Source organism: Diadema setosum, chromosome 19 (genome assembly GCF_964275005.1).
Source record: "Diadema setosum chromosome 19, eeDiaSeto1, whole genome shotgun sequence".
Taxonomy (NCBI): domain Eukaryota; kingdom Metazoa; phylum Echinodermata; class Echinoidea; order Diadematoida; family Diadematidae; genus Diadema; species Diadema setosum.
Genome location: NC_092703.1, coordinates 35,122,674 through 35,176,909, shown reverse-complemented (window position 1 = coordinate 35,176,909; position 54,236 = coordinate 35,122,674). Strand labels below are relative to the sequence as shown.

The following is a 54,236-nucleotide window of genomic DNA, read 5'->3' as shown; positions in this document are numbered from 1 at the left end:
AATAAAAATAACATTTAACTGCCAGTTTAAAACGTTTCTTGTTCATTGTTATTTGTTATTGTCAGTGACATCTTCATAACATTACCGTTGAGCACACTAGCGTGCATGGCACAACGCAAATTCTAGTTGAGTATAGGCGAAAATGAATGCCTTTTTTTCTTCATCATTCGCAACTCACTTCATTTGTACTATGTTGACAAGAATGTTTTATCAATCAATGATTGCACATGAAGGCGAGAAGGCGACATCTTCAAACTTGCCAAAGCGCCCTATAGATTTTAGAGACAAAAATTGCCTTGGTGAGTCTCAATATGTCATTCGCACATTAATTTTCCATCGGTATCCATCAACTCTGGTAGTCGATGTTCACCTTTACGAAGTCGACATAATGAGATTTCGAGCAGTGATTCATAATTTTTGTAGGCAAAAAGAAAAATAATAATGATAATTAAAAAAAAAAAAACAGGTGAAATACGCAAATTTTCCATGACAGAGGTGTGTTGTCATCTCCCTGTGAAGGTGAAATGAATTCAGTTATCCAATCTCGGCATGCTGATTCTGGGGGTAGGGAGGTCCACAGCGTACTCATACACATGCACAAAAAGGAAAAGAATAAACTCCTTTAGTCGTGTATTTGATGGGAGATGATCTTTTCATTTCAGTCTTTTTTGATCAATTTCAATGCTTTCATCGTTTTTGAAGCCTGACCACATGAAGGTAATGTATGGGCTTTGCTGACCATTGGTAACGCCATGTCAGGCAATTTTTTCTGCGTGGCTGTTTCCCCTTCTAAGGAGTGATTCGTGTCATAACCCTCGTCGCTCACCGAAAATCGTCGCGGCATCTGTGGCTGATCTCCGTTACCATCTTGCTTAGAATTTGGACGGTTTGATCGGTTTTGTTCAGCCCTGGAGCAAGACTTAGTTATCGACACCACAGCTTTCTCCTGGATCTTCCTCTCTTCCTCTATACTAGACGTGCTAGGACGGCCTGCTAAAGTGACTTTTACATTTGTCTTTAAAAGCGGCCCGTTCCCACGTGTAGGAACATTAGATTTTGGCGTTACGGTAACGGGGCACCTTTTCGTTTCTTTTCGTTTCGAGTGAAGGGAGGATCGTCGCTTCCTTAGAGCGATAAACTCTCTTGGCACCGTGCTTGTTCTTCTGGTCATGCGGAAAACTTTCACGGCTTCTTCATGTCTCTGTTTCCTATGTTCCCCCCGCTCCCTTCTGTCGCTTCCCAGTGTGTCACAGGCTTTAGCCGCCATCTCCGGCTGCCCCGATATAGCCGCATTTGTCCTAAAACGGTTCTGTGGTTTTGGATTCTTGAAAGTGACTCCTTTTTGCCCACCGCGTACATTTCCTTCATTTGCATGACTCAGAACAGTGCCTTCATTCTTGCGTGGAATTGGATATTTCAAGTTGGATTGTTTGAGTGGTCTGTCAGCAAACGTTTGTCGAAAATGAGACGCAAATGTAGTTCGGGAAAAATTCTGTGACTGTGGAAATGTGAGATGAACTGGACGTTTGCTGCTGAGGGGAAGCCGCCCAGGAGTTCGTCCGTCCGTTGTGTTACGTCGTGTTAACCCAACTGCTCTCTGCCTTGGTCTGCCTTCGTCTGACACAGAAACAGGAACCAATGTTTCCTTCGGTCTCTTTCCTTTACCGATTTCACAGTCATCAGTCTTTACATGATTACCTTTGAAACAAGCCGTTGTCACACCAGCGAGATTCGAGTTGTTTTTCAAGACTCTGCTTCCTTTCCCGAAAGAATCCGTAGTCTCACGCCCCAAGAGGATGATCCAGGGGTTCCCGCTATTAGACTTCAGCTGATTCCCGCGGGAATGGAACTTGTTGCCGATTCCTTGATTCTTGGTGACAACTTGACCGTCGAGTCTGGCCTCCGTTGGTGTATTTGCCATGGGAGCTGTTGTCAGATCATCGTCCAAGACTTCTCGGTAGATTTGACGTCTGGTTGGTGGAGGAGAAGGTCTGTCAGCTGTCATTTTGTTCATCTTTTCTGCTTCTTCTTCAATCACCATCGCCATTTTGAAGTGAAAGCTACCCTGTCGCTTTCCAGCAATCTGCCAGGCAGTCTGTTGGAAGATCGAGGAGTAAATATGGTAGGTAAACACAAATTGTACGACTAATACCCTGCAGATTGTAAACAGATGAATACTTGCTATTAACACATGGAATTATCGTGTTGTATATAAGTTATTTCACATATTGCTTTATTGCTGTTGTTGTTGTTTTAAAGAATGAAGAGAATGAGAGAAAAACTGGGGCCTTGTACATCAAATAATGTGCCCCAGACGATAGTAATGTAAAACAAATAAATCTTAGAGATATTAAACAAGAATATTAAACAGTGGCGGATCCAGGGAGGACCGCAGCCGGCGCACGCCATCCCCCCCCCCCTCTTTATTTTTTGTTGAAACAAAAGAAATAAAAAGAAAAATGGGGGAGGGGTGCGTGCGCCTCCCCCCCCCCTTTAATTTTGTAAACGCGCCCCTCTTTATGGAATTCCTGGATCCGCCCCTGTTAAATATAACATGATGGCTCCGAGGGAGCTCATAATGGGCGTCTCCGCAAAGGAGCTCATACAGTCTCCATGAGGGAGCTCATACAAAAAATAAAATACAACTATTAAATATTAAATATTAAATATTACTTATATATGTTTTATTGCAAAGAAGTGAAAGGGATCTAGATAACCTCCTCTGCCACAATGTTCTCTCCCTCGCTGCTGAAGTCGTCGATGTTAGTCATCCGATGATAGTCGTCGCCACTCTCAGTCTTTGTGGTTTGTTCGCCGGGCTTTGTATCAGAATGAGGGACTGTAGAATCTTTAACATCTCTCTCTGCTTCTACTTCTTCATCCACCCTTCTATCATTTCGGGAGCACGCTCGAAATGTTTCCCAGTTCTCTCGAAGTCTGCCTCGAATTTTTCGCACGTCTTCGTGGGCTCGTCGATTCAGGAGTAAATAATAAATGGCGGAAAACTCGTCAGCTCGGCCTGTCAATACTGAGTCACTTACAAGCGAGGACTTGATGCCAAAGTTTTCTTTGATTTCCTTGATGACATCGTGGTCCAGCAGCATACGGCTTACTCTTCGAGGGGATACTGATGAGCACGGTGTGCTGGGTGGTGTTGGGGTCGCTGGGTCTGAGATGAGCGAATGTAGTGGTTTAAAGCTCCCAGCAAGCCAAGGGTGGCACAAGACCTCGTCAATAGTTGGTCGTTTCTTAGGGTCAGGTTGTAGCAGCGTCCGTACAAAGTTCTTGCAGTCTGCAGATGACAGTAAGTATTTATTGTGGTTGAATAGTCATGAAATCTTCGGAAATAATAGACAAAAACACGCACTGAGAATGTCATTGTGGACAAAGCGGGTGGAAGGCAAAACTTTTTTTTTAGCCTTGTGCCAATCTTAGCTCGAACAAGAAACATTAATGATTTCAATGATGAATACCGAGTCAATAATGGTATCGTTTTGAAACAAAGATCAAAGTAAACCAACTTCCTGATGTTGGAAATTTTATTTTAAGCTAAACGTATCAATTGTTGCACCTTTCTGTAAACACGTAAACACTTCATCGAATTCATTAATTACGTTCTTATTTATTCTTCCTCTTGATATCTCGATAATCGAGCAGGGAAAATTTACAATTGGATGTTATGCGGTGTGACATTCAAAGACAGACGTCCATTTTTCACAGTTTGATTGACATACATTTATGAAAATCACAATCTTGTGTAGGTCAATCTCCACACCAGTTTTTGAGTTATTCGGAGTTCGGCGTCAATCGAGTTTGGCGAAAGATTTAACACACACGATAAAATCTGATGTCATAATGCCTCGCTTGAGTGTCTGCTGCTACTAACACCTGACTAATGAACAATGCCAGATGAAATCGATATATCCTGAATGGTCCGTTCTGAGAATATGCACTTGACTGTGTGATAGCAGGAGGGCTGACGATCGAGTCTAACACGTTTGAGTATCAGTGAAGATTCCGTTCATGATGAGAAACTTACACCTGACGCCAAGGCTGGAAATCACAACTGGTTTCATTAGCCATGTCTCACCTTACCTACTCAGTGACACAGCCGACACAGCTTGACATAGGATACGAGAAACAACGTACGCCATCTGTGATACCATACTTTTCAACGAACACAAACTCGTTTATTTTAAGAGGCAGCATTTCGTAAATGTTTGTTCCACAAAAGTCGCATAGCGTTTGGGTTCAAGGGACTGTACGGGTTTGCTTGTCATGTACATTGTATCAATGTATCCAAGGTGGTATGCATATCGAGTTGTTAGTCGTAGGTCTTGTTAATGCAGCCATTCATCTCATTCTTGTCTCAGTCGGAGAGCCTGAATTATCTCCCTTCTTTGTGCCCTCTTTCTTTGAATTTCATTGTATTTCAATTTCCTTGTTTTTCCTCCCGTCAATTCCTTTTCCTTTTCGTTGTCATCTATACTCCTACTTATCACATATATGTTTCTTCTGCTTACCATCATTATTCTTATTAGATTATGATACCAGTCATTCACGTCTCCCTTTCTTGATAATGTGAAAAAGTACATTTTTTCTCTCTTCTAGAGTGTGTACTTGCTAGTTCGTGCACAATGCATATTATGTTGTGTGTGTGTGTGTGTGTGTGCATTGCGTGTTTGTGTGAGTATGCAGTGTATGTATAGACAATAAAAGTAAAATGGGCATTGAAAAAAATAATACCAGTACTGAAAAAATGACACCATATCTTACCGGAAGAGAGTCGTGGTGGGAGTCTTCCCAAGTCACCTTTCAGTATTTTCTTCAAGAGCTGATGGAGGCTGAACGGCTCCACGACAAAAGGCAAGGTTCCAGTCAGGATCGCAAACGTGTTTACTCCTCTGTGAGAAGTCAAGAAGAAAAAGAGACACGCAAAGAAATAAATCATTGATGATTAACAATCCATCTATAAAATCTCTGAAATAAATCTATTCTGGTACAGGTCTTACAAGTTGTCATGTTACCATAATTATGATCCTGACATGGACCTATTAATCGTGGTCATAACTTATTTCTTCTATGGGTTTGTGGGTAATGTGAGCACACTTCTAGATGAATCGCAGCTCAATTACTTAAGATTTAAAAATATGGTGACTACTAATATAATATTTGTTTGCTATTGTGCGAGGGTGTGACACTGAGATGGTCTTTACTGCCGGGGCGCCAATTAGCAAAATGTCATTACGATTATTTATGACAAAAGAAACGTAATCATAAAATATAACACCAATTCCTGTGGCTATTGTTAAACGTATACGAAGCGCTGAGCGTAATGGTTAATCCGGTAGGTCCCCCATTAACTCCCTTTTCTAATGTCTTTTAGCATCACCATGGGTCAAGTCATAGGCTATCAGTAATCTGACAAATGATGCTAAAATATTTGTCTTGAGTAATTAGAGTGTCCGCCAAAGGATGCCAGGTCTCTCTATGTTGACATTTCCGTCCCGAAAATGACCAGATTTTGCTCTTCGTTCTCATTATGCGAGACAGAGGTATATAATATCCGCACAGTAAGCAGATGACCATCGTTTGTATTTAGTTTTTTAGTGACTTTTGACTTCGTTAATACACAGGTTGAGCAGAGGAGAGGCTGTAAAAATGAACCTTATAGACACGGTTTCGCAACGAAAAAAAAATCAACATGATAACTTGGAAAAAGAAATATCATCTCAAAATCAACATGGAAATACAAATAAAAACCGTTGTATTGGTCTTGTGTTTCTGCGTAGATGTCAACGTTGTTTCTCAAAATGTATGTTTGATGATTATGCTTATCTTAGCGTCATCCTAACTACCATCTGCATAGAGGGATATTGACAATGACTGTGAAGGTGCACTAAGGTGAACTGTACTGGTTCACGCTTGATTCAAAGAGTAATATCAAATAGACAGACTAGTTCAAGCGGAAATGAAAATACGACTACAGTTATGCAATTTTTCAGTTTCCTTTTTTTTTTTTTTTTTTGGAGTTTCACAATCACAGTGACATGAATTAGATGGGGTATAGCAATGTCATTGCCGCACAATATCCCAGTGGTTTGTGCATCAAATGGGTTAGAAAAATATTGCATTGCATACTTTGTAACTTACAATCCCTCCACAGGAATATATTGCTGTGGAGGGAGTGTAAGTTACAAAGTAAACGGTAAACAAATCATTCGCATTAAATTGTTTTTGAATTGCAACTCCACAACGACAATATATTGTCATTGTGGAGTTGCAATTCAACAACAATCTAATGCGAATGACAATTTGTTTACCGTAATTCATTAAAGGATTTTGGTGAAGATTCGAACTCAGGTTAGTGAGAAACTCGTGACTAAAAATACAACATCTTATCATCGTATTTAATACAGTAATTTTCAATACTATGACCAGTTACCAATGTTTCTTCAATGCGAGAATAACTCCAAATCTACAGCTCTATGTCCGATTAAACAAAATCTGTACCGTTTCGTTTATATACTATCCACAAGTGATGTTAACTCAAATAAGGTCGGAGTGGTATTACATGTGAAGTAATTCAGGTTTCCAACTGTTTTGATATAATGAGAAACCTCCGTACTCTCTAAAAAATTCGAGTGAAAATATTCACTCTTAAAAGAGTGAATACAAAAAAGAGTGAATTTAGAGTGAAATTGGAGTGAATTTCGAGTGAAAATGTTCATTTTCACTCGTTTTAGAGTGACGTCAGGGATCACTCCAAAATCTTCGAGTGATCCCTGAGGTCACTCCAAAATGAGTGAAAATAATCATTTTCACTCAAAATTCACTCCAATTTCACTCTAAATTCACTCTTTTTTTGTATTCACTCTTTTAAGAGTGAATATTTTCACTCGATTTTTTTTTAAAGAGTAGAATATATTAAAGAGCAGTCGATTGTAACAGGAATTCAAATTTTATTTGATGAAATTGGTTTTAGAATTGCTGAGATATCCAAAACCAAAGAAGCACTAATAAAAGGCGGGACCCACCTTTAATCATGACCACTTTGTTTACTTTGTTTTTCAATATCTCAGCCATTTCAAAACAGATATTCATCAAATAATCTTTGAAATCCTCTTATAGGATTGTATGCTCTTTAACATTTTATGACTTAGTAGTGGTTTGCAAGTATTTTGCACAAAATTAAAACCTGAATCCCACATCTCAACAAAAACCATAGGCCTAGTATACCATCCCTTTTCATGCGACCTATAATTATCGTCTTACATGCTCCATACGTCCACCTTAGGTCCATATCGCTTCCTGGCAATAATCTCTGGTGCAGCATAGGCAGGACTTCCACACAGTGTTCCTGCGAAGTCTTCTATCCCGAAGAGATCTTTGGTAAATCTATTCTTTCCACGGCCATTTTGTCTCACATCAACTGACTCTGCCTCTGTTACTTTTCTTCCTTTTACACATTTATCTTCCTTTCTATGACGTAGACTTGCTCCCCCATGTAGCCTGGGTCTGGCTCGCTGCTTGTTTCCATGTTCCTTTGCTGGTTCCAAGTCATCTTTACTCACTGTGCCTTTCTTCTCTCGCCACTTTCCCGCTCTACCGTCATGAGGGAAAGATGTTGCTTTGGTTGTCTGTGCGTCCTGGCCTTCCCTTGTACGACTCACAGACGGTGGACTCACCATACACCCTTGTCGCTTAGTAGGCATAGCATCATTTCGAGAGTCAGTTCTCCTATCAAGACATTGTCTTTGACTAGATCCCGTCTGTGTTTGCTTCACTCCGCCCTTATCCCTCTCTTCGCTGGATGCTTCTTTCACCGTGTGCTGCCCCTCCATGTTGCTGAAGCGGTTACTAAGACCAAAATCTGCCGAAACCAGTATATAGGATAAGCAATGTAATTATACTACACACAAATTCGATCAACAAAACAGCACTGACAATGTTTCGTTCACTTACACATGGACACATTGTACGGAAATTTACTCCAAAACATACTGCGTGGATTTATTGTATGCAGAACTATTGCACCAACACATCGGTTAAATTAGTAGAAAATGGGACTATACCGTTGATGTGCAAACTAAGTTATGAAGCTTTCAAGTCTTTTGTTTGATCAATATGCTGCCATCGTTGCCATGGAAACTGCCGCCATTCGTGATGTTGCAGGATATTCAATTAAATGATGTAAAGAAAATATAAAAGAGACTTTAAACAGTCCCTTTCTATAGGAATTAAGTCAGTGGTGCTTTTCAATATGCCATAAAAAACTATTACTAGTCCTTTATATAAAGCATTTTCGAAAGTCTGCAAACATTCGGACATACTTTTATATCTATTAAAAAGCAATATTATGTGCACTAAATTTTAAAGGAACTTTTGAAAGAGTTTACAAGTTTGAATTGGACCACTGCAATTCAAAGTATAGAATCATTCTAAAAGATTGTCCTCTATTTTTCATTTGAAGTGTTATCTGTTTCCTGAAAGAACATATCATTCTCATTATTTTACATTTGAAAAATACCCAGATGTATGATTCGTTGTGGAGATTTTGTATTCTTTTTATTTCGCCTAGCAAAACAAGGAGGTGATTTCAAAGATTATGAATATAGTATACATTATTGCCGATGAATAAGGAAATACATGTACATCATTCGCAAAAAAAAAGGAAAAGTCACATTCACTCAAAACAAATACAATATGAGCGAACATTCGAAGTGGATACATACCGATGATCTTTACGTTGTCGTCGTCATCTAGTAATAGGTTTTCCACCTTGAGATCTCTGATGTCAGGGTGAAGACAGCACAGCGGGAAGGAGGGAAAAAATAGAGAAAGAACACTCACTCTACTACACTCTGTTTTACGTACAGATGGATGAGACTCTTGAACATTAATTCACGCTTCACGCAATAATAGCCATGATTGGTTAGCTCCGCTGATGATTCAAATGCTTCCATTCCCACACAAATAGGCCCTGTATATGCCTATACACACATATAATATGCACTCGGAATTCGTACAGTCAATTAGGCCTACATAATATTTATGCCGACCCGAAGAAAAATCCAAAAATTTCCCCATATAAGAATATGAACTTATAAGACAAGTCAAAGATCTATGTCCAACTCAATAGACCTGCATATAGTCACATCCTCAGTGTCCAAGCACAATTCGAACACGTTCATTCACATGTTTATTTACATTATTTAAACTGATATTACCAGTGAACAAAGGAAGAATGGACATATCTTTTGACCCGTAAGTCAACTTTTCGCTCTCTGGTACGATTTCGTAACACGTACCTGTGCATGACTCCCATCTGATGCATGTGATGTACGGCTGACACCACCTGTTTGATGTACCTCCCAGCCAAGCCTTCCTCCAGCCCTCCCCGCTCACAAACCTTGTCCAGCAGTGGGCCACCCTCACAGAGTTCCATCACCATGTACAGATTATTGTCTGTTTCCATGGTTTCCAGAAGCCGCACAATGTTAGGGTGCCCAAGGAGCTGTAGGAGCCCCGCCTCTCTGCGGAGAGTCTTATTCAGATAGGGGTCCTTCCTAGCAGCTATCTTGTCGATGACTTTTATAGCCACCTGTATCAGATAAAATGATAATTCGAATGATACAACAAATTATATTCTCGAGTAAAAACAATATGTCATGGGTCTGTAAAGAAACCGGTGAACACAGGGATTGATGGGGAGCTGAATACACACTGTTGGTCTTTTTTTTTTTCATTGTTTTGACAGAACTTGTTCCATACGTCAGAGAAAAAAAAAATCTGGTAAAATATATTCTTGCATACAGTTTTTTTTTCCTCGAACTAGTCAATACTTTTCTTAACACCTTGCAAACACACAAACAAATTGCATCAGATTCTGCAATCTGTGCTTGTGAATATCTCTAGTCGTTTGACAGCCACTCCGTGACTCTGGCATGTCAGTATGATAATATAACATGCCAGAAGTTCTCTCTACCGAGTCGAAAAGGTCAAATTTTGTTTAGCGCTATTAAAGATTTAGCGCTAATTGCACATAGAAAGTTATACACAACAGTACGTCCGCAGAATGATATTGTCATGTTTACATGAAGAATAGTTGCCAAAAAAAAGAAGAACACACCAAAAAAAAAAAAAGAACCGTACAAAAAGTCACTAATATAAACAACGTCACATAACAATATCATGATGCATGATATCCTATTGATCAGTCTATGCTGACCAAAAATCGACCAAAATATAAAGAAATGATGCATGATAATACATGAAAGTATACGGATTATGCAGTATACACACACTTTTGTATGTTGTTACTAATTGTTACAAATACTTAAATCATTTTGTATGTTGTTACATATTGTTACAAAATAATACTTCAATCAGAGTTACAAGGTTAAATTGTTATAAGGCATTGTGGACAATGTAATCGAAATACCATGGTTATTGTGCAAGAAAAATAAAGAGTATTAAGATGCCCCACGTTAAAATAGGAAATGGGCCAACGAGTGGGAAGAAAAGAAAAGGAGATCACAAAATCTAATATTCTTACATAACTTTTTTATATAATAGTCTTTGTAATGTAAGTATACGCGAAAAGACTACGTGCAATTATGTATAAGGGCTATCAAGAATAGCATTATTGCCTTGCTTTTCTTCTAAATACAGGTACCCTGATACCAGCTCATGTATAACATTATTTGCTTCATGGTGTTGATTTACATAATACAGAGGGACTATAGTATACATGTTGTTTGCTGAGTAGACATATCCATGCTATCGGGTACTTTTAGCATAAAAAATAATGTAAAACGTAAGATGCAATGGTCAGTGGCACTTTAGGCTGACGAAGTCGGCAAGTGCTGACCATCAGCATCGGATTACCAACCTCAGCATTGATTTCTCCCAAAAATAGCGAGCTTGCGAATCGTCTTTGTTCTTGGGTACGAAGCAATCCAAGTGACACTAATTCTTCGTGAACAATGTCACCATGATTGTAGGCGTAGGCCTACTTTTAGCGGTTCATTTTGTGGTTCACTTTGCCAAACACCTAAGCTGTCTTGATGGTATAATGGTGGTAGGTGCTATAATAATAACTTAAATTATATGAAACGTAGTTTTATATGCTAATATCTAAAAAGAGAATACGTTATTACTGGATGTAATATTTTGTTGCACTTGTTGCGTCTAAACTCTCTAGTTGCAGCATTCATCAGGAGGGCGCGGAAGCAGGGGATCGGGTGGAGCTGCGACCCCCGCACTTTTGGCTCTTAAAGGACCCCCCCAAAACAAAAAAAAACAAAAAAAAACAAACAACAACAACAAACAAACAAACAAAACAAAACAAAAACACTTACACAAACAAACAAACACACAAACAAACCAACAACAACAAAACCCATGACTTTCCGAGGATTCCATCCTGAGACTCTTCTTTTCAAAGGGGTGGAATGGATGGCATCGACCCAATTGACAACCCCCACCCTCCGGGCCCGCAGCCCTAACTTTTCTAGACCTTACCACCTCCCTGGCCTTACAAAATGATTAACGAAGTCGGAAATGCATTCTTTTCTCACTAAATTTGCAAACTTAAAGAAATGCTGTTACTCTCCTGAGGCTAAACAAACATCTAAACGTCATCTCAAGGTTCACTGTCAATGTTCAGCATCTACTTTTTTATGTAACTACTTCTCTCTTTATGTCCCTCGCTCGCCCTCTCCCTTTCACTTCCACGCCTCTCTACGGGTTGACCTTGACTCCATTGCATGAAAGTTGTCAGTCCTGACAAGTTGTCAGTCTCTGACCACTGCAGTAAAATCCTTGGTTTTGACTGGCTGAGAAGCTCTGGTGTCTGACTGTTACCATGGTGATTGTCAGTAATTGACAACTTGTCAGGGCTGACAACTTTCATGGAACGGTACCCTGATTGTCCCTGAATTGTCTGGATATTTTGATTACGTCATATCCTATACAAACGGATAATTAGAAATATGGCTCTAGCAGTTCATACAGCAAAGTCAAACCAGGGAGGTGACATAAAGAATCCACGCTGGCTGCATGCCCTCGCACCACTAAAAGATCTATTCGTATTTTACCAAGGTAATATAATGATATCATCGCGCGATAAGCGCTAAGATACCATTTAAACTAACTTGTGATGTCAGGCATATCTTTGGTTGTGGACCTACGAACAATTAACTATTCATCCATTAGACGTGAAAACATACTTTAAGCACTTTCGACATAATGAAATACAGAATATCATGAATACAAACAAAGTCCAACTCTAATGATAGTAGCTAAAGAAAACCTTGTCGTCAAAAAAGAATTATGCGGTACAGAAGACCGCTCCTGTGCATTTCCACTATTTTTCTAATCGACCACTCCAAAAGAAATTTATAAAAAGGGAATGTAAATAAACAGCCAGACTAGTACTTCAGCATTATCTGCATCGCAAAAAGCACAGTTTGATTTTTTTTTTCTCAATAACAGGAAATGCCTATTGATCATACACGCAAACAGATAACAGCATACAGATGAAAGCAGTTAAAACTGGTTTGTACATATACAACGCCGAAAAAAATTACACATCATGGTACGTCACGTAAAATACTAATAATAAAAAAAAAAAACGTTAGGTACCGTTCATATTTCTTTGCCCCGAACATTCAACTTGATATACTTCAACAACCAGCTAATAAATTGTCGTTGTTGTAGTTGTTGTTGTTGTTGTTGTTGTTGTTGTTGTTGTTTTTGTTTTTCAACAGACAATAGTTGCCGTATAGAGCAAAAACACACGGGAGACAGTTCTTTATGTTAATTGTGAAATTAAGGCAGTTTCAACAAATGGATTGTTCGTTGGAAACGTTTCATTAAGTTTTGGGCCCCAATATGAAAACTGAATCGCTAATTAATGAACGCGAATTGCGTGATCACAGATACTTTACCGCATTGTGGATAGTGTTATTAGTCCGTTCAACAAACGACACTTTCAAAATAAATTTGACATTTCATTTCTTCAAAAGAACAGCTTCATTACCCCAAGATGTTGAGATAACTACATTTTAACCTTTTTAACATTTTCTCGCAACAGCCGGGAAATTAATGTTTTGATTTTGTATCTGAGAACAAGCTTTGTCCATGTAAGGGGGTAAAATGTATGAATTCGTGATGCGTGATTACTTTCTTTAACTACAAGATGATAGGGCCTATATTTCATCAACTATAAACTACCTCATCAAAACGTTGTGTTGTTCGAATCGTCCGACTGATCGGAGTTGATGATCAACCCCATTTTTATTGATGACACAAAAGATTGCCTTGTAATTAAACTCACCTTTTCCCCTACGAGGACATGCATAGCTTCTTTCACCTTGGCAAAGCTTCCTTCTCCAATGGTTCTCCCAAGTAGATACGGTCCAACTCTTTTCGTATGTGAGTACGACGACATCAGCTCTTTCGACATCGCTGATCTCCCTACTACAGCCATGACGCCCTTCGCCGTTGACGTCTCTTTTTGACTGAGCTCCACCCCCTGGTTGGTGGTAGTCGGTGATAATGACTTGCAAGCTGTGAAGTGGGTAGCGTTTAGTGCCAGACCTCCTGTCTGTACCGACGCATTTATGCAAATAACGCGGTGAGGCCGACCTCTCGGCCAGCTCTCTGCTGACCAGTGCTCTCATAGAGGTCGTTGACACAACCTAGCTATCTTCATCCTCAGTTGGTAACAGAGAGGGTTTGTCAACATCAACCCATATGCGGTTTACAACTTGAACCTGACAGAATATTTTGTTACCAAACAACTACAGGTAGGGCTATTTCTAAGAAAACCATATGTGCCTAACATTGTAGGTTGTAGAGACCATGGCACGTGATGGTAAATTTCCCCTGATGAACTGGAGATAAGTATTGAATCAGTTACACTTCCACGAATATTGATCCTCGCTGAGTAGCCGATACTGTGAAAGTGTCAACTTTCCGTCCAAATAATAAAGGGATTATACTACAGTACTGGAAGGTGAGATGATTATATACCCGTGTATCCGTGTCATCGAATATAGAAGTCTGATTAATGGAGAAACGCGATAAAACCCAGTGGATTAGTATTCTGACGAGTAATTTTGACCCAAGCGCCATTTTAAAGAAATTCTCCGCTACCACACTGTAATAACTAACAGCCAGTTTTCCGTGCAATCTGTGAAATAATTCCAGATCGATGGAACTTTGTTCACAGAGAATTTTGAAACCTGTACTGGACGTTGCAAGAGGGCGTTGTTCAATGAGGAACAAGATATAGGCAAGCAAATAATTACGGATGTAGGATAATTTGTATATGGTCTGGGTGCCGGAGGCTGAACCTTGTTTTACCATCTGCCTCATGTTTTTAGTGGATTCAGTTAATTTTGAAAATGCTGAATGCGAATCTTGATGATAGAGCCCTTGCATCTTAGAAGACTTTGAGATATTAAAAATGGCTTCCAAAATGGGCGCAAGAAAAGATGTAATTCCCATATATATTTCCCCATAAACGATTGAAATTGAAAACAATTTCTTTCGAGGGAGCTGAATCCGAATCCGGATGGTGCAGCTTTTTCATCCTTGAATATTTTAAGATACTCGAGATGGCCGACGAACTGGCCACCAAACCGGCAGCCAAAATAGCGCTGGTATCTGAAAATCCTTTACATTCCCTTATTAATGGTAAAAACTGGAACAAATTGAAGGTGTTTATGTCATGATAAAATAAAATTTTTAATAACAAAGTTGAGATCATTCAAGCTCAAGTCAGAAAATCAAACACAAGTCTCAAAATATTTCATTTTGATTGGCTGATACCTGATTTTTTTTTTTTTTTTTTAATTCAGACTTTGAATGATTGCATCTTTTTACGAGACAGGCTCCTGGTTGGTAAAAGTGAGGAGGGTCGGCTCGTTGTGATGTACCTGCCTGTTGGGGACGACATACAAGAATGGGTATAAGCTGTTTCCTTTTTCTGTTGCTTTGACTCACTATGGAGCTACAGATCGCCAGTCGTATAGATTATGTCCCCTGATCCGTCTCGCTCATACTGTAAAACTGCATCGTGATGTCTGTGTATGTGGGGGTGTTATTTGATATAATCTCAATCATGACAGGGTCTATGGCCACACTAAATGATTGACAATATCCAGAGATTGAATTAATCTATCAAAACGGGCTTTCAAGTGAATCTCAAGCATGCATGGAATGGAAGCCAACTCCCGGAGCTGCGACACGATGTACATAATAAATGTTATTATAGGCAAACGTGTGTATGTACAACGTAGTAGACCTACACGCCAGGAAAAATACACAGAGGATTGCACATCTAGTGGTGTTGGTAAAACAAACAAACAAACAAATAACAAACAAACAAAAACAAACAAACACATAAAACATGAAGAGAATAAGACTTGGATTTTACAAGAAAGATTGAACTGTATTGTAGGCCTGTATCGTTCATGAATCCTGCCCGTGCTGATCGATTATGTCCGTTCAGAATGCCCCCTCCCCTTTATCTTCCCTCCCCTCTCCCTTTTCTCGCTCCCTCCCCCCCCCCCCAAAAAAAAAAAAAAAATCTCTCCCTCCCCCATCTCTCTCTCTCTCTCTCTCCCTCTCTCTCTCTCTCTCCCTCTCTCTCTCTCTCTCTCCTGAAGATTGCAGTATGTTTGGAAACATATCAACGCCTTGCCAAGAACAAGTGGTGTCATTTGTATCACATCATTGTATTATGTCATCGAGTCTGTTGACTGTTGGACTTGTGTCTCGGGTGTACAGCAACGTAAATAATTGCGGAATCTTAGCAATACAGATAAAGATACATGAAGACGAAGTTTGTAGGCATGTCAGCATCAAAGGATGAAGAAGAGAAAAACAACACGATTATTTTTACGAAATCTGCAAGACCACTTGTGTGTTTTTCGACAATAAGACCAGTTGGTTAGCAATGAATGTGGATACATCTTCTCATTTTACGTCGACTCATGTTGAATCAATTCTTTTTCTTACCTTTCTTTCTACACATACCGACTTGCGCTTTTGGGTTAATTTGAACAATTCCACTGCAACGTGAAGTGGACTGCATACATCCGCTTTCTTGCGTAATCATGTTCATCATTACGTATTATTTACGCAGGTGCGGGGTGGGGATGGCGATTATATCGCTGCTTCTGGGCAGGCCTGCTTAGGAGTTGGATAGGGACTAGAAACGGTACTGGAAAGGGGGTATGTATTCCACATGAATAAGATTTCTGAAGTTTCTAGTATACGTCAATTGAGTCGGTCTTGTGTGATGTGATCTTGTTTTAAAATCAACTTTGTGTGTATTTATTTATGATCTTATGATTTTTCATGTTCTTCCCTTTTTATCGAATCACCATCATTCTTAATTAAAAAAAAAAAAAAAAATCTCGCACTGAATTTCATGTTTTCATTGCACGATTAAATGAGTTTAATTGAATTGAATTGTATTATTCTGCCAGATATAGAGCCTATACGTGGCTCCTCAGTAACATTCAAACGAGTGTACACTGTATTTCTATCCAATCCATTACACCATCCCAGTTGTTAGACTGAATCGTCAGTAAATTGCATTGTTAGTTAAATTAAGACCTTGTTACTTTAACATTTACCTTTTGACTTTCACATTACCCTGTCTTTTCAAGCAAATGAGTGCACCTTTCCCAAATATTATCGTTGGTACTGTTATTGCTTGAAATTATATTTTTTTAATGACTTTGACCTTAACCTCTTGCATGTTTGTGCAATTACATTAAATGTAATTGTACAAACAAATTTAGGTCCTATCTCTAATATGTCCACTAAATTACATCCCGACTTAACATCCCCAGCTGACGTAATTGCTAGGAAATACGTGTAATAGATTAACAGCGACATTCGAACTTGACCTCTTCTTCACACAGTAGATATTTGTCTTTCTACACGTATCTTCAACCATTCCTACCATGCCATATTACTTATTACTACTAGGTAGGGCTACTGAACTTGTTTTTGTTTTGTTTTGTTTTTTTGCTGAAGTTACAGCAGAAAGTGTTTTTGAGCCAGATTAGTGTCATCTGACCTTGGGACAAATTATGACCAGTGCATTCACACATCATGTGGTGCATCTTGTCCATGCACACTGTTTATACATGTACAATGTATAACATTTTTAATACGGATGAATGGATGGATGGATGGATGGATGAATGGATGGATGAATGGATGGATGGATGGATAGATAGATGGATGGATGGATGGATGGATGAATGGATGGATAGATGAATGAATGGATGAATGTATAGCTGAATGAATGGATTAATATATGAATTGATAAGTGGATGGATAGATGAATGGCTGGATGGATAAAAAGATAGATGGATGAATGAAAGGATGAATGGCTGATGGATGAATGAATGGATTGATAAATGGATGGACAGATGGATGAATGAATGACTGAATGAATGAATGAATAAATGAATGAATGAATGGATAGAATAATGGATGACTGGAGTGATATATGAATTGATAAGTGGGTAGATAGATGGATGGCTGGATAGATAAAAAGATAGATGGATGAATGAATGGATGAATGGCTGATGGATGAATGAATGGATTGATAAATGGATGGACAGATGGATGAATGAATGGCTGAATGAATGAATGAATGAATGAACGAATGAATGAAAGAATGAATGAACGAATGGATAGAATAACGGATGAATGGAGCGATATATGAATTGATAAGTGGATGGATATATGGATGGATGGATGGATGAAAAGATGAACGAATCGATGAATGGATGGATGAATAAAAAAATGAATGAGTGCATGGAAAGATGGATGGACTTATGGACAGATGGATAGATAAATAGATGGATGGATGGACAGACACTAGAAATAGAGATGAAGTGTGAGGAGGTAGAAGGGGAAAGACAACAGAGAAAGAGAAGAATGTAAAAAGGCAAAAAAAGAGAAAAGAATTGGAAAACAGAAAGTAAGAGAAAAATGAGAAATGGGTGGAAAAGGGGAAGGAACATGACGACAACCAAACATGGCATACATCACACCACATGAAGAAAATTCACTTTCATGTCATATTCACTTTGTTTATGATCACAATATACATGTATTTATAATACAGCACTGAGATCAAGGAGCTAAAATCCTGGCTGATATACGCCGATTTCTTCCTTTTCATTTTCAATAGGTTAACAGGGTAAATATACATACACATCATTATTTGTAAAAATAAAATCCACACAAACCATTAGAAAACTTTGCAGATTTAAAAAAGGGGAAAAAAACAAACATGATGCCAACATTACGGGAGACATTGATATCAAATATAAGTCATACAATGAAATGACACTTTTGCCGTATATGTCTGAGTGATTAATCAACTCATTAACAAAGAAAGACAGTTTACTGAATTAAATCATTATCGGTCATTTCAGTGACACAACATTTGCTCCTGCAAAGATTGTTGCAGTCTTGTTTTCTCCAACGACTAATGGTTAGGGTTAGGGTTGTATGTCATGATTAGGATTAGTGTCAGGGTTATGCCTGTGGGTAAGTTTCATGTTTGGTTCAGCGTGCAGATATTTCATGTGAGCAACTGTCACAGAAGCAAATGTCATGGAACCATCATTTCAAGTAATGAAACAACAATGTCATTAAGATTAGCTTTACATGTAAATAAAACAAAACACAGAAGTTCTTGTGATTTGAAGTGTTCAAAAGACTTTCCTTAATTTGATTCTTGGTTTGCAACATGAAAGCTGCAGGGCAAATATTGGTCTAAACAAAGAAGCAAGCTAATATAAAACCTGAAGCAGTCTTCATATTCACTTGCTTGCTATCCTCATTTCAAAAGAAAAATTGCATCATTCGAGTTGTATTTCATGCTCTTAGTACTGATTTGACATCTACACAAGATATCCTAACTTCATCCAAGTATTGGTGATACTCCAAAGCTTGGATGGAGGTTGGTGAGGAAACATAATCTATACACTTTACATCTTGGAATCATTTTTTACAAGGCTCATATTTCTGAACAACTGATTTAAACTCACCTTCCACAACTCAAACTTTAGTGCAGAGCAGTCCGCATTCAGTTTCATTTTCATTACAGACTGACTGTCTAGTAGTAAGTCTTGGAATGTCTTGAAATCTGAATATACACATACATTTCAGTGAAGCAACTGATTGGCATAATTGAGTAATCCCCCCCCCCCCCCCCCCCCCACTGACTATTGTTCAGAATTGCATAAAAAAATGCTAATAAATTGAATATAGTGCATGATATCAATAGTCACAACTATCAATATCAAAATAAGAATCTGAACTGTTTCCTACCTTACAGTGTCAGTGACGAGATAATGCACTATGACATGATTTCATTTTTCACCAGTGTGTGACAGTAAGTGCAAACGAAAAGCTTCCATACAGAATACGAATAATTTACAAAAATACAAGGATTTCCAATTTAGACAACAAATTACATCAAATCATCTACTCACACTTTTTTATGTTCGTCATTTCACCAATGTGTTGAGAAAGTATCACACATGAGTTGACACTAAGTCTTTTGTAGTTAAAACAAGGGATGCTTATATTTTAAGCATGAATACCACATTTTGTTATTTCAGTCATTTTTTATCAAATATATAATTGAGTTCATACAGTCAGACAAAATAAAGAGTTACTAATGATCTTCTGCATATTGCAAAGGAGACTGGGGCAAGCCTTGAAGTCTGCCCTCATACACACATGACACATAATCTGATCAAATTTGCACATTTGTCTATATCTTAATGAAGATAATACAGATGATAATGATGTTCTTGTTGTAATTGTCCATGATTAATATAGTGCAGAACTATGCAAACATACTCCTGTCACAGTCAAAATACTCCTCATGTAACCAATGGGACTCCTATACCAATCACAGTCTTTCCAAGTTTTTGTGACTTTTACTAGCTGAGAAGACAGGTGGAGTCTTTGTGTATCTTTCCATCTCAGAGTAGTGGCATCAAAACCAAGTTATGATGAAGACTGCATGTCTGCTAGAATACTGTATATGCCATAATTTTAGAGGTGTCTAATTCTTTGCAAATAAGGACTTTCCGGCTATTTTACAAGTGGCTAATGATCATGAAGTACAGTGATGGAAAGAGCAATCTGTAACATTCACTTATTTATCAGAGTTCCGAGTATACTCGGGCAAGTGACTATAGGAAGCACATATTGTAGCAAAGTCAGTAAATCCTCAAAGGGTTAAAAACAAAAATGCTCTTAACTAAAATGTACTCCTAAAATCATTCCAAGGTCATTTGAATGAAACAGATATTTACAGTATACATATAGTTACAATGCACCTGGTAAACAGACATAATTTAGACACATGTATGATCATATGTGTTCTATGCACAGGGCCAGTGGAACCGGGGTGTGCTTGGGCCCCCCACACACACTTTTTCTGCACAATACATAGAGTGTGGTTAAGCTTTTGACGTTTGGTTAGGAGATGAAGTGTGGGAACTGCCTTTTTTTTTTTTTGTGCTTGTCAACTGAAGAAACCCAGATTTGTTTGTTATTTTGTTTGTTTGGTTTTTTTTGCTTATCAGCTGATGAAACCCAAAACTGGCACCAGAAAATATAAAGTGCCTCCCCATATTTCAAAACATGGTGCCGGCCATGTATGCAGTGTTGCTGATATTCATCAGGAAGGTTTCAAAGAGCACTTGGGAAGATACTGTCGAGTTACATGAACCCCAATCCTGTCATCAAGGTGATATACATTTTCTCTTGCTAGGACATGGCAAGACACCTATTAAAGTTACCAGGAAGCATCCAGTAGGATCAGGGAAACCTGACAGCTCTGTGAATGTCTTGTACTTCTACTGCTATGTAAACAGGTGTAGCTCACTTAGCTGCTGCAACTGGCAATATTTTTGCATGCAGTTAAATTTGTAAATGACATCAAACTCATGAAATTTGCACACACACACACACAAAATCACAAAATATACAGCATATACAGAACATAATCAAACTCAAAGCCAATGGCTCTTTGTAGTTTTTACTTTATATACTAGTATCCATTTGGTATGTGAATTCCTCAAATGTATGAAAAAGACTCTCTTTTTTCAGACTGTAAGCACCCTACCCGGGAACATAAACTACACTTTTGGAGTGTTCACAAATCTGTGTTTCAACTCTGGATTAACTGAAGAAGGTATTTTTCTAGATAACTTTGATGCTGTTCACAGAACATACCAACAATGAATGTCGTCTCATGATGGCAGTCTTCACCAAAAAATCAATGGCTGATTTCTTGAGAACTTCTGTACTTCAGCCAATAACATGAATGGGAATAACTGTGTCTACTGAATATGCTTTTTCAAAGTCCAGTAAAACGATGATATTGCAGTCTTTATAGAGTTCAGCAATATCATGTCAAGAATGTGGAACATTGTCAATATCCTGCTACACTGATGATATCTGTCAATATCCTGCTACACTGATGATATCTGTCAATATCCTGCTACACTGATGATATCTTTAACTGGTGTTCTTTTCATTTCTTGCCCTTACAAGTAACAGGCAAATACAATGGCGATGAAGTCTATACTCATATGCTACATACATGTAATGTCTACTGCCTTCACGGAAAATGCAACTCTCAAGGTTTGATTTCATGAAGTAACATTAGGTGTCAAATTCTTTAGATACTTCCAAACCACAGATCTACCTTGCCAGCAAGATTACAGCTACATTTTCTGATCCAAACTGACTGTCGACATTTCTTTTCAATTCAATTCAATTCACATTTATTTCGGATATAAAACCAGGTAAATATTACAAGGATTCATTTGGGTGACACCTGTAAGAAGCAAACACTTGTCGGGTAAGGTGCACCCTATTGATCTAAACTGATTTCCAATTTCAGTCTTTCCATGCTGTCTGTATCTCTTGCAAACGTTGAATGCACTGAGTCATTTCTGGCCATCATTGCCATCTCAGAAACCAGTCTGTGTGTCCTCTCATTTCATCATATCATGCCCTGGACCTGACATGGCTGGTACTCAAACCTTTGCACCAATGCACTACAGAGCTCCTCAGTTGATAGTCTCTCCTTGATGTTACGTTTCCAACATTTCCTGAAGATTTCTCCTACATCCATTCTGGGCTCCTTTCTCTGAATGAGAGAGAATATAAGTAAGAAAAGCCAACACACATATCTTATATTTCAACTTCTAGTATAAAAATGATGCACAGGATAGAGTGTGTTAGTGAAGGTGCGGCGCGCTCGAGAGTATTGACAATGGTGCGACATGCACGAGGCGCAGCCGAGTGCATGTTTGCAACCGTTGTCAATACTCGAGAGAGCGCCGCACCTTCACTAACGCCACGAAATAATCCTGTGCATCATTTGTTTTATAAAATGGGTCGAAAACTAACAGCATTATTCACGTACTTTTGTGGGACAATACCAGTCAGCTACATGTAGCACTGGCTCAAAAGTCAAGATGTCCGAAGATGTTCGTCCCAAACATTTACGCACGTCGCACTCGGAAATCCCGCACATAAGTACTGTACGTACGTATAAGAGTATACGTACGCCACGTACTGTTATGCACAAGAAAGGCCGCCGGCTGTTGTGGCAGCCCGCGGCCCGAACTAGAAGTTGTTTACAGGATTGACAGCGCGTATAGTAGCGCGTGACGCACTTGTAACAACTGATTGAGTGCGCACTGCTAGTGTAAACATTGTGACGTACGTCAGGCCAGGGAGGTGGAAGAGAGACTCTTCTTAGTGCATACCTGAAGAAATTAATGCACGCACACGTGACTCATTTCAGCGCTTCCAATTGGCTACATTCTTGAACCCATTTTATAATAATCATTAGCTCACTTGGACAAATAGGAATCTACATGTAAAGTACGCACCATCACAATCTGCATGTAACCCAGCTTATGCAGAGACAATTTCATCATCAAACATATAAACACTGTTGAATATCAGTAATTTAAGATGGAAGCTAACCCACAACTGCTTTCAATTATCTTTCAATTGTTTCAATGCCTTTATTCAAACTCACAATTCTTCTATGGGTAGATCTTTATTGACCACACAATTTTTAGGAGTATTCTCTGTATGATAATGAACAGCACAATCACTTCATAAAGCCTAGCGCAAGCAGTCTACGCACGACCAATCAGCAATCAGGATACCACGCACTGACCAATAAGATCACTCCCTCATTGCTTGGGACGGAGTGTAGCTGCGGCACTAAACCCAAATCTTCGGACACATTTCCATTACTTTGAAAGTCAGAAAATCATGGCCCAGAAAAACACTGATTTCTTGCCTCTTCTTTGATTATTCAGCCTCGAAATATCGGCAGATGATAGACAAAACATAACTTGCATGATAGCTTCCATCCAAAGACCTATTGTATATGCCGAATATTTAGCAATGTTTTCATTTTCGCTAATTTTGCAATTCTAGTGCTATTCCGAATTTAAAAACATGAAAATATCGGCTAAGATCCTGATATGAATGTGACGTGCATGTATACATTCCTCCATTCAGTACTATATTCTTCAAGACCGTGAATTTAACCACTCACAAAATTGTTGGGAACTCCCAATTCATGAAAATTTAGACTCACTTTATTAGGAATGTTCTTCATTCTGAAACACACTATCCTGAATATTATGTAGATGTTTTTCAGTCCACAAATGAAATGAGTTTGTTGATCTGAACATTTGTGACATTGTTCCAAAGGTTCAAAGTAAAAACTGAAATAAGATGCGGACTAGCGAATCTAACTTTCTTTTCAGACTAATGATCCTTTGGAGTAACAAACCTTATCTTACTTTCACACTACCGCACCTTTGAGTTGCAAACCTTTAAAAACCAACTTTGGGAATAATAAAAATTGGAAGCAAAGAACCTTGGGAATAATGAACTTTAACCAAATACTCACCTGTTGGAGGAAGTCTTTGTGACATGCATGCCTGAGATCAGGATAGGGAAGAAGACCTTCAAACAAGACTTGGTGAAGAAGACAGCCTAGGCCCCACGTGTCTGACTTAACACACAGCCTCCCTTCAACCACCTGCATAGGAGTAACAATGTCATTTGTAGATAGGCATTACACTCAATTACATCCATATGTGAATGTTACATTCTGTCAGTTTTCAACCCATGAAAGCTGCTCATCAGACACCAAGTCTCCTCAGGTTATTCAGAAATCTTGCTCATGTTCTTCACCCTTATGTCAAATACATCATGTTTTATGAGAAGAAAAGAATAAAATGAGAAGTATAATGGTGCAGATAAAACATACTACAGGAGATGAGAAAAGCTAAAAGCGTAAATGTTTTTTTGATCACTTGGAGTGAGCTGGTGATGTCATCTTCTTACTTGCACATACATACTGTATCACTGTGAATGACAGCACAGAGAAGCCAAAGGAATATGATATAGCTCACAGAGAAGAAATAAAGAAAGAGAGAAAAGATGGTGAGATATTGTCCAGAAAGTGTGTGAATGACCAAATGTTCCACACAGTAAATAGTGATTCACCCTAGCTCATATTCAACAGATTTAATTTGACGCTGTCAATATGTCTTTCTGCTTTCTCATAAATCAAAGGAATCTATGAAAGCAAAGAAATTATGTTTCTCATTCCACGACTGATTTGTTCAAATTAGCATGGTAACTTGGTTCTACTCATGTCCTGAATCTCATTTGCACGGCATAAATTATAATACCAATGTTTTCCTCTTTGAGGATGATGCCTTACCTCTGGTGGCGCTATTCTGGGATCCAAGCCAGTTTTGACATGGTGTGGCACAGTTCCCCCAAGACTTAGGTCTACAGCATAGCTGAAGTTACATAGCTTCAGGTGGGTTGGGTTCAATGTTATCATCATGTGATCCACTGAAAGAAAAAAAATTACACTACAGTCAACTTTACACTTGACCATACAAACAATCAAAAGGTACAATACTGCAAGTTAACGAGGCATAAATGGTAACAGATATACAGATGTGCCTGTCTGTGGCTGAGTTGGTTCTCTGTTCTTCCCAACATCCCCTCAGGTTGACCAGGGGCCCGTTTCATAAAATTTTTCATCAGTGACAAGTTGGCATAGATGTTACAAGCTACTGAAATCCTTGCATCTGATTGGCTGAGAGTAAATTTGTCATAGAAATGTGGCAGTTGTCACCGATAACAAGTTTTATGAAACAGGCCCCAGATAAAACTCGACATCAACTACAGCTTTGTATCTATATAGAGTGATTCATACTGTTGATTGGATCCGATACATGTCACATTATCTCTGCAGAATTGATCCAAGTGGCTGCACTAGCCACATTCCAGACACATCGAAAAACACGCCTGGTAATTATTTTCAAAATATAGGGTACCAACTGTACTTTGATGTTCTGATGAAAAGAGCAAATACTAAGCATTACTAATTTTTTTTAATACTATTAGACAGATAGATGGACAGTCGAGTAATATGGTTACAGTCCATTGTTCCGAAGGTTTGTTATTCCAAAGGGTCATTAATCCGAAAACGATATGAGGTTTATTACTCTGAAGGTTTGTTATTCTCGAGGGGTTTTAATCTTCAAAATGAAATAAGGTTTGTTATCAAGAAGGTTCACTGGTGCACACATTCTTTTCATTTTTGGATTAACAAACCTTCAGAAAAATGAACAGTATTTCATTTTAGGACAAATGAACCTTCAGAATAATGCCATAAACATTTGGATTAACGAACACTTTTTCATTTTTAGATAAAGAACATCTAGGAACACTACAGGAAATTTGTAAGCCTCAAAATAACGAATGTTTGGAAAAACACACCTTCAAATGAATGAACCTTCTTTTATTTTCAGATAAACAAATTCTCGGAACAACAAGCATCACCTAGGAAATTTTACAGTGTCAAACAGTTTAAACTTTACTTTTGACACAGAAATGTTCATGTATAATTTGTTATTCTTTGAGATCTTCTATTAAAGGGGCTAATCTGACCATGACAAATATCTTAATAGAGACTGATATACAAAGCTCAATGACATCTATAGCTCAACTAGTATAGTTCTAAAGTAAATATTCAATCTATGGTGGCATAAGATTCTAGTCACCTTTCCAGTTGAGGTAGACAAAGTTTAGTTTGTGAAGAGCACCAGCTGCTTCCACAGCATCCAGCATACACTCCTCACAAGTCACCGGATCATCAAGATGGGACATTAATGTCTTCCCTGCATTGAAAAATGACACAAGGACCCTAGCAGTGATCCAATGGGACAGAACATACCTTTTCCCCACTTATTATCTTACTAGCCTTACATTTCTGTATTATATGCTATCGGTGCTTTTTAACAGACCTCAAACTTTCAAAGTTTTTGTAAAAGTCTAGGCAGGACTTAGAGTCAACAATTCAAGTTTACTCAAATATTTCTCAAAAACCCAATTGGATAACTGCCCTGGACAAGTCACAAAGATGGTGTTTCCTATTCTTGCAGTGACTGAAATCAGATTTATCTTACAAAAGTATTTTTTTAAAATCAAATCTGAATCATTGTGATCACAGCAATTAGTTGGCACTGTTGTCATTGGCAAAAATTTACAACATTAGATACCACAGGAATTTATTTGAAACCGTTCCCGTTCATGGCATACCATCATGGTATTTGTGGCAAGCATTGTGCATGCAAACATCTCCAACAGGAAAGACATGAATTGTGTCAAGTCATGTGACAAATACACTGCTGTATGATCACTGGTATTTTGTAACACAATTCATACCAAATCTTGCATGAATATCGCACGCAAAGTTCGATTTACCGCCTTAAATACCATGAAATTTCGGGTGTATATTTTGGTTCAAATTTTGAAATTGGGGGGTATTTCAACATCAGTATGAATGCATTTTTTCATACAATTCTGCACTAAATTGTTACCCTCTTGTCTTGAACACAATGAAGATGAGATGTATACTCTAATTCTATTGCATAATACTTGTTAGATATTACGTCAGGAGAGAGCCCGCCATGTGTGCATGCGCAGTAGAACCAATACGTCATCGTGCATGCTGAGATTCTGACGTAGGATTTTATCCCTCCGTTTTTCTGGCATTTTTCTTCGGATTTTGCCTATCTAGTGAATGTGTTTTGGGGTAAAATTGCTCCAAGACACTAGAACTGTACCCTGCTATTGGGCAGACAAAACAGTTTTCGAGCATCGAAAGCAGTTTCGAGTATCAAATCATGGATTCATCGGTTCCGCCGATCTCGATGAAAGAAAAATTTCGCGCTGTCGCTCCACGTGAGCCCACGGCAGCTTCACACGCCGCCACGGGTGGACAACCAGCCGCCGCACAGGGGAAGCTCACAGAGCTGTGTGCCCCTACGGCTACACAAGATGGTGGGAAATCGAAACCTGCTCAGCGCACAGCACAAGTAAAGAAGAGCAAACCTACAAATCCCACAAAAACCCAGTCATCGACAAGCTCCGATGTGAACACTAGACTGAGTAAATTGGAAGACTTGCTGGAGTCGGTTATTCAGCGATCACCGGCCGAAAATCGTACTGCAAACTCTACAGGAGTATTGCATACGTCTGCAGTTACACCGCAGCCACGGGCTGCACACACTACCGATGATACGTATACACATACCAGTACACAGCAGCCATACAGTGGCGAGCATTGTGAATACATGGGCGCCGGTATGGGGCAAACGCATTCAATCGCGGATGACGAGGAATGCTACCCAATCATGCCAGACGAAGTTCCACATATTGCGGCGAAGTTCGCAGTGAACGCAGATATCGGGGAACCGATAGAAGAAGAAATTGCTCAGTCAGCTACATATTTGCTCACACATCAACTGGAAAACAAAGCACTAGAGGAGACAGCAGCTAAATATGCTCTGCCCAGTAACTGCCAAGCTATGGATTCCCCAAAAGTGAACCCCTTCATTTGGGACAATCTTCCGACACATACAAAGTCAAGAGACTTGAAACTACAAAAAATTCAGAAATCAATGACAAAGGGCATTAATGCCTTTGTCCGTTCGCTTCCATCGGGCAACATCACGGACCCACAACAAGATGTGCTGGCCCTACTTTGCAGTTCTTCTTTTGAGTTGAATTGCTTACCGGTACGACGTGAGCTAATCAAACCAGACCTAGACTCGAGATGTGCCAGGCTGTGCAAGCCAGAGAATATGGTTGGTACTACCAACAAACTACTGTTTGGCGACAACCTCAGCAAGAAGGTTAAGGACCTTATGGAAGAACAGAAAGTTACGGCAGGGGTGATGAAGGGACAAAGAAAGAGCTACTCAAGCCCACATCCCTACAGGGGATTCAGGCCCTCGCCAGGGTTCGCTAGTGCTACCCACCGAAGCTACAAGGAAGCAGGCTGGTCCAGATCTCGTGCCCCTGCCACTGTGACTCGGCCTTTTTCTGGTACTGGTGACCGGCCTTTTTTAGAGCGGAACCCGAGGCAGTACCGCCAGAGCCAACCACAAGGCAACAAGAAGCCACTGCCTCCAGCGCCTCACACACAACGGAAACGCTAAGCCTAACAGAGGTGAGAGATGAAATAACTCTAGAAACCCCTCATGATTCTCCCAAAGTTGGAGGTCAACTGTATGCCTTTCAGGATAATTGGCGAGCTGTTACATCTGACCCATCTATTTTAGAGGTCATAAATGGTTACAAACTAGAATTTGCGGCCACGTTGCCACCATCCAGAAACAAACCCCCAAGAAGCTACAGGCTTTCTGAAACTGATAGAAGAGCTCTATCTATTGAGATTAATAAACTGTCTGAAAAAGGGGTCATTGAAAAATGCTCCAGAGAAACAGGAGACTTTGTCTCTAATATTTTCTCAAGACCTAAGAAAAATGGAGGTACACGCCTCATACTAGATTAAACAGATCTGAATAAGTATTTACCTTACCAACATTTCAAAATGGAAAATATCCATACTGCCTCACAGCTCTTGTCAAGAAATGCCTACATGGCATCAGTCGACCTCCAGGATGCATATTATGCAGTCCCCATCCACCCATCTCACAGAAAATTCTTCAAATTTGTTTGGGAAGGCCAGTATTGGCAATATAAGGCCCTGCCTAATGGCTTGAGCACTGCTCCTCGATTATTCACGAAATTGTTGAAACCTCTCTTGGCAATGTTAAGGCAGCAAGGCCACACTGTGGTTTGTTATCTAGATGATACACTCATTATTGGGGACACAGTAGAACAGACAAAGAACTCTGTTAAAGCAGTCACCCAGGGCTTAGAAAGCCTAGGATTTCTAGTACACCCAGACAAGTCTGTACTACAGCCACAAAAAGTGATCCAAATTTTGGGCTTTATCTTGAACTCGGAAGACATGACTCTTCGATTGCCAGAGGCAAAAATGCATGAAATTAAGATGCTCTGCTCAGAGCTCAAATTATCCCCAAGCACTACAATTAGGCAAGTTGCCAAAGTTATCGGAAAGCTGGTAGCAGCCACGCCAGCAGTCCAGTATGGGCCTTTGTTTTATAGGGCCACAGAGAAAGAGAAGGTTGTTGCCTTAAGATTGCACAGAGGTCACTTTGACAGGAGAATGTCATTATCACATGAATCTAAACAAGAACTCAATTGGTGGGTTTCCAATGTCCAGTTGGCATTCATGCCACTAAGAAGACCCAATCCGTCTGTTGAAATTCGTACAGACGCAAGTGGTAGTGGTTGGGGTGCCACTAACCTACACAATTCCACAGGGGGTAGGTGGAATGAAGAGGAGTTAAGATATGTCAAAGACAGTAAGATAAATTATCTTGAACTACTAGCCGTAAAATTTGGGCTGCAATCACTATGTAGTAGAGCTAACGATGAGCACATTCTCATCCGCACGGATAACACCACTGCAGTTTCCTACATAAACAACATGGGAGGAATGAAATCAGTGGAATGTAATAACATTGCGAGAGACATTTGGATGTGGTGTATTGATCACAATGTGTGGTTAACGACATCACATTTGCCAGGCAAACTAAACGAAGAAGCAGATCGCTTGTCTAGAAAGTTTGATGACAGGACAGAATGGATGCTTGACAGGGACATTTTTCAATCCATCACTGCTAGGTTTGGAGAACCTGAAATTGATTTATTCGCATCTAGACTGAATAAGCAAGTACAGAATTATATTTCATGGTTACCTGACCCAGAAGCAGTGTCAGTCGATGCATTCACTCTCAATTGGAATGGATTGAAATTCTACGCATTTCCCCCATTTTGTCTGATTGCAAAATGCCTGCAAAAAATAAGGGAGGATAATGCAGATGGAATAATCATTGTACCCAACTGGCCCAGTCAAGCATGGTTTCCCCTCTTGCGAGTAATGACAAGTGGGAATCCTATGTTGCTTCACAGGAGCAAGACACTCCTAACACTCCCAAATTCGAACACACCTCATCCCTTACATGCAACTCTTGATCTTCTTTGTTGCAGGTATATGCACACCACTAGAGCACCAAGGAATTTCGAGGGACATCATTAACATCATGGCTGCTTCTTGGAGAGATTCCACCAAGGCGCAATACAATATCTACATTAAAAAATGGTACCAGTTTTGCCGTGAGAACAATATCAACTGCTACTATGCGGATGTTACGGATGTCCTCAAATTCCTCAGTAAACTCTATCATGTGGAAAATGCAGCTTACAGCACCATAAACCAAGCTCGCAGTGCTTTATCATCTTTCTTGACACTAACTGACGCTTCGTGTACAGTTGGTACACATCCCTTAGTCTGTCGGTTCCTGAAAGGAGTTTTTCACCTACGGACTCCCTTGCCCAGATACAAAGAAATCTGGGATGTTGGTCCTGTTTTTAGATTGTTGCGTATTATGTCACCAGCAAAGTCGCTGTCTCTGAAGAAATTAACATTAAAACTGTGCATGATCATTGCTTTGACTTCAGCGCAAAGGATTCAGTCTCTGAAATTCATGGATCTTGATCATTTACAATTGAGAAACAGTTCAATTACTTTTCACTTTGAAAAACTGATCAAGCAGAACCGACCAGGGAATGTTGGGTTTTCGGTTACCCTGGAATCTTATCCTCCAGACAGACGTCTGTGCGTAGTAAGGTACCTCAGAGAGTATATTGAGAGAACAAGTATGCTCAGGGGGAATGAACGACAGCTATTCATCAGCTACAAGAAACCCCACAAAAGGGTATCATCACAAACTATTGCTCGTTGGCTGAAGGAAGTGCTTACATCAGCAGGTATTAACACTGATAAGTACAAAGCGCATAGCACTCGAGCAGCATCAACTTCAGCCACAACCAGGGGTGATGTACAAGTGACTGCAGTACTTGAACAGGCTGGATGGTCAAACGAACGAACGTTTCGACGTTTCTACAATAAGCCAAAAGACACCAAAATGAGCTTTTCGCAGGCTGTCACTCGTGTAGCAGAAAACTAATGACCTCTTGGTAGGTGCTTCAGTTATTCACATAACATTAATGTTATGTCTGGGGGAAAAATGTATCGTCACAGGCTTTAAAGTCTCCTGACGTAATATCTAACGAGTATTACGCAATAGAATAGAAAGATTAAACGAGAACTTACCTGTTCGAAGCTTTAATCTCGATTCTATTAAGTAATAGGAGGGTGATATTACGTCCCCTCCACACCCACCCTGCTGTTCTAACAGGAGTGTATCGGCATTGTTTCGAACAGGATTGCAAGTTCCCGTTATCTTTCATCTAGTGACAATCCATTTTTCACTCTTCAATAATTGGTTCTACTGCGCATGCACACATGGCGGGCTCTCTCCTGACGTAATATCACCCTCCTATTACTTAATAGAATCGAGATTAAAGCTTTGAACAGGTAAGTTCTCGTTTAATCTTTCTATTTTATTAATACGTGTATAACATATCTATCCCACAAACACCTTCTCGAATATATTTGGGGACTTAGTCTCTGAACAGGTTATTGTACCTGATAAGTATTGTGAGCACACAAGAATCTTGTCTCCACTGACTTGTCGATACCACAAACAGGTTGAGATGATGTTGTGGAGGGCGGGGCGTTGAGAGTCTGGGTCTTTTCTATGCAGTGACTTGAGTGTGGCTGCCAGGTCTTTGCTGAATGAAATCTACAATAAAACACTCACATGTCATAACTTCCTGCCTCATAAATAAAAAATATCATATCATAATGGTGAAAAACATGCACAACTCATTACATAGGGCCTACCATCTACATTACTGAGTCAATGACTATCAAAAGAGTATAAGCCATGCATAAAAATTATCTACTGACCATGAACATACAAGCACATACACAGACACACCCACATAAAGTAAGAGCTCACGTAGAGATATGAGTTTGAATAGTTTCTGACCTTTGACACAATGACCCATTTACTCCTTCTTCCTTGTTTCTTGAGATGACAGGAAATTGGGCCAAAGTGACCCAATTTAGGGGCTACATAGTTGATTGGTGTCAACTCCTTGGCTCCCTTCATTAAGTCTGTGAGCTGGTAATGAGGGTCCTGTGACAAATATACGATTGACATTTTTGTGTGCATATTTTTACAACTATACATACTTTATCTATCAAAGCTCAAATTTGTGGAGAAAATTGTGCACTTCTGTATTACACAGTTGCCAATACAACAAAGAAATTTGTAAATGTGGCATTGCTAGATATGCCTGAGCATGGATTAGACATCAAACCAGAGTAATTTTGGATGTACTAGAGAATGATCCACCCCATAGTCAAATTCATTTATATCAGATGTCTACTTAATCATCATAAGACATACCTACAGCAGGGCTTGGTATTAGCAGCAGCCTGGTGGCCCAGCGCCACCAAATGTATATCGCCCCACCAAATATTTCTTTCGGTGACCTGATCAGGGACTTGCTAGATTCAAATGGATTGTTACAGCATGTATGTTCCTGTGTTTTGGGGGAGCCATCGTCATTTCAGATTTAAAAATCTTTATCGGGCCACCAGAGAAAAAAAAGACTAGTGTCAATCCCTACCTATAGGGAATACTTCAAAATATCTGCAGTATGCAGTCATTGAGTGAATAATAATATTTCAAAGTTACACCTTACATCCTTTTATCCACCTGGGACTATTCAATGCAGTCAGGCAGTTTGAATGGTAAAAGTTCTCTATGCAAAAGATGAGAGAAGAGAACCTGTCTAACCCTAATCCTGTTCCTTGCATCAAACTAAACCTAAAACCTATCACAACCCTAACCCTAACCCTAACCCTAACCCAAAGTCCTTGGAGAAAATAAGACAGGAGCAATTGTCCAAGAAGCAAGTGTCGTGTCACCATACTTACTTTGATTAACACCGTACATTGCATTAGGTATCTGACATAATACATTTCTAGTGGTATCTTACGAAAGAAAATATTATAACAAAACAGGATCACAAATTTATCTGGACGTACCCACAATGCCCTGCCATTTGCTTGCATCTTCTGTACTTCTGTCAGTTCAAACAGCTTCTGCAGTATTTCTACAGATGGTCTGACCACCTCGTAGGCATAGACAAATTCAAAGTCTTCATCGCCTTGCTCTTCACGCCTGTTTGAATGAATGAAAATGATAGGGACATGTATGTTAGAATGGTATGGAGTAAACATTACATCCAACTATACTGAAAAATGGGTCTCAGAAACTCTGCAACCTTAATTGGGTTCCTGTAATGTAAGAGTACTAGGTGTTTTTACAGACAAACAATTTGTCCACATGCACTGTTGAGCCCAGTCAGTAAAATTCTTCCAGGACTTTGCACATTGGTATGCATCAACAGATTCTTTCAGGTACATCATTGCGCGGGGTACATGAGTTACTGTGCCGGATACGTGATAGAAGAAATATATTTCATAAGTCATCATTTAAGTTGGATACACTCACTAGGGAGCTTTAGATTTTTGTAACGGGATGTTCAGAGGGGAAAATTCCTATTCTGAGCATGCGCAGAATCGCGTATCACCTCCCGTCATCTGAGTTTCACTACACATTCTGGGCTATTTTTACGTCCGCTCAATTCAGGATGCGGAGAGCTACTTCATGCATCGATCATATTTTATTTTTTATAGGTTGTGTCCTAATGTAATCTAAAGCTACTTTTCAGCATGATGAAGGGAGAGGGAAAAACGTTCAACGCAAGCGTTGTCTCAAACATCCATGCCACAAATCTAAAGCTCCCTACTACCTTTGAAAACAGTCTAAAGCTCACTCTTATAACATTCCGTGGATTCCAGCCATTCTAGAGGTAACTCATTTATCCCACTCTTCTGACCGACACAAGCCTACTAAGGACTACTCACCGCTCCTTGAAAGCTATGCAGAAAGGAACAACACATTTCTCATCTTCACAGCCCTGACTGTGCATCCAGTATTGGGCCATAATCACCTTACAGACAGAACAGTAGCCCAGGTTGTCATGCTTACAGCAGTCTTCCATACAACGTTGGTATGTCCTCCCCTACGTACAGATTGTATGGACAAAAGGCAAGAACAAATCATATCTGGAGGCTTTAGGAGATTGAACATTAAGTGATAATTTAAAGACAGCATGATTCCCACATACAGATATCAAGTCTACTTGATCATACTTTTAATAGTGAATACTCTTTCCTAATTGCAAGGCATTTCCTTTGGCACTCTCCACCCACTGGTATGTTCTCTCTTCTCATTAAATGTTGATCCATCCCTCCCCACCTGTAACACACTCCCCACCCACTGGTAACACTATACACTCTCTCCTCACTTAATAATGACCTCCCTCCTCATTAGATATAACTCCCTCCTAACCGATGCTGCTCCTATCTAGTGTATAATTAATCCTTTCTGCACTTCTTATCACCTCTCTTCAGCCACTTTTCAAAATCTGGGATGTCCAGTGATCAACATACATAAATTTCTTTAAAAAGATACTTCTGAAGGGATCTAAAAAACATGCAACATATTGTAATCACTTAGATGATAATCAGGGGCCCGTTGCATAAAACTTACCATTGAATTTCAATGGTAACTACCATCAAAATTAGGCGTCACAGCCAATCAGCATCAAGGATTATAAAATTTACCGCTAATTTGAAGACTTACCGCTAGAAAGGAGCGGTAAGTCCAGCGGTAAGGGTTTTATGCAACAGGGCCCAGTTGTTGTAAATTAATTATGTAAGACTTGCTTTTCTGCCCTAGTGCTGTTAAAGTCTGTTTGAGAAGTTGATCCTCACCAGATAGCAGACTGCATCATTACAATGACCACCCATGGCTTGACAGTATGCCACCTTGACCAGACTATTCATCACTTCAGGGACCATCTGTTCGTCTGTGTTGATCACAATACCATGAAAATTCTGTGTGAGAAGATGATGAATGTGTAAACTTTGAAACAGTTAAGGAAACAGGATGTTGGATGTTAAACTTCTTTCAACAAAGTGACAAGCTTAGTTAGAGGAAGATATATATTGCATACTCATTCAAATGTTTCTGGTACATATCATCAGAAAGGAATCTTTGATAAAACCTTTAAAATTGACCTAAGGTCTTACTGATTTTAGGTGATGTGAGATGGATATTCAAAAGAAAATGTTTATTGTAAAATGTAGATCATGTTTTTGAAATTCTTTTTGATGGGGGATGATTCCAAGCATGCCTTGTGTTATAATCATGAATGAAATTATTCAGAGTGAAATGATAGAGAAATATTTTGGGGAAAAAACTGAGAAAATGTGTGACGAAAATGGCACTCTCAAATGGTAAATATGTCCCGAACGGATAGAATTTTCATTTTAAAAATTAAATGCTTCCTGGGAGCAGAGTATGGAAAGTTGAATTCATTGAGTTAATACTATTTCTTCACATTGTGATGTATTCAATATGTTTCTTTGCATACGGTACATAAAACCCTTCACAGCTCACAGATTAGAAGAAATAAATCACGCAAAAAGAGCTTTTTGGTTCTTATCTAATAGACAAAATAAAGAAAAATGTGAAAAAACTTACTTTTTCCACTTTGTCCACAACATCTTCAACTTCCTTTCTTGGTGTATTCTCTGAAACACACACACCACAAAAAAAAGAGACAACAAACAAACAAACAAAATAGAATATAAATAGAGTTGCAGGAATAGAATGGACAATCAAGCAAAGAAATTAAATGTGTTTTGTAATACTGAACACAAAAACAAGAAGTATCATGACAAAATGTAACAAGGGCTAAAACTAAGAATTCAAAAAAAAAACATGACACAAGGAATTGACTATTAGACTCATAAAATGAAACAGGAAATCAAAAAAAAAAAGATATTCAAGTGAAAAATGATAGAATACAGGAGAAGAGCCAAGAAGAAAGAATGTAAGAGAGCAAAAGCACTATGACACAGGTCTGTGTACACAATTACAAGTACACATAGACTCAAATGTACAACACACTATCCTGTTGCCATGCTATGGAAGTGTACGTGTACGTCCCAAGTTACTGCATGAAAAAAAAAAAAAAAACTGCTGGTCCCGAGGACTTCGTTATGGTGGGAGTCCACTGTAACCTTCTATAATACAGGACAGTTTATTCCACGAAATACTAACTGTGTACACCCCACCACAAGCTGTGAGATAAGGTTTAAGCCCCGGTCACACAGCACTCCACCTCCAAATCACATACAGTACAAAAAAGTTATGAAAATCTGGTGGATGTGGTTGTAAGTGGTGATTTTTTGGTCAGTTTTGGTTTGGCCGTGCTTTGTATGGGGTATGGCCGTTGGCAGCTGTTTCACTGCTGAAGCACTGCATAAGCTCGGCTAACCACGTCCAGCCACGTGTGTGTAAGCAGAAAAATCCATTTGTCGGCGATAAGCCACTAAACACACGTGATTTTCCGTGGTACCAACGCGTAACACGCATCAGATGACCTTGCTCTGTCCATGACAGACCGCTAAACTTTCACGTCTTTACTGCGTCTCCCTAAGTTTTGATCACTGCCAGAACACGGATTATCACTTGTGTTTAAAGTGTGTTGCACGTCTTTACCACGTGTGCCGCCCGTGGTTGTCCGGGGAATAAAATTTTGAGCAGTTCAAAACTTTTTTACCACGTCCGATGCCGTTCAGATTTTTTTCCCGCGTCCTGCCACACCTATAAATCGACCGTAGCTCATCTTAAACTCGACATCAATGCGAACAACATCGTTTGCTTCATGGGAGATCACTTTTTGACGTATTTTGGCCGTGATTAAGCCGTAAAGCACTGTGTGACTGGGGTTTTACCTTTTGAATACATTGGAAGTCAATAAATATATGACAAATACTATAATAAACAAAGTCATACGGGAACACCACAGTAATTCCTAAGAAATCTGCTTGAAATGTGGCTTAAAAAGCACAGGCAAGAAATTAAACTAAACATTTGTCCCTGTATAAAGTGAGACTCTAGAAGCAATAATGCCCCAACAAAACAAAATGCATACAAATTGTATGTCCATGTGATTATGCTGGACCTTTAAACTTAATGGAAATCTATAAAGATGTGAGACACAATGTACAGCTCTTAGAGCCCATTTATAATGCTTTTTGGACGATCTATAAAGGGTGGAACACTGGGGCAGCTACACTAACAATGATATGACCCCATTATCTCCATACAAGTTTTCAACAAAAGTTTGACTTGTGATCATTATCAACCATCACTGCTTTCAGAATGGATTTTGATGCCATTTCCTAGAAGTAATGAGTTTGAATATGTTGAGGGCAATGAGTATCACTTGCTGAATCGATACAGATTTTTTTTAAACTGATTTTTGATTAAGCAGGCAGTGTGAGACGTTTACAAAGAGTGAGTTGTTTTGAGTATAAATGACATGCTATTCGTCATTTGATATCAACAATTACTGATCACTAATTTGGTTCAAATTTGCATAAACTGTGTTTGTAAATAAGTCGTTACAGGCTGTAAGTATTAGTTTGGTAGAAGGTGGTTAGTAATATGGAATATGAGATATTTACATGGATACGAAAGTACTTTAGCGCAGATTCAAGCAGGCAGAGGCCATTATGAAAATATGAGCTGAACTTGTGATATCATCGAATCATAAAACAACATTCTGCCATGTGTACTTACCGGTATATTAATTAATGCGCAGAATGGGGATTAAAGTTCACTTTTATCAATCTTCTCAGCCCCAATGTGCTCACTCTCTAATTAGAGATAAAATTAGACTATTCTATTATTCTCATTAATGTTACAGTCTAAATGAAATAAGAACACAATAAGGTCACATTTAGAGCAGAGATAGAGGTCAAGTTAAGATATACATCGTACATTGTAGCTGTCAAGGTAATGGCTCACCTTCTGACTCACTGAAGTGTAAGGATAGATCCGTGTCAGAAAAGGATGATTCACCTGTTAAACAGTGACAATAAACATATGGCAAACATAGATTAATACTACTAAAATTGTATTTATATTGGTCACACATCACATGTCTACTCTGGAGCTGATACACAACTTGTCTGCTTCTAGTGGGAGACTGCTGTCAGTACCAACACTCACATCTTGCCTTAATCTAAGGCCGAATGTGTGGTCACATCCCACATATTATCTAAAACTATTCCACATGAGGGGGGTGTCTTTAAATTTAAGATTGACGTAAATTTATGGTATGCCACTAAATTCCCTGTTCAGTCTTATTAGCCTTTCAGATCAACATCCATTTCAAAATGTTGAAGAGTTGGTATTTGGTGAAGGTAAGGATTGGTCTTTTAACTTTTTATAAGATATCAAGAAACCTCTAATGCAATAGTACAGAGCATATCATTCTAAAAGGAATTTGCAGTTTATTTGAAAAAAATTGGTTTTGGAATGGCTGAGATATCCAAAAATAAAGTAAAACAGAGCAATCATAATAAAAGGTGGGTCCTGTTTTGGATATCTCTGCCATTTCACAACCAATTTTCATCAAATAAATATTGAAATCCTTTTGGAATTACATGCTCTTTCACACTTCATATGAGATTTCTTATCATCTCATCAGAAAATGTTCGAAACCTAAAGTTGGGGCTCAACCAAAACTATATATGATCCCATTAATATTCGCTGAAAATTTTGTCACCTATTATATTTTGTATATTAATGGCTGCATGAAAAAAGTCTCCACAATTTTCATTTTCATCAGGAATGAGAAGAACAACCTTGAAGACACACACAGCATACCATAACTTTCAAGATCAACCAGAAACTTTTTGTAAAACACCCTACAGGAGGTGGATTCAGCACAGAGTGATCATAAAATCTTGGTCTTTTCACTCTAATTGGAATCAAATCACCAAACAGAAATGATTAAGTATTTGCGGCTCCCTCGGTCATGATACAATATAATATGACTCGTGCCTCTGTGTCATGTCAAAATATAGAGCAATGTCTTACCAGTGACAGTGACAGAAAAGGCTGGCTCATCAGCACCCTCAGGCATAGAGCCATCTAGGAAGAAATCCTTTTCAGGATTCAGATCCTGAAGATTTATGTTTTCCAGTAACTGAAGAGCTGGGTTGTTTAGGATAGCCTGGCGCATTTCATCAGGATGCCATATTTCATTGTCACCTTGGAGACCTTTTTTCAAACTACGAATGACTTGCCTGGAGTTCTCAGCATCTGATAATAAGTTCGTCATGGTGACGTGTACTGCTGTCTCTTGCCACACCCTCTCCTCACTGCCATACCCACTACTGTGCTGCTGTGTCTTCTCAGAAGAGAATCCTCGAACCATATCTCTTTTAACATTGGTGAGGCTTGATTCATAGTTCTCTGTGCTCGACTGGGAGCGTTGCAATGGAGGTCGCAGGAGGCTACGTGTAGTGTCTTTCTTGCCATTCTCAGACCTCCTGGCAGCTGCACCTTTCTTGGATGAGATGAGTCCACATGAGCTTGACAACCGGTCATCATTCTTTGCTTCCTCATCACAAACAGGTGGTAGTGCATCAGACACGTCTTGAGATCGTTTCCTTGGCCACACAAGACCACACGAGCTGGAGAGGCGATCCTCACTCCCATAGGCAGAGTCAAACTCTGATTCATCTTCCTCAATCATCCAGGGACAATCTGTGATTGCATTTTGTCTCTTGAGTACAGAAGACCTGGTGTACCCATTCTTCTTCAATATTTCCGGATGTTGTCTCAAGCTTACATTATTGTTATTATTGTAATGTGATATGGCTATCTCCTCCATGGTTATTAAGGTCTTTTGCTGAGATGGTAAAATCTGCAAAATCAAAACATAAAGAGAATTGCTTTATGACCACAAGATCCATTTTACCAAAGGTCAGGAATTGTTTCTGGTTCAGTACAAAATTTCTTAATAAGATCTGGTTAAAGAAGAATGATTATCAAGATTCATGCTAAAGGGCGTAGAAATCCTTTCATGTGACATTGTATGATAATTCACTCACAATTCAGCGCTGTGTGAACACAATAATCAGCGAGCTTGTGAGTTAGCAGGAAGCTTGCTTCTCGTTCGCATCTGGATCAACCTCCAGCTGCGCTATTTGGTATGGTCATAAGGTCATCTAGCAAAGACTCTGCACTTCCTGAGCAATCATCGAGTGGGATTCACTCGTAAGTTGTAACTTAAAGTTGAGGTGTGTGTAGGAACCTGTATCATGAATTCACGAGTGGAGCTAATCATCTATAAAAGTTTTTGATCTAAACCTCAAGTTTGGCAACTGTGTGTGAACATAACTTATAACTTTCCACAGTGTGTGCTTTCTTTCCAATATTTAGATTGGTTTTGGAGAGTCCATTTGAAATGAGTTCATTTTAAGGCTTAAGTCTTCTCTTTCGGAATTGGCTCTTAACTAAAAAAATCCATGTCTGGTGACTTTTTGTCGGTTTAGTGACACAGGGTCACAAATAGCAATTGTACATCAGGGAATTAATGTCCGTAATCCACATAAACTATTGCAAGTTCGTATGGGTGAGTGTTTATACTATCAAAAATAAAGTGTGAAAATTGCAGAGAATGTAGAAGTATGAACAGATTAGTACCCCTTGCAGTAACTCATGAATGCTATTGTATGCTCTTGTGATGCATGCTAAATTGGCCCTCGCCAAGCAGTAAAACTTGCGTGCAGTAACTATAGCAGAGCTGCGCTACTTTTACAATGACCCATGCACTCATGAACTCGGCCACATAAGAGATAACTACTGTATACCCAAGAGGGCGCTGCACCGCGGCGACCACGGACGATTTTTCGCACCTGCACCTGCACAAGTTTCGTGATTTCGTGATTTCTGGTTTTTTCCCGTATTGTTTTCTATGTTGGTATAAACTGTCTCATCTGTACACTTGCTGGACTTTTCTACGCAAAAATGAAGATCTGTTGGTGGAATTTAAGCGGGAAATTTTTGCTTCTGACCATACTGGTCAGTGGACTCATCTGTGTACTGAGAGCAAGCCCAGTACGATATGAACCACTACTTATCAGCACGGCATTACCGGTCAGCCGCATAACATACGACCGAGACACTCTTCTCAGACTCGCCGGGTCTGACAGCGTGCGCAAGTCCGAGCCTGACTGTCATGACATTCCAGTGGAGCTGAAACGTCGAAAGCGTGGACGAAAAGGAGGAGTTAGAGCTCGTCTCAGAAGGCGGAGTTTTCGGCCGCCGTTGCCCTCAGTCATATCAGGTAACTGTCGTTCCCTACGAAATAAGTTGGATGAGTTGAAAGCGTGTGTGAATTATCGCTACGAATACCGTGAAAGCTGTTTGCTGTGCTTTACTGAAACCTGGTTTTCATCCAAAGACACCACATCTGATTCGGATATAGATGGTTTTGTGTGTGTTCGAGGAGATCGTACAGAGGCATCGGGAAAACTGGCAGGAGGAGGAGTCTGTGCATATATCAATGAAAGGTGGTGTGATGAAAGTAATATAAAGATCTGTGACAGTTTCTGTTCTGAAAATATTGAATTATTATGTATTTCGGCCAGACCACACTACCTACCACGAGAATTTTCTAACATCTACGTCATGGTTGTCTACATTCAACCAACTGCAAATGTTGACATTGCTGCTTCTAAAATACAGGATATCTCTTCTAGGATTGCAGCTTCATCTCCAGATGCAGTGCAGATTGTGCTAGGAGATTTCAATAGCTGCGATCTACGCTCTGTCATGCCACATTTTTACCAATACGTGAATATACCTACGCGAGGTACTCACACATTGGACAAGTGTTATGGAAACATATGTAATGGTTATAAAGCGTTTGCTAAGCCACCCCGGGAAACTCTGATCATAACATCATTCAGTTGATTCCACAATATAGGCAGAAGTTGAAACGTCAGAAGCCGACAAAAGGGAGGGTGAAAATCTGGACAAACGATTCTACAGAGACCCTTAGAGCATGCTTCGATTGTACAGAATGGGACACTCTTCTGGATTCTTCATCTTTGGATAGGGCTACAGAAGTGGTAACAGATTACATTAAATTCTGTGAGGAGATGATTGTTCCAGAAAAAACTTTTAAACGATACCCTAATAATAAACCATGGGTGGATAAACGTTGCAGACAATTTATTCATCAGAAGAATGTAGCTTTTTGTAACAATGATAGGGAAGCTTTGAAGAAAAGTGAGAAGGATTTTAAGAGGCACATTAAGGCTAGGAAACGAGAGTTTGGGAAAAAGATAGAAGACAAATTTCAAGAAGGAAATCCTAGGGAAGCCTGGAAGGGTTTGAAACTGATGACAGGGTTTGATACAGGTACTCAAAAGAAAAAATGTAGTATTATTGGGGATGATGTTTTTGAATTTGTTCAAAAGTTAAACGAGTTTTATTGTAGATTTGACAGGGATGACCAAGTTTTTTCAGATTCTTTTGCTCACTGTCAACAGGAAATACAGAAAGAGATATTTAGTAGTGATAGAATACTGATATGTGAAGGAAAGGTAAGGAGGGTCATGGAATCAATCAAAACAAACAAATCAATGGGACCGGATGGTTTATCTGGGAAACTTCTCAAATTATGTTCACAGCAGTTATCCCAAGTTTTTTGTAAGTTCTTTCAATGGTCTCTTGATACTTCTCATGTACCCAATATTTGGAAATGTGCAACAATCAGTCCTATTCCAAAGGTTCCTAAACCTGCTACACTGAATGATTTTAGACCAGTTGCTTTAACACCTGTCATTATGAAATGTTTTGAGAAACTGGTGAAAGAGTTTCTGATTGAACAGACAAAGGAACACTGTGACCCACTTCAGTTTGCCTATAGGAGTAAGAGATGTGTTGACGATGCACTTACCTACCTGTTACATACTATTATCAAGCATTTAGAGTTGTCCAAGTCATATGTTAGAGTGTTGTACGTTGATTTTTCGTCAGCTTTCAATACCATTGTACCACAGTTGTTAACTGGAAAGTTACATAATGTCATGAAGGTTAACCCATATCTGTCTCTGTGGATAGGAGATTTCATGACCGACAGGTCGCAAAGAGTACGCCTAGGGGAGGTAGTTTCCGATGATAGAACACTGAATGTTGGGGCACCACAAGGATGTGTGCTCTCACCTATTTTGTTCACTCTCTTAACAAGTGATAGCCCAGTAAGTCCATCTTGTCATATTGTGAAATACGCAGATGACACATGTATTGTAGGATTGATACGTAACAATGAAGAAATGGTTTACAGGAGAAGTGTTGACAAGTTTGTGGAATGGTGTGAACAAACATCACTGATTTTAAACACCAGGAAAACTAAAGAGATGATTTTTGATTTTGGTAAAACTGGTCAAAACAATCATGACAGGATTTCCATTGGGGGAGATACCATAGAGCAGGTGTCAGAGTACAAATACCTTGGAACAATTATAGACGATAAACTTAGGTGGGATGCAAATACTAAGAAAATTCAGTCAAAAGGAAACCAGCGATTGTATTTCCTTAGAAAACTCAGGTCATTTAAAATGTGAAGAGTCAAACACTTGTTTTGTTCTATCAAAGTGTAATACAGTCTGTCATGTGTTTCTCATCAGTAGCATGGTTTAGTTGTTTAACAGAGAAAAATAAGTCCAAATTGACAAGGGTTGTATCACAAGCCAGTAAAATTATAGGAATGCCTGTGCAACATCTAGAGGATATTGTACAATCTGCTCTTGTGTCTAGACTTGATATTGTAATGAAAGATGAATCACATCCGCTTCATGATGAGGTGACTGTAAACAGATCAGGTAGAATTAGACTTCCAAAAGTAAAGACGGAGAGGTTCAGACGGTCATTTCTGATCGCAGCATGTAAAGTTTTCAATAGCAGATTTAACAGATGAGGTTATTTTTTTTGTTATTTATAGTATATGTTATATGTTTAAAATATGTGAACTGTTCTAATGATTCATGATTCATGAGTTGTATTTTTAAGACAAGTGCCAGATGACTCGGCCCAAGCAGGGCTCTGACCTATCTACATGGACTGTATGTGTTGAGCTTAACTACCCTTTGTGCAATGTATTTGTGGTGTGAAAGTCCAGTATGTGTGCACTTGATGACAATTGTATTGTTCATTAGTTATGTTGAATTGTTACATATTTTTGACTCATTGCAAAATAACTGTACAAAAATTTGTAAACAGCAGCAGTGTAATTGTGGATGAGCCAACAGTACACCTGGGAAGTTTTGAGCTGCATGTCTTGCCAACCCTATGACCTATGACTGAATTGAATGTTTTAGATTTTGTGATGAAACATTTTTAATTTATTATATATTGTATTTGTTACTGGAACATACGCAGAAAAGGAAAGAAGGAAAAGAATTAAGACAACTTTTCAACAAAATACAAATATGATAACATTATTGAGTATTTGCAATACGTCACACTGCCTGTTATATTTTAGTATGGTGTATGAATGTCTCTTTTTTTTTATAGCCTTTGTCACGCAGCAAATTCTCTTTGAGATAATTTACTGTCTCCTATCCTTGCCCAGGCTTTTTGTGTGCTGGAGCGCTCTTTCACGTTGATTAGGTGATAGTTTTGGTGTATATGTGTGTGTGTGTATGTATAAGTTTATATGGGTGTAACTCGCGGGTGTGGGGTATGTGTGTGTGCGTGTATGTGTGTGTGTGCGTGTGTGTGTGGGTGTGTATGTGGAAGTGTACTCTCTGAGAGTCGGGGGGGGGGGGGGGGTTAGTGGTGGTGTGTAGAACATGTAAGTCTCAACTGGAGGAGTGCTCTAGCATATGGAAGTGCCTGGATGGGGTGAATAGGGCGAAGGGGAAAAAAAAAAAAAAAATGCATACTTTATATACGCTTATTTTCTCCTGCAATATTTCATTTTTTTTTTGTATTAAATGTATATATTTTATGTATGTATGGTATAAAACTTATGTTAACTTATTTCATGATTTATATTCTTCATTTATGCACCTCTATCTTTATGTATGTCCGAAAACAAATTTTATGTATATTTTATACATGACAATAAATTATCTTGAATCTTGAATCTTGAATACGCTATAATTTTCACATACAGAAATTTTCGCGAATTGCCGCTGTCACACATTTTCGCGAGTGGTTAAATTCGCGATAGGGGGACCAGAGAAAATATGAAGTGGCAAAGAAAGTGTGAATTTTCAACTTACTAGCAAATAAGAATGATACTAGTTATACACTGCATGAAAAAAAACTTACCAAACTCTGCGAACTAGTAAGTTAGAATTCAACATTTTTGAAGTGGTTAAGTCTATCGCGCTAGATTTCTGACGAGTGGTCCCCTTGCGATAATGGATTGGCTCTCTACAGTATTCGTAAGTAGACGTGGACGTGCGTAAACAAGCTTAGCCAGTACGGTCTGTTCGGTATTAAAGCCGTGACATGGTACACTAGTAATAGTACTGAAATGTTCGTATCATCAAGGCAAGGGATTCATTTTGGAAGGTAATATTTTCGCGTGTTGTTAATTTCGCGAATAGCTCCCGACTCGCGAAATTCGCGAAAATAAACCCCCCGCGAAATATACAGCGTATACAGTACCATGGTAATTGAATGTGTGCTCCAACAGAGGGCATGGCCAAAGTAATTGTTATCTTGACCGTGCAAGGAATTTTGGCCTGAGCCCGGTGCTGCTATCGTTTATAAACTCTTTGATTGGCCCGAGCTTGGTCCCGTGCCTGGTGCTAGTTTCAGCAGCCCTAAAATAGTCCACTCCTGGCGCGGGCCACTTTGGCCGAGCCAGGGGAGTTACTGAAAGGGGTATATAAGATCAGTTGGTTGGATGAGGCTTGTGCAATTGAGTAATTTGCAAATTGGGGGAGTCTCACGTGTCAAAGATGTTCAAGCTTCCTTGACATATTATAGCATTTTGCTTTGATAGCACACCAAAACTGCCCAGGCCTTTGATGTGTAATGGGGATCTATCAATTTGTCTCACCTCTCTGATCAATCCAAGGACTCTTCTTAGCATGGCTATATGGGGAGAATTCATTGGGGAATTCCACACACATTGCACAGCTGTAATTTGATCTTGTATAGTCACAGAAGAAATGCATATAGAATCCCACCACAACATCCTCTACCTACCCGCTTTTTTTTTTTCTTTTGACAAGGGGGGAAAAAAAGTAGCAAAGAAAAGGTAGAGGGTTTTTTTATTAAAAGAGGAGAAATCATAGCAACTGATTAATGACACATCACATCAGATAGATATCTACACTCTGAAATACAATTATAATCACTTTTTTTTTTCATATTTAGCCTTCAGAAGGATTAAGCTCCAGAATGACAAGATTTCGACTATTCAGACATTCCTATGCAAAATACAAGCAAATATAACAATGGAAACATAACTATCTTTTTTTCACTCATGCAAGACCAAAGTTACACGTAAACACCCTTTAATGAAAAAAAAAAAAAATGACCACATAGAAAAAGTAACACTGGGCAGGAGAATGCTAAAACTTGTAAATGCTTGAACTGAAGGAAATCTGTGAATAAAGCAGGAGACATACAGCTAGGGCAGGAGAAATTCAAACTCAAGCAGGAGAATGGGAAATTTTGAGAAAATGCTCCAAAGTGGGTGCTCATCCACTGAAAGCATCTGAGTAGGAGCCCATGGGAGCACTTCAACTATCGCCACATAATGAAAATTATACGTTTTCAGAAAGATTTTTTATTCTTACTCGGAAACTGTCCAGTGGTTTCATGGAGATTATATGACACAAAATGAAGTACAATGGCATTTTATCACAGAGTACTCAAATGTGGTGCCGAAGCCATTTGTTGCCATGGAAACTAAACAACCTCATAAAGAATGAATACAAGTACCGGTGAACACAACTGTTCCTATAACAATGCTTGTAACCGGTTCCAACCCACTGCCTGGTGCCTTTGTTGTTAGAATTGGTTGTTTTTTGAACCAGTACTAACCTACTATAAAAAAAAAAAAAAAAGACTATGACATCATCACTTGATATTACATATTCCAGGAAAATATCTTCAGAGCTTTCTTGAAGAAGTGTAGATGCAGTTTTTTGCATTGACAGTGAAAATCTGATGCTTTTTAGCCCATTGATGTACCGGTACATGTACATAGTGAATTCCTTACAAAGATGAAATGAATAAAAAAAAAAAAACACACACACAAGTCACTTGTTTCATGTGGGGTAGGGAATCACAATCCATTCTCAATGATTCACCTGTATAGATTCTACAAGGAAGTGCACAAACTATCTACAAAACTAATCTGTAAAAAAAAAATAAAATAAATAGCAAGTTAGATACACTATGCAACAAAAGTTTGGACAGATCATACTAACATTCTGAGTGACATGAAGGCAGAGCATGATGGTCAACTTCCAAACAAACTGGATTTAAAATAAATAAATAAATAAAATAAAATAAAAAGCACACCAACCTCAAGTTAATGCTGAGACTATAATGCATGTATGCAACATTTTATCAGGGAGAGTCAAAGTTCAGTGGCAGACATGGAAAAACCCAAAACAAAGAGGAAGCAAGAATCTCAAATGAGGAAGTGTGATATTAAATCATTTTGCTGCTGACTTCCTTCCCCTTATCAGGGGGGGTGCAATACCAGTTGCAATTTTATCTTAGCTTCACTTTCGACAGTTGCATACTACTCATTACCAGTAGATATCTATTAATGTGTTCATGCATCAAACACTGGTGAGTCTACCAACAATGATAAATACTATCACGTGAACTTACAATTGTACATGTAACCATAACATTTTTTCTTTCCTTCCCATATTTTCCACACTTTTTGTCCTCATGCCATCACACATCTTTTCAAAAAGGCAGTTGAAATGTGGGGCTACATTGTATGCTTGAAAAACATTACCATGCATCTTTACTCTGATACAATGTACTGCAGATACAGATCAACATTTTTTTTTTTCTGGTTTGGCTTTTTTCTTCAGCATGATTTCATGATGATGTTCGGTCACATCCTGGTAAGAGCCAAAGAGATTATACCACAAGAGGGCATATTCCAGTGGGGAGGCAGCCGCGCGAGGGAGCTGCCATTTCGCGTTGTGGGAGCCGCCATTGCACGGATCCTGTACAGTTATTAATTAGTAGATGTTATAAAATGGGTTTAAGAATGTAGCCAATAGGAAGCGCTGAAATGAGTCACGTGGGCGTTGTTTACTTTAGTACCATTGCACTGCAGTACCAGTGCGCACTCAATCAGTTGTTACAAGTGCGTCGCGCGCTACTATACGCGCTGTCAATCCTGTAAACAACTTCTAGTTCGGGCTGCCGCCGGCCGGCCTTTCTTGCGTGCATAACATTATGTGGCGTAGGCCTACTTATGTGCGGGATTTCCGAGTGCGACGTGCTTGACTCTCTCGAGCGAGTGCTACATGTAGCTGACTGGTATCGACCCACAAAGGTAGGAACTACGTGAAAAATGCTGTTAGTTTTCGACCCATTTTATAAAACAAATGATGCACAGGATTATTTCGTGGCGTTAGTGGAGACGCAGCTCACTCTCGGGTATTTACAATGTAGTGCAACATGCACTCGGCTTCGCCTCGTGCATGTTTCACAATTGTAAATACCCTCGAGTGCGCTACGCCTCCACTAACGCACTCTATCCTGTGCATCATTTGTATAGCAGCGCACTGTTTAATGCACTCGACTTGAATATTCGGCGCAGTGACCTTGCGTTGTTTTATTGTGAAGTCACAATGGCCATGTTTAAGCGTCATAATGGTGCTGATGTTGTTTGATTTTATGCCGTGAGTGGGAATGTACGCGAAACAAACGTCATAATGCTCAAGTACTGTCTAGTCTACACCCAAGTTCCCACTGTTTATTTTGCGAAGAACAAAAAGGTCTGGACTCTACCAAATGGTTCAAATGATATGATATCATCGTAGAAACTAATATTTAAACAATTAACCACATTGTGATTCTGAAAATGAAAATGTGTAATGAAGAATATCATATCATTCCAGATATGATATAAGAAGATATGACTTGAACGTAGACTTAGATCCAGTGCCAGGAGCTGAGTGTGCACTCCCTCTTCAATTTTGGACGCACTATTTGTACGCACGCGTATGGCGACTACTTACTGTAAAACATGATATATTCGCGACATGAAATTTTCGCGAATTGGAGCTGACAGCCTTTTTCGCGGCATGAAATTTTCGCGAATTGCCACTGGCGTTCAATGTATGTAGTGTAGATAAAAACTTTCGTGTGCATTTTAATTTCGCAAATTCTGGCGCTCGCGAAATTCGCGAAATTAAAATGCACGCGAAAATTTCTCGTTTTACAGTACTCTATAGGTATAATCTCTTTGGTAAGAGCATTAACTGTTCTTGCTCTTCCATAGAGATCAGTGATTTCCACTATTTCAAAATCGCCCTATTTCCCAATATAAAAGCCTTTGTTACGTCATAATCCCTCTGCTGCGCAGCGCGCCTTGCCCTAGCAGAAATAGAGCACGCACTTTTGCGCTTATGAAAACCTCAAAAATGCACAGCTTGAACTCCTAAGTTCATTGACCCTATGTGCAAAAATATCAAAATCCTTCATAAAATCCATACGAAATCTCCAGATCACTACCAAAATTTCACCATCTGTTCCTTGTGTCATTCTTAACCTTTCCTGCAAGTTTCATCCAAATCTGTGCGCAGGTTTTTGAGTTATTTTGCACACAGACAAACAAACAAACAGTAACGTAAACATAACCTCTTCCCTTGGCGAAGGTAACACTCCATTTTGAATCTTAGTTGTCCAATCAGGCCATCAAAAGATAAATTTGGTGGCCAGACATCATTTTAGTGGCCCTGGGCCCTGGTCAGGACTGTAATTTTATCTCTTGGTTTGATCTAGCACTATGGCACACTGGAAGGAAATGAGGCTATGAAAGCACTCATTTCAGGAAGTTTTTCAGGCCCAGTATGAGGACGAAAGAGCACTATCAACACAATTATCTCCGGACAAGAATGCAAGGGAAATATGTGTTCACCTTCATATCACAACATTTATAAATCAAACTAATAGAGCTTTCATACAGGTAAATGATGACATCATTGCTAAGCTTTTATAATGTATGTCAGCCGAATGAACATCATACACTTTATTCTTATAAAGTGTGTTTTGGTTTTTTTTTGCCTGCTGTCCTATTTGTCAACTACCCCATTCCCCCCCCCCCCCACACACACACACACACAACACACACACAAACTAGAAAAAAAAAAAGATTATTTTATATATTCTGGTGCTTGAAAACATCTCAGTTTTGTATGGGGGAGGGTTGAGATGATTGAGGGGTAATTTCTGGTCTCCACTTCAGTACAGTCTTCCTGATATCTGTAAACAGCAAGGCATTGTGACAGACAATAATGTCCACATCATCAGCTTTATTTCATCATTATCGTATGAAGCCATCTTGAAATAGGAGATCAGTACACTTTTATATTTTGATAGCCTCTGATGGGCCTTGACTAACAAGAGAATATTAATTTTTACAGCTGTACTTACAGGTTTAAAAAATATTTCAAGCCAATCCAGCCACTTTCCATTCTAGGAAGTTTGACACTCTGAAAGCAAAAGTTTGTCACATGTGTATTTTTGCTCAATTCACAATTTGGCAGTTTGCTGTTCAAGAGGTTTGTCCTTTACAATCAGCACTGCTTTGTTATTCTGGTTTCTTGTTTGCCAAATGAACAGTGTGATCACAGAATAAAACTTGATGAGGCATAGCATAGCTTGACCTTGTAAATTTACCTGACAGGAAATCCTGCACAGAATCAATAACTAGGGCCTATTTATTGATTACATGTATGTGCAGGACTTCCTGTCATGTAAATTTACAAGGTCAAGCTATGCTATGCCTCATCAAGTTTTATCCAGTGATAACACTGTTCAGGCCTAACGCCTTTATTCTGAAACTACGATAGTGTGAAAAAAATAAACCCCCACTGGAGGATCAATATTGATTTGAAGCCCAAACAAATAACTGGGGCAGTTTTCTCGTGTCACCAGCTAAAGACTACTCAAATCATTTGTCCACACTTCATCCTACACTGTACATCATTAGGGGTATTCACACTGGCACTAAATATCTGTATTTTTACACACTTCAGTTTTTCATCAGCAGTTGCTGGGCAACTATATTAGGGAGCTTTAGATTTGCTGCACGGACGTTTGAGCCGACGCTTGAGCTGGACGTTCTCCTCTTCCCTGCGTCGTGCTGAAAAGTAGCTTTATAAATGCTGGGAAGCAACGTACAGTGTATAAAAAATAAAATGGCGCCCCATATGATCAGTACATCAAGTAGCTCTCTACGCTGTGAACTGAGCGGACGTAAAATAGCCCACAAGTGGCACAACGCGTAGTAAAAGCTCAGGTGCGCGAGCTATAAATAAATTGCGTCTGATGCACGATTCTGCACATGCTCAGACCAGGTGTTTTTCCCTCTGAACGTCCCCATCGCAAAAATCTAAAGCTCCCTATTGTATGTTGTACATGACTTGCATTCGACCAATAAACCAAAATCGAAAAGCTCTCCTCAAGAGTGATGTTAACTAAAAAGTTTTATTCAGTTTTGTTTTGTTTCATTTAGTTTTCTGCCAGTGTGCACTTGCTCTCGGCACACCAATTGTTGCTTAGAGTTTTCTTTGGGGGTTTTTTCCGCGTGTCTTTTGCAGCTGCTTATGTTTTGTTTTGTTTTGATTGTTTTGTTTTGTTTTGTTTTTTGATCATGTAACATCCATCCTGCTGGGGGGGGGGGGGTCTTGCTATGTGTGAGACTAACTAGGACATTACAGTATTTACCACAGTATGGTATAGAACTCAGTGAATTGAGAGCTGCACTACTGCTCCTTGACGTACACCCTACAATTATACCTTTGGACTTTAAATAGAAATACCGGTAACATATAATCGGGCATTTGAATCAAAGCAATAGGAGTACACAACACTCTTGCCAAATCAGGACTCTCATGCCAACAAGTTGATCAGCAAGTTTCTTACATGGCGGCACAGCTACGCAGTTACATGTTGAATTTCTATACCGGAATGTAGTGGAGCGTCTTAAAACACGACAGTTGCTCCTGCGACAATTGCTCCGATCTTATTTTCTCCAAGGACAATATGGTTAGGGAATAGGATGGTAATGGGGTTTTAGGTAAGAAAGTTTGATGTGAGGATTTTTAGGATAAAGGTTCACAAGGTTACATGTTCGCAGGTAGAATTTATGATTGGCTAGTGTGCAGATATTCATGGGAGCAAACTGACGCAGGAACAAATGTCATGGAACCAATAACCCAATTAAATTAAAGGACAAGTCCACCTTCATATACATGTACATAACGATTGAGAGAATGCAGCAATATTAGTAGAACACATCAGTGAAAGTTTGAGGAAAATTGGACAATCCGTTCAAAAGTTACGAATATTCTAAGTATCTGCGCAGTCACTGCTAGAAGAGAAGACTACTGATGTCACATGTGTACAACTATATTAAAGGAAAATAAAAAGAGAATTTCACAAAACTTTACTTTTTGAATAAAGTGCACAGTTCTTCAACTTGCTACTGACGTAAGTTGCCTTCTGAAAGAGAGAAGTCGAGTGTTCTATGTTTGTTATGGGAGAAAAATGGAAATATGTTGAATTTTCGGCGAATTTTCTTCATTCTTTCTTTATATCGTGATGTTGTACTCATGTGACATCACAAGCTATAGTAGTCTTTTCATCCAACCATGACTGAGTAGAAACAGAAAAACAGAAAATTCATAACTTTTCAACAGATTGTCCGATTTTGCTCAAACTCTCACTGTTGTGTTCTACTAATATTGCTGCATTCACTAAACCCACCTGTCTATGAAGGTGAACTTTTTCATGCAGCATTTTATATAACTTAAGGTCGACCAGACAAAGTAGTATTTCTTTGAATTTATTTTTTTTTCTCTCTCTCTCTCTCGCTCTCACTTAAAAATGCCAGGGCCAACAAACATTACAACGAAGATCCTGAGTGGTTTTTATTACCCGCGGACATGGCAGCATGCCACGGTCTGGAGGCTCGAGCTAGTTCTCTTAAAGTAGTTGTTATCTTGTACTAGCTCCATCTAAATACACTAACACAGATTGTTTGAATGGTAGACTTACCAGGAGGTATGTGTTGATAGAACTTTCCTTGATAACTAGCGATCCGGAGTGTAGCACTTGCTACAATGTAAGTTGCTTGCGACGAAGAAGCTCTGAGTAGACCCGTCCGGACTCAACGAGGGCCACCTGCACTCCGTCTGCCACTGGTTAATGTACTCCGTTGATCTTCTCTTCTTGGGAGATAACGCCACGGCATAAAATCACGGTCAATCATTGTTGTGCGTGCACATTCAATCGCTACCTGACAGACACGGAGGGAGCTGACTGTAGCGCTAGGCTGCAACAAAACGTTTACGATACGACATAATAGTCTAAATACCATGTATATTCGAGGAACAATACTTACAATGGCCTACATGTTTCCAAATCGAAAAGTGCAACAAAATGGCATGCCAACAAAACGGATACTTGTAGCAGAAGTTCATAGCGGCCGATGTTGACTCCTCAAATGCCTTCATACACCGTCACTACGATATACCATATGCTTGGGTACGCTGACCCCCGACGCTT

The 54,236-nt window shown here is 39.2% G+C and overlaps 3 protein-coding genes and 1 pseudogene across 3 annotated transcripts; 1 reads left to right on the top strand and 3 right to left on the bottom strand.

The window, feature by feature from the left end:
* Positions 1–210: 210 nt before the first annotated feature.
* LOC140242475 (uncharacterized) lies at positions 211–14,385 on the bottom strand. Its single transcript, XM_072322208.1, has 10 exons — positions 14,374–14,385; positions 13,343–13,612; positions 9,312–9,604; positions 8,736–8,791; positions 7,862–7,873; positions 7,276–7,387; positions 4,777–4,904; positions 2,718–3,292; positions 709–2,095; positions 211–269 (listed from the first exon to the last, which is right to left on the bottom strand). The coding sequence occupies exons 1-10, from the start codon at positions 14,383–14,385 to the stop codon at positions 211–213; spliced, it is 2,904 nt and encodes a 967-aa protein (XP_072178309.1).
* A 7,693-nt stretch (positions 14,386–22,078) lies between these two features.
* On the bottom strand, positions 22,079–35,446 carry LOC140242474 (uncharacterized). The gene is made up of 9 exons (XM_072322207.1): positions 35,336–35,446; positions 34,424–34,581; positions 33,539–33,674; positions 32,472–32,621; positions 32,066–32,222; positions 26,199–26,315; positions 24,842–24,978; positions 24,020–24,151; positions 22,079–22,225 (listed from the first exon to the last, which is right to left on the bottom strand). Exons 1-9 carry the CDS (start codon positions 35,420–35,422, stop codon positions 22,079–22,081), a joined length of 1,221 nt encoding a protein of 406 aa, XP_072178308.1. The 5' UTR covers positions 35,423–35,446.
* LOC140243086 (uncharacterized) lies at positions 27,221–28,640 on the top strand (annotated as a pseudogene).
* Positions 35,447–39,492: 4,046 nt separating the features above from the next.
* LOC140242472 (uncharacterized) lies at positions 39,493–53,748 on the bottom strand. Its single transcript, XM_072322206.1, has 2 exons — positions 53,727–53,748; positions 39,493–40,353 (listed from the first exon to the last, which is right to left on the bottom strand). Exon 2 carries the CDS (start codon positions 40,318–40,320, stop codon positions 39,493–39,495), a length of 828 nt encoding a protein of 275 aa, XP_072178307.1. The 5' UTR covers positions 40,321–40,353; positions 53,727–53,748.
* Between the last annotated feature and the right edge of the window lie 488 nt (positions 53,749–54,236).

Bases quoted from the DNA above. Each gene is read 5' to 3' on its own strand.
- LOC140242475 (XM_072322208.1), bottom strand. The intron at 8,792-9,311 runs GTACGTGTTACG...CCCTGACATCAG, and splicing joins CAGATGGGAGTCATGCACAG to AGATCTCAAGGTGGAAAACC. The intron at 3,293-4,776 runs GTAAGATATGGT...TGTCATCTGCAG, and splicing joins CCCACCACGACTCTCTTCCG to ACTGCAAGAACTTTGTACGG.
- LOC140242474 (XM_072322207.1), bottom strand. From the start codon at position 35,422: ATGGTCCCTGAAGTGATGAATAGTCTGGTCAAGGTGGCATACTGTCAA. The intron at 32,622-33,538 runs GTACGTCCAGAT...TATTTGTCACAG, and splicing joins CAAATGGCAGGGCATTGTGG to GACCCTCATTACCAGCTCAC. The intron at 32,223-32,471 runs GTCAGAAACTAT...GTTTTATTGTAG, and splicing joins AATGGGTCATTGTGTCAAAG to ATTTCATTCAGCAAAGACCT.
- LOC140242472 (XM_072322206.1), bottom strand. From the start codon at position 40,320: ATGGAGGAGATAGCCATATCACATTACAATAATAACAATAATGTAAGC.